This window comes from Moschus berezovskii, chromosome 25 (assembly GCF_049115385.1).
Source record: "Moschus berezovskii isolate FMDL1 chromosome 25, NW_MosBer_1.0, whole genome shotgun sequence".
Lineage (NCBI taxonomy): Eukaryota > Metazoa > Chordata > Mammalia > Artiodactyla > Moschidae > Moschus > Moschus berezovskii.
Window position 1 is genome coordinate 1,885,888 of NC_142484.1, and position 70,007 is coordinate 1,955,894.

General features: G+C 55.8%; 2 protein-coding genes across 15 annotated transcripts in view; one reads left to right on the forward strand and one right to left on the reverse strand.

Annotated features, from left to right (window-relative positions):
• Window positions 1-34,324: 34,324 nt before the first annotated feature.
• ASCL2 (achaete-scute family bHLH transcription factor 2) lies at window positions 34,325-36,605 on the reverse strand. Its single transcript, XM_055414929.2, has 2 exons — window positions 35,383-36,605; window positions 34,325-34,797 (listed from the first exon to the last, which is right to left on the reverse strand). The coding sequence occupies exon 1, from the start codon at window positions 35,979-35,981 to the stop codon at window positions 35,400-35,402; it is 582 nt and encodes a 193-aa protein (XP_055270904.1). The 5' UTR covers window positions 35,982-36,605; the 3' UTR covers window positions 34,325-34,797; window positions 35,383-35,399.
• A 27,252-nt stretch (window positions 36,606-63,857) lies between these two features.
• TSPAN32 (tetraspanin 32) overlaps window positions 63,858-70,007 on the forward strand; it is a 21,555-nt gene continuing 15,405 nt past the window's right edge. For 6 of the 14 annotated variants that reach the window (XM_088832150.1, XM_088832146.1, XM_088832148.1 and 3 more), the window contains exons 1-4: window positions 63,868-64,245; window positions 65,351-65,465; window positions 66,186-66,283; window positions 69,940-70,007. The exon at window positions 69,940-70,007 is cut by the window's right edge and continues 7 nt beyond it. In XM_088832150.1, the coding sequence (XP_088688276.1) occupies window positions 64,180-64,245; window positions 65,351-65,465; window positions 66,186-66,283; window positions 69,940-70,007 (347 nt within the window). In that variant the 5' untranslated portion in view covers window positions 63,868-64,179. Of the gene's footprint in view, window positions 64,246-64,277; window positions 64,472-65,350; window positions 65,466-66,185; window positions 66,284-69,939 lie in introns of those variants that run through there. The other 8 variants (XM_055415244.2, XM_088832154.1, XM_088832157.1 and 5 more) reach the window with 7 other exon arrangements.

Here is a 70,007-nt window from a genome sequence, read left to right on the forward strand (position 1 = left end):
AGAAACGTCTTGGAGACGCCCACTCTGTCTCCTCCTGCCATCTTGCTGTGCCCCAACGCGTGCAGACTGGCTCCTGCCAGGGGCCGATGGACCAGCTGTCTAGCCAAAGATGTGCTCTGACCTCCACCCCCTGTGACCACCCCCCACCCTCCCCAGCCCCCTCGGGGTTTCTCCGGCCCGGCTGCCCTGACCTGCTGAGAGCTGGCAGGGCCACAGGGCTGCCCTGCGGTGGACTCCCTAGCCTTCCAGTCATAGACCCCGGGCTGTCTCACCCAGGCCACCCAGTCCTGTCACCTGGACTCCGACCCCAGAAGCCACCTGCCCTCTGACTGCCCCTCTCCCATGACGGACAGCAATGCAGGCTCAGTGCCAGGCCAGGGCCCCGGGGCTCTGAACACTGCTTTTCCTTGATGCCACAATCCCCCCAGCTTTCGGCCTGCCCCACGGGCAGCTGCCTCTTTCTCACCCCGCATCTTGTCCATCGGCTCCTCCCATGCATTGTGTCCAACTGCAGTCCCAGTGTCTCATCAGGGGAGTGATGGCACCTGCTGTGTCTCCCCTTAAACCCCCCAATCTGCTGTCAGCCCCTCCAGGAGCTCAGAGTGACCTCTGTAAGCACGCCAGGCCGCACACACCAACCTGCTGCTTAGAGGCCTGGGACCTCCCCAGGCTGGCTGGGTGGTACACGCCAAGCCCAGCCCCTCTCTGTTCTCTGAAGGACGTGCCCGGCGAGCCACAGGGCCCTGGCCCGTGCTGCAGCCCGGCCGAGTTGCCCTTTGTGAGCAGAGCTCCCTTGGGATGCTTTCCCGGCCGCCGAGCCAGGCCTGTGCCCTGCTCCGCACTCCCCGTTCGCGTCAGGCCAGGCACCGCTCGGGCACCGGAGGTGGCATGGACGAAACAAGCCTGGTCACCCCGGTGGGAGGAGCAGAGGACGTCGAGTCGGTGCGTACGTGGGTGTTCAGGGAGCGAAATTGCACGCGAAAGTAGAAGATGGAGCCCCACACACGGAGAGGGAGGATCCCCAGGGCCTTGTCCAAGGCGGAGGGGCAGCAGGAGCAGGCTCCCAACAAGTCCGTCTGGAGAGGCGTGCTGACCTTCAGGTGGCCAGGCCGCGGAGCCGTGGTGGGCGCAGCCTGCTGGGGAGGAGTCGAGGCTGGGGACAGGCCGCGGTAGGTGCTGCCTGTGAGCGGCGCAGAAGCCGCGGGACAGACACACACACCCCGGCTGGACACCTACGTGGAAGCTGCCAGCCCATCCAGGCCGAGAGGCGAGCGCTGGAGAAGGGCCTCCGCTCAGGCCAGGCGGCTCTCCGGGTGTCCGCGCCCTGCCGTGGACCCTAGCCCCGCTCTCAGACCCCCACCGAGTCAGCGCAGACGGCGGGCGCTCCATCGGCACGACGAGGCTGGTGGGATGCCTCCCTGGAGGAGGGTGAGGGTGCGGAGCCTCCCCACGTGAAACGCCTTGGGGTGGCAGCCGCTGGGGCGCCCCACTCACCGTTGACAACACTGGGCCCAGGAGGGGCAGGGACTGACCTGGGGGCAGGGTGACCGCAGCTGGGGCTCAGGCCAGGTGTCCGTCGGAGCCTGTGCGGCACCTGGCTCCCTCTGCCTGGACCCCGCCCGGTCAGGCCCAGAGGGGGACGGTCCCCTGGGAGCTCTGGGGGGTGGGCCTGGGCAGACAGCACCTCCTGGGACTGGGGTGGGGATTGAGCTGACTCCTCCCTCCCGGGTTCCTTCCAAGTCCCCCAGAAGTAGAGGCAGGATACAGACGTGTGTGTGTGTGTGTTTGTGGTTATGACCACCTGGCACCCAGAGTGACCCACGGGAGATGGAACCTGGGCACCGCTGGTCCCTCCCCGGGCTCCCTGCCCCAGCTCCCGCGGGCACTGCAGCTGCCGGCACATGCAGGCACACACAGCACGCAGGGACACGTGCCCAGCCCCCAGCAGGGGCACATGCAGCCACACCCGTAGCCACACCCGCCAGGACCCACCCTCGGCCCCCACCGCCCACGAGCAGCGACAACCACACCAACGCCCGGCACACGTCCTCAGCTGCGTCCACCCAGGCCGGCAGGTTCAGACAGACACCGCGCACTTCAAAGCCCCAGGCAGCCGGTGTGCCAGGCGACCGACCTGCTGGGACAGGGAGACCACGGACGTGCAGACGCACACGCCCCTGCAGCCTGCCTGCCCGGGGCCGGGACGCCAAGCCTGGCTGGGCCCAGCCACCTCGCATGCTTGGGAGGGGCTCCAGGGAGGCAGGCTGCCCGGTGTCTGGGGGTCCAGGGCAGTGTCCCTGAGCCTGGCTCTGCTGCAGGCTCTCCCCTGGGGGCCCTGACTCTGGGGCATGGAAACCCCTGCCCTGTACCGCTCCCCCTGCCACTGAGGTGGGCTATCAACTACCCCCAGCTGCCCTGGGAGGCCATGCCCACCTGCCTTGCTGCACAGAGCTGGGTGGACACCCCCAGGCAGCGCCGGCCTGCAGCACCTAAGAACCTCAGGGGAAGCTGAACCCAAGGGCAATGGATCAGGCAGCCAACTCAGATCTGCGAATCTACAATCCTCAGCTGAAAGTCGAGTGCAAGTCCCAGGGCCTCCCAGCAGAACCCAGAGGCAGAGGCGGCAGGGCCAAGGCAGCCCAGGATGGGCTGTAGGAAACCAGCAGGCCCTGGGCAAGTGTCTCCATGAGGAAGGAAGATGCTGTGAGACCCTCCCACTTGAGACATTTGCACCCAACTCCCCAGCCCCTGGGCCGGGAGAGAAGCCCCCCCTTAGGAAGGTGGGGACCTAAGTGAGGCAGGTGCCCTCCTCAGTGTCCACCCCACTGCCCTGCTGGGCCCCCAGACCCACAGCTACAGTCTCAGCATGACCAGCCGGGAAGGGCCGGCCTTGACGAGGGTGGGAGGGTCATACCCCCAAGGAGCCATAGGGCTGGCCAGCGGGGACCCTGGGGTCTAGAGGAGGTCAAGGCAGCAGCATTGCCCAGGGGTGGGAGAGCTTGTTTACCAGGGCCCATTTCCTGGGACACAGGATCTGACTCCCAAGTGGGGACCCGGAGCTCACTGCAGTGATGGCCCTCGGAGGCAAGGAGGAGCAAAGGCTCATGGTAAAGGACGCCCAGAGGCCAGGGCTGCGTGGCAGACAGCGGGGGAGTAAGGGCTGGAAAGCTGGGTGGCTCACATGGGTCTGTGTGTAAAGCCGTGCTAGCGGGAGGCCCCCAGCAAACTCCACTCACCAAGGCAGCAGGAGGGGCCGGTGGGGGCGCCAGCATCTCCAGGGCCTGGGCACGGGTCATCCCTGGAGACTGGGCTGGTGGGGGTGGGATTGCTGTGATAGAGCTGGGCTCTGGCTGCAATGGGGCAGAGAGAATCCCAGCATAGAGCAGGGCAGCACCTATCTGCCAGCAGCAGTGAGGCTGCAGGCTCGTGACAGGCAGAGTTACAGGCTGACCTGCGACCCCAGAATTCACAAGTCCAAGGCCTGACCCCCAGCACCCAGAAGGTGACTGCGCTGGGAGCTGGGCCTTTAAAGAGCTAAAATGGGGTCACTAGGGTGGGCCCTAATCCAAGGAGACTGGGGTCCTGATAGGAAGAGGAGGTTGGGACCCTCAGAGGGACGACCCTGTGACGACACGGGGAGGAAATGGCCGTCTGCACACCCAGGAGGGAGGCCTCAGGAGGGCCCGCCCTGCCCACACCTGGGTCTGGGATTCCAGCCTCCAGGACTGGAGACAGGGAATCGCGCTGTCTAAGCTGCCCGGCTGTGGGCCTTTGTGACGGTGGCCTGAGCTGACTCGTACAGGCAGCAAAGCTGAAAAGGCACCAGGGGCCTGCACTGTGGGGTCTGTGGGGAGGTGAGAGGGGTGGGTAAGTAGGAGAGGAGGGTAGGTGACCCGGGCGGAGGTCATCCTTCCCAGGGCAGGCCCGACCAGTTCCCAGACCGAGCCCGTTCTCAGACCCAGACATCAGCAGGAGGAGAAGCTGGGTCCCTGTGGAAGGGCCCACAGCACAACCAAAAGCACCCAGGTGTGTGTCCATCGGTTCTTCTCCTCAGGGGACCTACAGCTGCCGGGTCAGGCTGTCTCCCTGGGGGCCTGAGGGGCCCGGGGTCTGCAGGGCAGCTGCACCTGCTCTGCTCCCTCTCCCCCCCGCCCCGCTAATGCTGAGACACTCGGAACGATGGAGAAGCAGCACATGAGGCAGGAGACAACTGCCCCACCCGGATCTGTCTGCACAGGCCGCTTGTGTCCACCAGCCTGTCCTGCTGAACAATCTCCATGGACCCACTTGGCAGCGGTGGGCCTGATGTGGCCTCTTGGCCTTCTATAGCAGGCGAGAACGGGTGGAGTCCCCAGACTGTTGCCCTTGCCCCAAAGCCGGAGGGTCATCATCCACCTCTGGCCAAGATCGAGAAAATTGTTAAGTGGGAGTGTTAGTCCCTCAGTCTTGCAACCCTATGGACCGTAGCCTACCAGGCTCTTCTGTCCACTGAACTTTCTAGGGAAGAATACTGGAGTGGGTTGCCATCCCTTCTCCAGGGGATCTTCCTGACCCAGGGATCAAACCTGAGTCTCCTGCATTGTAGGCTGATTCTTTATTGTCCAAGCCATCATGGCCAAAGAGAACTAAATTTCCCTCTCACATGTACAAAATAATGGTTTTCAAGATGCTGGACACCAGGGAACCAAGGACAATGATCTTCAAGAGCTGGGAAACAGACGAGGTGACCCCCAAAACCCCAGTTCATGGCCTCGAGAGAGTGTCCTGGCCACAGCAGAGACGGGGAGGGACCCTGAGTGGGGAAGATGGAGCTGGGGGTCTGGGGAGACCAAGACAGCTTGGGTTTGCAGGACAGAAGGAAGAGCTGTACGGACAGACAGCCCTAGAGGGTTGCAGAGGGACCTCAAGTACGCAGCAGAGAACTGACCAACACAGGCTGGAAGGCAATGGCCCAAGGCTGGGAAGGAATGCACCAGGGGATGTGGGCAAGAGGCCCTGCTATCCACTCAGAGCAAAAACAGCGCCAGCCCGCCAACCAGCCCGAGAGCCTCACGAGTCACCGGGCATCAGTAGACCCAAGGGGCCTGCCTCCACAGTGGGGAATAGTTAGCCCCAGAGCTTGCCTAGCATGTCGTAAAGCAAGACCTGAAAAGGACAATCCCTCCCAAAGTAACAGAACTGCGTTCCGGAATAAAGCAGATCCACCCGGCATCCAGCACGGGTGAAACTCACGCCATCCACACGGATGAGAAGCTGGGCAGCGTGCAAGGCAGCAGGAAGAAACGAGACCCACAGAGAAGGGGTGCCGGACCAGCCAGAGCGCGCCAGCTGCTGGAATCGGCAGGCAGGGCCAGTGAGATGGTGACTGGTCATCGTGGCTGCATTGCATAGACGACCAGAGACATGGGAACCACACAAGCCAGGCCAGTGGAGGCTCCAGACGTCAGCAGGACCAGGGCGGAGGTGAAGACGCCCTGGCCGTGGTCAGATGATGGACCAGGGAACCACACAAGCCAGGCCAGTGGAGACTCCAGACGTCAGCAGGACCAGGGTGGAGGTGAAGACGCCCTGACCGTGGTCAGATGATGGACCAGGAGAAAGCATTTCAAACGCAAGAGCGGATAGAGAATGTGAGCAAACGGCCAGTGCACTGGGGGCCACCTCAGGAGGCCTCACACACGAGTAATCAGAGTTCTCGTGGGAGGGATGGGAAAGGGACAGTATCTGAAAAAACAATGATTTCTGTGCTCAGCTCCAGGACATAGACAGCTACACGCCTTCCACAAGAAAAAGCCAAAGCAGCTGGAAAATCACTAACTTTTCTCAGCTCTATCAAAGACCTGAGGTTACAAGCAAAACGTCTCCCTCGAAGTTGGGAGAGACCGCAGGTCTGATGCATCACAGCGGAGACCTGCCTTCGGGGGACACAGCCCACAGCCAGGAGCAGCCAGAGACACTCACGCGGCCACGCCGACCAGCGGCCGGAGGCTGAGTGTGGACGACAGGGTGCGTCTCCTGGAGGACACAGCGTGGGCTCTGCCAGGTTCTCGTGGGGAAAGCGCCGAGAGATCCGTTCTTGGCTCTGACAGCAGGGTGGACGGAGCGCGAGGGGAGGTGAAGGGCGGTCACCGAGAAATACACACAGAGCCTCGTGCAGACAGGCCGGCTCTCACCTACGAGGGGCATTTCCCCAAAGCCACACAGAACATTCTTCATGGGGTTAAAGCTACAACAAACCTAGACAAAGTGCTAAAACACAGAGACACCACTTTGCCCGCAAAGGTTCTTATAGTCAAAGCTACGGTTTTCCCAGTAGCCATGTACAGATAAGAGTTGGACCATCAAGAAGGCTGAGCGCCAAAGAATTGATGCTTTCAAACCCTGGTGCTGGAGAAGACTCTTGAGAGTCTCTTGAGCTGCAGGGAGATCAAACCAGTCCATCCTGAAGGAAACCAGAAACAATATAAGAGATGATAAAATGGCAGAACAGGATTGAAAGAAGGAATGTGTAAACCTAGAATTCCATGCCCAGTGAAAACATCTTTCCAAAATGAGTGAAATAAAAACATTTTAGACATACAAAAGCTATGATCCCAGCGGACCTTCACTACAAAAAATGTTAAAGGAAATTCTTCAGACAGAAGGAAAGTGACAGCAAAAAACAAAGAGCACGAAATGGTAACTGCGTAAGCAAATATGCACTTCATTCTCATTAGTTACACATCCTTTAAATACACTAGTCGTGACAGATGTCCCGTAATAATGTAAGATGTTAAGGACACGGGAGGCTGAGTGTGGAATATACGGGAACTGTGTTCCGACTTTAAAATTATAACTATTCTGAAATAAAAATTTTATTTAAAACGTGACTGACTTACACGAAATGAATAGCTGCACAACATGGGATCGACAGCGCGTGAAAGTCAGCCGTGTGACAGCAGTGATGCAGAGTTGGGGAACGGAAATGTACTATTGTGAGGTTCTTACACTATATGGGATGTGGTGCAATGTCACTTGAAGACACATTGCAGTGAGATAAATATTTGGACAAGAGATCTCAAAAAGTGAAAGTGAAATCTGTTCAGTCACGTCTGACTCTTTGTGACTGTACAGTCCATGGAATTCTCCCGGCCAGAATACTGGAGTGGGTAGCTGTTCCCTTCTTCAGGGGATCTTCCCAACCCAGGGATCCAACCCAGGTCTCCTGTATTACAAGCGGATTCTTTACCAGCTGAGCCACCAGGAAACATTCTGAAGCAACCACAAAAATAAAACAAATGACTACAGATAATAAGCCAACAAAGAAAAAAATAAATCATAAAAAAAACTCAAAGATGGAACAAATAGAAACAAATTGTAAGATCCAACCTTATAAAATTTAAATCCAACCTTATCAACAACCACATTAAATATAAATGGTCTGCTGCTGCTGCTGCTAAGTCACTTCAGTCGTGTCTGACTCTGTGTGACCCCATAGATGGCAGCCCGCCAGGCTCCCCCGTCCCTGGGATTCTCCAGGCAAGAACACTGGAGTGGGTTGCCGTTTCCTCCTCCAATGCACAAAAGTGAAAAGTGAAAGTGAAGTCGCTTAGTCATGTGTGACTTTTTGCGACCCCACGGACTGCAGCCCACCAGGCTCTTCTGCGCATGGGATTTTCCAGGCGAGAGTACTGGAGTGGGTTGCCATAAATGGTCTAAACACCCACATTAACAGGTAGTGATTGTTGGATTGAATAAAAAAGAAAGACACAACTATATGCTGCCTGTCCCCAAAATGCACTTTCTCATGCAAATACACACAAATAGATTAAAAGTTAAAGGATGAAAGCATACAAGCCAAGCTGCCACTAATCAAAAGAAAGCTGGAATGGCAACATCAATGCGAGAGAAGCATTACGAGTGAAGAGTACCATCGGTGACAAAGAAGGCCGTTTCACATCAACAGAAGGGCCGACTCTTCCAGTGGGTATAACAGTGCTAAATGTTTATGCGCCTAATAACACAACTTCAAACAAATGAAGCAAAGCTGATCAAATAAGGGGAAATAAGACAAATTTATGTTACGGGAGGAGATTCAATACCCAGCTTTCAATAGTAGACAGAGTACCCAGAAAACTGATAAGAATATAAGGGATTTGAGCAAAATCTGTGACTAACTTGACTTCATGGACATTAATAGGCCCATGCCTCATATAGTCTACAAAAATTGACTCATGGGTTAGAGATCTAACAGGAAACCTAACGCTAGGAAACGTCCAGAAGAAACCAAAGCAGAAGATCTTTGTGACCTTGTGTCAGGCCCCAAAAACAACATCGTGAAAGAAAAATCAATGGAGAAATTAGATTTCCTGAAAATCTTAAACTTCTAGTCTTTGAAAGGCAGTATTAAGAGAATTAAAATACACCCCGCAGATGGACAGAGGTGATTTGCAGATCGTGTTCCTTTGAATCCGTGTCTCGCTGAGCTGGGTCTCTGTCGCCGTGTGGACTTCTCTGGTCGTGGTGAGTGGGGGCTGCTGTTTGTTGAGGGGCCCAGGCTTCTCCTGCAGTGGCTTCCCCTGTGGTGGAGTCAGGCTCCAGGCCAACGGGCTTCAGTACTTGCAGCCCACAGGCCCTGCAGTTGTGGCTCACAGGCTTCCTTGCTCTGCAGCACGTGAGATCTTCTCAGACCAGGGATCGAACCTCTGTGCCCTGCACTGGCAGGAAGAATCTTATCCACTGTACTACCAGGGAAGTCCCGTAAATCATATTCTGACAAAGGAATTGTATTCAGAATATACCAAGAACTTTCAAATGTCAATAAAAGGAAAACAAAGAACCTTGTAAAGCTGGACAAAGAATTAAGAAAAAAAAAAAAAACTTGTCCCAAAAGATGATAAGTAAGCCCCTGAAAACATGCTCAAAATTATTAGTCATTAGAAAAGTGCACATTTAAATTATAATGAGATATCACTAAGCAGCTACAAGAATGACTAAAATTAAAACATATGATTATACCAAGTTTTGGTGAGAATATGAGAAACTAGATTCTCACACACTACTGATAGGAATGGAAAATGGTACAACCACTTTGGAGAACAGTTGGGCAGTTTCTCAAAAAGCTAAGCAGATACCTCCGTATGACACAGGCATTCCAAGCCTAGGTGTTTATCCAAGGGAAATAAAAGCATCCACACAAAGACGTGCCCGTGGATGTTGACAGCACTGTTTGTAGCCCAGCTGAAACAACCCAAATGCCTTCAACAAGCAAATGTCAAAATAAAAAATTCATTTACATTACGCATCAGTTAAAAGGTGTTGGAGAAGACTCTTGAGAGTCCCTTGTACCACAAGGAGATCCAACCAGTCCATTCTAAGGGAGATCAATCCTGGGTGTTCATTGGAAGGACTGATGCTAAAGCTGAAGCTGCAATACTTTGGCCACCTCATGCGACGAGTTGACTCACTGGAAAAGACTCTGATGCTGGGAAAGGTTGGGGGCGGGAGGAGAAGGGGACGACGGAGAATGAGATGGCTGGATGGCATCACCGACTCTGTGGACATGAGTTTGAGTGTACTCCGGGAGTTGGTGATGGACAGGGAGGCCTGGCGTGCTGTGATTCATGGGGTCGCGGAGAGTCGGACACGACTGAGCTACTGAACTGAACTGAACTGAAAAGGCGTGAACTACGGATTCGCTGAACAATATTGATGAATCTCAAAATAAATATGCAGAGAAAAAGAGCTACAGTGAAAGAATACACACTGCAAGATTCCACGGGCCCAAAACTCTAGAAAATGAAAACCCTGCTACAGTGGTACAAAGCAGAGCGGTGGTGAGGAGCGTCAGGGAAGAGGGAGCCCTTGCACACTGTTGGGAATGCACACTAGTGGGAATGCACCCTGTTGGGAATGCACAATGTTGGGAAGGCACACTGGTGGGAATACACACTGGTGGGAATGTACACTGGTGGCAATGCACCCTGTTGGGAATGCACACTGGTGGGAATGCACACTGGTGGGAATGTACACTGGTGGGAATGCACACTGGTGGGAATGTACACTGTTGGGAATGCACACTGGTGGGAATGTACACTGGTGGGAATACACACTGGTGGGAATGTACACTGGTGGCAATGCACCCTGTTGGGAATGCACACTGTTGGGAATGTACACTGGTGGGAATGCACACTGGTGGGAATGCACACTGGTGGGAAAGCACACTGGTGGGAATGCACACTGGTGGGAATGTACCCTGGTGGGAATGCACACTGGTGGGAATGCACACTGGTGGGAATATACACTGGTGGGAATGCACACTGGTGGGAATGTACACTCTTGGGAATATACACTGTTGGCAATGCACACTGGTGGGAATGTACACTGGTGGGAATGCACACCGGTGGGAATGCACACTGGTGGGAAAGCACACTGGTGGGAATGTATACTGTTGGGAATGCACACTGGTGGGAATGCATACTGGTGGGAATGCACACTGGTGGGAACGCACACTGGTGGGAACGCACACTGGTGGGAATGCACACTTTTGGGAACGCACACTGGTGGGAATGTACACTGGTGGGAATGCACACTTTTGGGAACGCACACTGGTGGGAACGCACACTGGTGGGAACGCACACTGGTGGAATGCACACTGGTGGGAATGCACACTGGTGGAATGCACACTGGTGGGAACGCACACTGGTGAGAACGCATACTGGTGGGAACGCACACTGGTGGGAACGCACACTTTTGGGAATGTACACTGGTGGGAATGCACAGTGGTGGGAATGTACACTGGTGGGAATGTACACTGTTGGTGGGAATGCACACTGGTGCAGACACCATGCAGAATATCATGGAGTGCGTGAAATTTGCTCAGTAATGTCCATAAGAGCACTGGAGTGGGCAGCCTATCCCTTCTCCAGCAAATCTTCCTGAGCTATCAGGGACAGTACAGAGGTTCCCCAAAAAACTAAAAATAGAATCACCATATGACCCAGCAATTCCACTCCTGGGTATACTGTATTTCAAAAACAAAAAAACCCAACAAACCTCAAAAACACTAATTCAAAAAGATACACGCACCCCAGTGTTCAGAGCAGCACACTTCACAAGAGTCGAGATAAGGAAACAACCCAGTGTCCAGCTACAGGTAACTGGATAAAGAAGATGCAGAATACGGCTATGGGCTTCTTCGTAGCTCCGCTGTTAAAGAACCCGCCGAGGCGCAAACAGTCGGACACTGCTGAGCGACTTTCATTTCACTTCACTGCATATACATCTATAGCGTCTTAGCCGTTAAAAATGAGATTTCTCCATCTGCAGCAACGCGGGTGGACTTGTAGAGTATCAGTTCAGCTCAGTTCAGTCGCTCAGTCGTGTCAGACTCTTTGCGACCCCATGAGCCACAGCACACCAGGCCTCCCTGTCCACCACCACCTCCCAGAGTTCACTCAAATTCATGTCCATCGAGTCGGTGATGCCATCCAAACATCTCATCCTCTGTCGTCCCCTTCTCCTCCTCCCCTCAATCTTTCCCAGCATCAGGGTCTTTTCCAATGAGTCAGCTCTTTGAATCAGGTGGCCAAAGTATTGGAGTTTCAGCTTCAGCATCAGTCCTTCCAATGAACACCCAGGACTGATCTCCTTTAGAATGGACTGGTTGGATCTCCTTGCAGTCCAAGGGGCTCTCAAGAGTCTTCTCCAACACCACAGTTCAAAAGCATCAATTCTACGGCGCTCAGCTTTCTTTATGGTCCAACTCTCACATCCATACATGACCACGGGAAAAACCATAGCCTTGAATAGACGGACCTTGGTTGGCAAAATAATGTCTCTGCTTTTTAATATGCTGTCTAGGTTGGTCATAACTTTCCTTCCAAGGAGTAACCATCTTTTAATTTCATGGCTGCAGTCACCATCTGCAGTGATTTTGGAGCCCAGAAAAATAAAGTCAGCCATTGTTTCCACTGTTTCCCCATCTATTTGCCATGAAGTGATGGGACCGGATGCCATGATCTTTGTTTTCTGAATGTTGAGCTTTAAGCCAACTTTTTCACTCTCCTCTTTCACTTATATCAAGAGGCTCTTTAGTTCTTCTTCACTTTCTGCCATAAGGGTGGTGTCTTCTGCATATCTGAGGTTATTGATATTTCTCCCAGCAATCTTGATTCCAGCTTGTGCTTCCTCCAGCCCAGCGTTTCTCATGATGTTCAGTGCATATAAATTAAATAAGCAGGGTGACAATATACAGCCTTGACGTACTCCTTTTTCTATTTGGAACCAGTCTGTTTTTCTGTGTCTAGTTCTAACTGTTGCTTCCTGACCTGCATACAGGTTTTTCAAGAGGCAGGTCAGGTGGTCTGGTATTTCCATCTCTTTCAGAATTTTCCACAATTTCTGCACACAAAAGTGTGTAGGGTATCACACTATGTGAAATAAGTCACATAAAGAAAGACAAATACTGTATGACATAATTTATATGTGAAATTTATAAAATACAACTAGCCATTCCCTTCTCCAGGGGATCTTCCTGACCCATGGATTGAACTCGGTTCTCCTGCATTGCAGGCAGATTCTTTACCATCTGAGCCACCAGGGAAGCTCTAAAATACAACACACTAGCGAATATAACAAAAAAAGAAGGAGAGTCAAAGATAAAGACAGCAAGCTAGCAGTTATCAGTGCGGAGATGGAAGGGAGGAGGGTCAAGACAGAGGTTGGGGATGAAGAGGGACTATAAAGTAAGCTACAGCACAGGGAGTACAGATAATAGTTTACACACTGCAAATGGAGCATAACCTGTACAAACTGTGCGCCAGTATCCTGCACATCTGTAACTTACATAATGCTGTACATCAATTATACTTCCATCCTGAAAGATCACAAAAAAAGAAAGCGCCTCAGTGGTTATCCAAGGTCGGGGAGAGGGGCGAGAGATCGGGGCTACGAAGTGTCAAGAAACTTTCGGGCCGATAAGAACGCGCACTTTTGATTGTGGAGATGGTTTCACAGTTATAGACATAGGTCAGAACTTACCAGACTGTCCCCTTAACTATGTACAGGCTACTCGATGTCAGTCACATTGCAATAAAGCCATGAAAGGTATAATTTCTCGGGGGAAGTGCCTGAGACTAACAACACCTTCAAAGACTTAACGCCCGGGGAGGGTTCCTCGCCACGTCTTTGCTCCACTCACCCCCATCCTCTCGGGCGGCTGGCTGAGCCACGGCAGGTGCCGGTGGACCCCTCACACCTAACCAAGCACATCGGGAGCAGCTCAGAGTGCAAATGTGGGCACAGCGGGGGTGCTCACAAGATCACATCAACAGTCTCGGGAGTGGTGTGCAGCTGTTGGTGGATTCTTCTCAGCAGGGCCTCAGAAGCAGTCCCCATTCACACGAGTGGGTGACGGCATGTGCTCACGGCCTTGCCCCCGGAATACGTTGGTGCTCCGGCTCTCCGTCACAATACGGTCCTAAGGGAAAATGCCCTCTGGACATTTCACAGGTAGTCACTCTCGTTCACTGTGTGGGTGGCACTGCGGTAACTGGGCACGATGGACAAGGAGGGACGGGTACTGCAGATGCACCAGGTAAGACAGGGGAGCCCCACAGGGTGGGAGATACAAAGGCTGAGGGGTCTAATACGTTCCTAACCTTTGCCATAAAACCTGGCAAGTTCCCTGGTACCCAGGCTCTCTGCAGTGGAGAAAGACACCCAATGTGCAGAGCCCTTGGCAAGAGCCATATGAGAGACACCACGCAGGCCCCTGAGTTCTGGAGCAAGGCGGGAACCCCCTGCAGAGACCCAGCACCTGACCGCTGATCCCAAGTGACCACGTGGTTATCAATGCTCACCTCGAGCTGGCTTCTGTGTTCCCACGCGTGCTAAACTACTGCAGTCATCTCTGACTCTCTGTGACCCCATGGACTGTAGCCCACCGGGCTCCTTTGTCCATAGAATTCTCCAGGCCAGGATACTGGAGTGGGTTGCCACACCCTCCTTCAGGGGATCTTCCTGACTCAGGGACTGAACCTGGGTCTCCTTCGGCTCCTGCTTTATACGCAGATTCTTTACCACTGAGCCATTTGGAAAGCCCACTGGCTTCTGTCAGACCCACCAAGTCGTAAGATCAGGTCGGCCAGGCAGTGGTCCATCAGGAAACAGACAGCTGTGTGTGTGACTAGGTCGAGCGGAGGGCCCAGGAAAGCCACGGAAACAAGGAACCATCCCCACGCCATCCACCAGTGTTGCATTCAGGTCACAGCCCTTGCCTTCTAGGGAGGCCCCCCAGATCTGGGGGTGGGGGAAAGAAAGCCCGAGTGTGAGTCCTTGACCGCTTGGTGAGCTGCATTCGCGGAAGACTGGGGGCAGCTCCCACACTGCTGCCCTCCCGGGGTTGCTGCCGGTCTGGACTAAACAGCAGATACGGGAGGAGCCTTTTAATGGGGGAGCTTCAGGGACTGTGCTGGCCATCCATCTGAGTGGAGAGAGAAGCAAGTTTGGGATTCCATATCCAACAGCTTTAGGCTGTGGGTGTAAAGGTTCTGGTTCCCGGAGGGGAGGTGCATCCAGCAGGGGACACTAAAGGAAGATCTGCCCCCTGGTCAGGGGGCTCTGGGCCCGCAAATCCGCACAAGGATACTGTTATCCACGGGGGTGGGAGGGGGTGTCTGGGGCTCGGGGGACCCCCGCGGGCATGCTTGGAGACCCACACACACTTCACTGAAGAGGCACAAAACCCACAGCCAGCATGATAAGCCGTGGTCACTAGGGGTTCACGCTAGGAGAGGGAGACAGAGGAGCAAAAGGACGGATGGGTGGGGTAGGGTGCTCTGGGGGGAATCCGAAACCTGGTCCACCCCCGCTGGCCTGGCTGACTCCAGGCTGTCACAAAGTCCCCATACATCATGTTCAACACCCCAGTCTGCCTGCACTTCCAGGGATGGGCCTTGGCACCTACAGACCCCAGGTGGCATCAGAGGCTCCCAGGAATAGGTAGTGACCCCAGGAGGGGCCAGGCCAGGGAGCATCCAAGAAGCAGCAGAAGTCCCAGACCCCCAGACCGCCCCCAGGCTCCCCCCAAGGACGTGCCCCTGGCAGTTCCAGAGCCTGCAGGATGAGAGCATGTCCCAGACACAGCCTGACCCCAGCCCTACAGCGGGTGCCCGCTCCTTCGGCCCTTGGCTATCCCATCTGTGCAAAGGGCTAAGGTTGGGTTTGTGCCCCTCAGAAGGACGAGATGAGCCCCCGGGAAGGGGCTTGTGAGGCTTCTCAGAAGCAGAAGTAGAGGAGATGCCCCACTTACGCCTGGGACGCAGAGAGCACCCTCCCTCCACAAGGACAAAACAAGAGGCACCAAACAGCACGAAATTCCCAGCAATCTTGGGCCCCGGAGAGCTGAGGTCCCAGGGTCCCTGCAGGCACACCTGCGAGAAGAGAGCATGAGCGTCCTCCAACCTGGGGCAGACGACCCCGGAGGAGCATGAGCTGACAGGCCCCAGGAGCTTGTGAGAGCCGAGCGAGGGCTCAGGAGAGGGTGCAAGAGCCCTGAGGATGCGGACGTAGGGGAGACACACAGCCACCTGCAGGACCCCCCTCACAGAGACGGGCAGGATTCCCACGAGAGCAACCCTCATGCGCGGACCTGGGGTGGTGGACCAGCAGATACCACACCAACGGCAGGGAAGGCCCCCGGCCTACTTACTCCCCCCATCTCCCCTCGGGGGCACAAGCCTGAGATGGTGGGGCAAGCGCAGACACATTGTCACACTTGGGGCTCCCATGAAAACACAATGCAGCTGCGGAAAAAGTCATAGGGACCCCACACCCCCAGCAGAGAGACAAGACATCTGCCCTGGGACTGGAGTCTTGAGAAGGCTTTATCCACAAGATACAGGGTTAATCAGAAAAACAGAACAGTCCCAGGCCCAGCACCAGGCTGACAAGTAACAGGTGACGGAGGAACATCACAGGCAAAGTTCTAGGGGTGCAGAAAGACACACCATTAGAGGCCCAGCACAAAGGTAATACTTCAGGCTGGAGGTGGAGCTGATGCCTGCCAGGAAGCCCTATTTGCACACTAAACACAAGGTGATGCAGAAGGAATTTGATGCGGGTGGTGGTATTTCTGAGGGTAACCATGGCAACACAACACCCAAACCCAGCTCCATTCCCAACCAGATTGACAGCAATCTCCACAATGAAACAGCATCAAAATGAAAGTGAAAGTCACTCAGTTGTGTCCAACTCTTTGCAACTCCTTGGACTATACAGTCCATGGAATTCTTTCGGCCAGATACTGGAGTGGGCAGCCTTTCCCTTCTCCAGGGGATCTTCCCAACCCAAGGATCAAACCCAGGTCTCCTGCACTGCAGGTGGATTCTTTACCAGCTGAGCCACCAGGGAAGCCTAAGAATACTGGAGTGGGTAGCCTACCCCTTCTCTAGCAGATCTTCCTGACCCAGAAGTTGAACTGGGGTCTCCTGCGTTGCAGGCGGATTCTTTACCAGATGAGCTACCAGGAAAACCCTATCAAAAAGAAGGATATCCTCATTTCCAGGCATAAAACCATTCACCCTGGGAGACTTCCCTGGTCGTCCAGTGGTTAAGATTCCTCTCTCCCAATGTAGCGGGCCCAGATTCAACCTCTGGTCAGGGAACTAGATCCCACAGCTAAGAGTTTTCATGCCACAGTGAAAGATACTGCATGCTGCAAGACCCAGCACAGTCAAATAAAGAAATAGTTTAAAAATTATTTTTAAAAAACCTATTTATCCCAGTCTCCACTGGCCCCTACAGAATGTCTGAGTTTCATCAAGAATTATGAAGCTGTAAAAAAGTCAAGAAAAGACAACCCCCTGTCAAGAGAAAGCCATGAGAACAACCAGACTCAGCATGAAATAGACTCTCAGGACATTTTAAGTAAATGTGATAAATATGTTACAGACTCTCACGGGAAGGAGGGCAACATGCAAGATCAGAGAGATTTCAGCCAAGAGGTGGGAACTCGAAGGAAAAATCCAATGGAAATGCTAGCAGGAAAAACGCCATAACCGAAAGGATGGGCTCATCAGTAAAGCTGACACAGCCAAGGGAAGAACTGGGGAACCTGGAGACGGGGCCTCAGAAGACACTCAAACTGAAACACAAGGAAGCAAAACAACGACGGAGGGAGAAGAAACAGAACAAAGCGCCCAGGAGCTGTGGGTGAGGCCGAGGGTGGAGCGCAGACACGCTGAGCCTCAGAGAGGAGGAGCAGCTGCAGACACGCTGAGCCTCAGAGAGGAGGAGCAGCTGCAGACACGCTGAGCCTCAGAGAGGAGGAGCAGCTGGAGACGGGGACGGCTCCCCACCCCAGAGTGGCCCGGAGAAGTCCCGGACAGAGGCTGCAGTCCACAGGATCGCAAAGGGTCGGACGCAACCGAGTGACGAACGGTTTCACTTTCAGCAAACCACACGTCTGAGCAGCTCAGAGAACACCAAGCAAGACAAATATCATAAAACAGAACCCAAGGTATATCATATGCAGTTGCTGAAAACACAAACAGAAGAGGAAATCTTGAAAGTAGCCAGAAAAACACGGTACCTCCCATTCAGAGGGAAAGGACGGTATTAATAGCAAACTTCTCATCAGAAACCAGGCAAACTGGGGATGAAAGGGGACAAAAGACTCTTGACCCAGAATTCCACACTCGCTGCAAATATATTTCAAAAAAATAAAAAGAGAGAGAAGTAAAACCTTTATGCTCAAAATCCTCCAAGCCAGGCTTCAGCAGCACATGATCCAAGAACTTCCAGATATGCAAACTGGATTTAGAAAAGGCACGGGAAACAGAGATCAAATTGCCAATATCCTTTAGATCATAGAAAAAGCAAGGGACATGGAACAATGGACTGGTTCAAAATTGGGAAAGGAGTATCTACAGGCTGTATATTGTCACTCTGCTTATTTAACTTCTATGCAGAGTACATCATGAGGAACGCTGGGCTGGAGGAAGCACAAGCTGGAATCAAGATTGCAGGGAGAAATATCAATAACCTCAGATATGTGGATGACACTACCCTTATGGCAGAAAGTGAAGAGGGACTAAAGAGCCTCTTGATGAAAGTGAAAGAGGAGAGTGAAAAAGCTGGCTTAAAACCCAACATTCAAAAAACTGAGATCATGGCCTCCAGTCCCATCACTTCCTGGCAAATAGACGGGAAAAGATGGAAACACTGTCAGACTTTATTTTCTTGGCTCCAAAATCACGGCAGACGGTGAGTGCAGCTATGAAACTGGAAGACGCTCGCTTCTTGGGAGGAGAGCTAAGAGAAACCCAGACAGCGTATTAAAGAGGAAAGATTTCACTTTGCCGACAGAGGTCCATAGAGTCAAAACTACAGTTTTTCCAGTGGTCATGTATGGGTGAGAGCTGGACCACAGAGAAAGTTGAGTGCCAAAGAATTGATGCTTTTGAACTGTGGTGTTGGAGAAGACTCTTGAGAGTCCTTTGGACTGCAAGCAAGGAGATCCAACCAGTCCATTCTAAAGGAAATCAGTCCTGAATAGTCACTGGAAGGACTGATGCTGAAGCTGAAGCTCCAATACTTTGGCCACCTGATGCGAAGAGCCGACTCACTGGAAAAGACCCTGATGCTGAGAAAGATTGAGGGCAGGAAGAGAAGGGGACGACAGAGGATGAGATGGTTGGATGGCATCACCGACTCGATGGGACGTGAGTTTGAGCAAGCTTCAGGAGATAGTGAAGGACAGGAAAGCTTGGCATGCTTCAGTCCACGGGGTTGCAAAGAGTCAGACACGACTTACCAACTAAACAACAACAAAATCTTTATAAGAAAGCAAAAACCATTGCTATAAAACTTTGTTATTAGAAATATTGAAGGAAGTTCTCTGGGCAGAAGCAGCAGGATGCCAGATGGAAATCTGGGTCTGCACAAAGAAAGCAGTGGAAATGGAGCAAATGACAGCAAAGATGAAATGAGTGTCTTCCTCGGGTTAGTTGCTAGGGAAGATAACTGGCCTAAAGAGAAGAGCAGCGGTAATGCACGACATGTCTACAGCGTGACGCAAGCATAACTCACGACAACAGTAGCACAAATACGGGAGGAACTGGGAGTATGCAAGTGCAGATTTCTCACGTGACACAGTGAGCCATGTGACCGTGCTTGTGAGATTGAGTAAAGACACCTACCACACTTCCTGGTGGGGCAACGGGTAAGAATCGCCAGCCGACACAGGGGATACGGGTTCGACTGATGGCCCAGGAAGATTTCACATGCAGCTGAGCAGCTGAGCCTGTGTTCCAGAACTGCTGAGCCCGAGTTCTAGAGCCTGTGCTCACGGAAAGAGAGGCGCTGCCATGAGAAGCCCACATGCCACAGTGAAGAGTAGCCCCCGTTCGCTGCAAAAAGAGCAAGCCCACATGCGGTGATGAAGACCCAGCTAACCAAAGGATCAGCACAGCCAAAAATAGAAAGACAAATTTAAAAAAAAATTTAAAGACGTGCATCACAAAACACAGGGCAACTATTAACTGTTTTAGAAAAAAGATGTAAACAATAAGGCAACAGAAGGTGAAATGAAATCCTGACAAATAGTTAATCCCAAAGACGGTAGAAAGGGGGGAAACAAACAGCAGAGGGAAAAAGTGGAAAAGAGTCGATGAAATTGCAAAGTTGAATCCAAACATACAGGTAATCCCGTTCATTTGAGACCCGGGTTCGGTCTCTGGGTCAGGAAGATCCCCTGGAGAAGGAAATGGCGACACACTCCAGTATTCCTGCCTGGAGAGTCCCCTTAGACAGAGGAGCCTGGCGGACCACAGTCTGTGGGGTCACAGAGAGTTGGATACGACTGAGCGACTTCACTTTCATCCAATTTAAACAATCTCAATGCACTAATTAGAAGAGATTATCAAATTGAATAAACAAATGAAGACTCAGCTAGATGCTGTCTACGAGAAACTCACTTCATAAAAAGTCAGGAGTAGGCTGAGAGAAAAAGGTTAGGGAAAGCGTGTCTATAAACACTTACCAGCACGGAGCTGGAGGGGCCATACTCATCTCAGACAGAAATACTACAAAGGTTAGACAAATCTCACACAGTGATAAAAGGATCAAAAGGATAAAAGTTTTCCAAGAGAAGAGAACAGTCCTACACGTGCATGTTCCCAACAACAGAGGTTCAAAATAGAGGCATCGAAAACTGGAGGAGAAAAAACAAAAACTCAACATTCAATCATAATTGAAAAAAAAAAAAAAAACACCTCTTAGAAAAGAAGGAACATAAGAGAACTTCCTTAACCTAATAAAAGGCGACTTCAAATTAAGAAAAGCTAACATGCTGAATGGGAAGAGCCTGACTGCTTCCCCCACGACTGGGAAGAAGGCCTGGCTGCTTTGCTCACAGCTCCCATTCGGTGTTAGACTGAGGCCCGAAACTGAAAGTCGCTCCGCTGCTGCTAAGTCACTTCAGTTATGTCCAAATCTTCGCAACCCGATGGACTACGCAGTCCAGGGAATTCTCCGTGTCGGAATACTGGAGTGGGTAGCCTTTCCCTTCTCTGGGGGATCTTCCCAACCAAGGGTTTGAACCTAGGTCGCCTGCATTGCAGGTGGATTCTTTACCAGCTGAGCTATCAGGGAAGCCCTAGCCAGTGCAATAAGACCCAATAAAAATGACATACAGATTGGAAAGGAAAAAACAAAACTACCCCCACTCACAAAGACATGAATGTTTTATTTAGAAAATCTCCTCCAAAAACTACAGAAAACTGGAATAAGAGAATTTAGCAAGATCTCAGTATAAAGTCAACATACAAAACCAAATCTATTTCTGTATAATTTGCTGTTGTGGTTCAGTCACTAAGTCGTGTCTGAGTCTCGGTGACCCCGTGGACTGCAGCTCACCAGCTTCCTCTGTCCTCCACTATCTCCCAGAATTTGCTCGAATTCATGTCCACTGAGTCAGTGCTGCTATGTAACCATCTCATCCTCTGCCGCCCCCTTCTCCTCCTGCCTTCCGTCTTTCCCAGCATCGGGGTCTTTTCCAGTGAGTCAGCTCTTGGCATCAGGAGCTTTGGCTTCAGCATCAGTGCTTCCAATGCATAAGCAGGGTTGATCTCCTTAAAATCAACTGGTTTGATCTCCTTGCTGTTCGAGAGTCTTCTCCAGCACCACCGTTTGAAAGCATCAGTTCTTTGGCACTCAGGCTTTTTGTGGTCCGACTCTCACATCTGTACACGCTACTGGAAAAACTGTAGCTTCAGCTGCATGAGGCTTTGTCGGTAAAATGATAGCACTGCTTTCTACAATGCTGTCTATGTTTGTCATAGCTTTCCCTCCAAGGAGCAAGCATCTTTTAATTTCATGTCTGCAGGGCTTCCTTAGTGGTTCAGCAGTAAAGGACCCTCCTGCAGTACGGGAGCCACAGGAGACGGGGGTTCGATCCCTGGGTGGGGAAGATCTCCTGGAGGAGGGCATGGCAACCCACTCCAGTCTTCTTGCCTGGAGAGTCCCATGGACAGAGGAGCCTGGCAGGCCACAGTCCATGGGGTCGCGAAGAGTCGGACACGACTGAAGTGCTCGATGGGACTGAATATTGTGATCCTTTCTAATGTTGAGTTTTAAGTCAGCTTTTTCACTCTCCTCTTTCACCTTCATCAAAAGTCTGTTCAGTTCCTCCTCACTTTCTGCCGTTAGGGTGGTGTCACCTGCATACCTGAGGTTATTGATATTTCTCCCCACGGTCTTTTCTTTTAGTTCTATCGGTTCATTGCTACCAACCCATCTCCTGCCACCCTTATGCATGCCTGCCCAGTCATGGAACCCCATGGATTCCTGCCTGCCAGGCTCCTCTGTCCATGGACTTTTCCGGGCAAGAATACTGGAGCGGGTTGTCATTTCCTTCTCCAGTTCCCTACAATCTGGATTCCAGCTTGAGTTTCATTCAGCCCGGCATTTTGCATAATGTACTCTGCATAAAAGTTAAAGAAGCAGAATGACAATATACAGCCTTGATGTACTCCTTTCCCAATTTGGAACCAGTTCATTGTTCCATGTCCAGTTCTAACTATTGCTTCTTTACTTGCATACGGGTTTCTCAGGAGGAAGGCAAAGTGGTCTGGTATTCTCATCTCTTTAAAAAATTTTCCACAGTTTGTTGTGATCCACACTTTCAAAGGCTTTAGTGCAGTCCATGAAACAGAAGTAGATGTTTTTTCTGGAATTCTCTTGCTTTTTCTATGATTCAACTGATGTTGGCAATTTGATCTGTGGTTCCTCTGCCTTTTCTAAATCCAGCTTGTGCATCTGAAAGTTCTCAGTTCATATACTGCTGAAGCCTAGCTTGAAGGATTTTGAGCATTACCTTGTTAGCATGTGAAACGAGCGCAACTGTGCAATAGTTTGAACATTATTTGGCATTGCCCTTTTGGGGGACTGGAATAAAAACTGACCTTTTCCAGTCCTGTGACCACTGCTGAGTTTCCCATATTTCCATTTGTAAAATGAATCCATATTTCATTTTACTATATATTATTATTTACTGATTTTACTAAAAGCTACAGTAATCAAGATAGTGTGTCACCAAGAAGGGAAAGACTCATAGGTCAACATGACATAATAGAAAGCCCAGAAATAGACGCACACAAATGTAGCTAATTTAATTGTGCTTTGGCCAAGATGCAAAGGCAATTCAGCGAAGTATAGTCTTTCAACAAATGATACTGGATCAACTGCACAACCAGGTGCAAAAAATGAAAAAACTAACTGAAAATAAATCACATACCTCTATGTAAAATATAAAGCTAGGAAGCATCTAGAAGAAAACAGGAGAAAATCCTTGCGACCGGGATAGCCAGAGCCTCTAGCCTCAGCATGGCTGACATTTGGGGCCAGGTACTTCTTTTTGTGGGGCTTCCCAGGTGGCTCAGTGGTAAAGAATCCACCTGCCAAGGCAGGAGACACAGGAGATGCGGGTTTGATCCCTGGGTCGGAAAGATCCCCTGGAGGAGGAAATGGCAACCCACTCCAGTATTCTGGCTTGGAAAATTCCATAGGTGGAGGAGCCTGGTGGGCTACAGTCCATGAGATCACAAAGAGACAGACATTTAGCCAAATACCTGACAATATGCTACCAAAATCATCTCCAGACATTGCCAGGTACCCCAAGGGGACAAAGGGTTAACCACTGGTTTAGATGAAGAGTTCTCAGATGTGACACCTTAAAAGAAAAAAAAAATCAGATACATTGGATTTTGTTAAATTTAAAACTCTTCCTCTGCAACAGGAAATGTTAAGACATTAAAAGGCAAATGGCAGATTGGGAGAAAATACTTGCAAATCACGTATCAGGTACAGAACTTGTACACAGAATATGCAAAGAATTCTCAAAGCTCAACCCATTTCCTTCTCCAGGGATAATAAGAAAATAAAGCAATTTAAAAACCAGCAATGCAGATACACGATGCCAAGTAAACAGATGAAAAGGCACCATCAGTCACTGGGGAAATGCAAGTTAAAGCCACAATGGCACCAGGACATGCCTATTTCAAAGGCTAGGAATAAAACAAGAGAAACAGGCAGAAAGGACTCTCCCAGTGCTGGCGAGGGTGGAGTCGGTGGTGGGGCCCACCGCTGCTGGAGGGGGACGAGGTGGGGCTGGGGCAGCACACCCGTGCTCCCGGGCAGTGGGGCTGTCGGCACAGGTGGGGGCCTAGGAAGGCTGGGTGGGGGCACCGGGAGGGCAGAGGCAACCCCAGAGTGCCAGGCTTCCCCCCCAGCTGGAGAAGCCAGGGCCCTGTTGGCACAGTCTGAAAGCAGCAAGGCCACACCTGCTCCAGGTGTGTGTCTGTTTGTGTATGTGTCTCTGTGTGTATAATGTGTGTGTCTGTGTGTCATGTCTGTGTCTGTGTGTATATGTCTGAGTGTGTGTATATGTGTGTGTCTGAGTGTGTGTCTGTGTGTTTAATGTCTGTGTCTGTGTGTGTATATGTCTGAGTGTGTGTATGTGTGTGTGTCTGAGTGTGTGTCTGTGTGTCATGTCCGTGTCTGTGTGTGTATGTATATGTCTGAGTGTGTGTATGTGTGTGTGTCTGAGTGTGTGTCTGTGTGTTTAATGTCTGTGTCTGTGTGTGTATGTATATGTCTGAGTGTGTGTATATGTGTGTGTCCGAGTGTGTGTCTGTGTGTCATGTCCGTGTCTGTGTGTGTATGTATATGTCTGAGTGTGTGTATGTGTGTGTGTCTGAGTGTGTGTCTGTGTGTTTAATGTCTGTGTCTGTGTGTATATGTATATGTCTGAGTGTGTGTATGTGTGTGTGCCTGAGTGTGTGTCTGTGTGTCATGTCTGTGTCTGTGTGTGTATATGTATATGTCTGAGTGTGTGCATATATATGTGTGTGTCATGTCTGTGTATATGTGTCTGAGTGTGTGCATACATGTATGTGTCTCTGAGTGTGTGTGTGTATTTGAGTGTGTAATGTTTTATGTGTATATATGTATCTGAGTCTGAGTGTATGTGAATATATGTGTCTTTCTGCACATGTGTGTGATGTGTATATCGTGTGTTCCTCCGTGTGTGTGTGCACGTGTCTTTGCGTGTGTGTGTGTGTGTGTAGGAGCAGGCTGGGTGGAGGCAGGCTGTGAGCCTTCAGATGAAGTAGAGCATGAAGAGAAAGCTGGAATCCACCCCTGGCGGCTGGCCCTGCCCAGAACAGGTTGGACCTGACCGAGCTCAGGCTGGGGCTGCCCTGGGGGAGGCAGGGGCCAGGGAGGGAGAGAAAGCGGCATTGGGGGCTGCAGGGCCCAGGCCTGGCTGCACCACTCCCCTGAGGGCGCCCCATCTGCCTGAAGGTTCTGCCTCCTTGGCTGATCTTTGCCTCTCGTTTCAGGTCCCCTCCCAGTGCCCACAAGGACTCCAGGCCAGCCAGGAACGCATGCTTGGAATCCAAGCAGAGTCCCGAGAGACCCGCCTCCCTTCCAGGCCCCCGCAGCTGGGGACTGAGGAGCAGGGTGGGCCAGCCTGAGGAGGGAGGGTCCTCACCCGCTGTGCGCAGCCAGCCTGCCAGGCTCATCACGGCACATTGGCTTCTTTTACTTTTTCATTTAAAATTGGTGCATCCATTGACCTTATCAACACCGACTCCTTCCAACAAGGATGTGAGCAGAGGTGGCAGAAAGGGGCCTCCCTGAACATCCTGCAGGACAGGGATGAGGATGCTGCCCCCATGGGGCATGAAGAGAAGCCCAGCGTCCCCCAGCACACACACACGCACGCACATGGACCGCGGCCCCGGCCAATGGCCCCACGGGCGGGGGCAGGGCTGGTGGCTCTGGGCCAGTGTGGCCACAGGACGCAGACGCAGGTCAATGATGGAGCCTGGACTTTTCCCGCCTGGGCACGAGAGCTCACACACAGAAGTCCCATGTGCTGACCACCCCGAGAGGAGCCTGCGTGAAGCGGACCATCGAGTGTCCAGGCTGTGTGGTTAGGTTGACCACGTGTTCAGGAACAGGCGGTGTGCCTGGTGATCCAGGTCAGAGAAGGGGTGGAGGGCGGGGGTCCCCCACTTGCCGGGCCAGGAACATTTCTCGTGGTGACCTGCCTGGAGGTTACACACGTGTACACACACGCAAAATTTGTGAGCAGACCCTCCAGACGGGTGCGTTTTCGGTAAATTACACACTGACTAGGCGACGATGGCACTGCTCGGGCAGCACCCCGCAGACCCGCAAACCCTCCACCAGGGCTGTAGCAGGCAGAGGAGAAGGGCCTCCGGGACCCTGGGCAAGGGGGAGTCCACTGGATCCAGAGCAGTCCCTCGCCACAGACAGCCCCTGGTGGTGGGCTGGGCAGCTGGGGGTGGGACTTACCAGAGACGGGACTCCAAGGCAAGTCCTAAAGGCTGCCTCTCGAGGCTGCATGCCTCCACCCAACCCCACTTCTTCTTTCTGGCCGCAGAGGCAGCCGGGAAAGTACAGGTCATGTTGGAGGTGGGCAGGCAGGGCTGGGTCACCAATGCCCTGGGTGGCCGGGTTGGTCCCACACTGCGGGCCAGCAACCTGCTCCTTGGTGTCCCCCCAGCAGGGGTTCATCCTTCCCGTGCACTCCACTCTTCCCGGGGAACCCACCCACCCTCGGCCACAGCCTCTCAGCCCCCTCCCCTGGGCTCCCCGGGTGCCTTCTGGCCTATCTTCCAGGTGAGGAGGCCCCAGCAGGCCCTGCAGGGCAGCCGGTCTGATACCAGTTGTAACTCCGAGCCCTCAGGTGCTGGCCCTCTGCCCTTCCCTGCTCTGAAATCCCCCCACCTCTGCCCTCCTCAGGTTCTGGCTAAGCCCCAGGGCTCCCCGCACCCCATGGATGGTGGACCAGGAGCCAGGCGGTGTTGCCACGGGGGCAGGGAGCACACACAGGACCCAGGGGTGCACAGGAGGTCCCCTGGGCTTCCCTCTCTTGGCTGCCTGTCCCCGCCCCCAGTTCACTCCTCTCCCTGTCTCCCAGAGAGAGCTCACAGGAGGCCCTTATTGGCCCTGACCACTGAGACCAGGGCGAGGCAGCCCTGGAAGGCTTCCTGGAAGAGGGCCAGCATCTGGGAGGAGAGGGCTCCGGAGGCGGGGTGGTGTCCAAGCTGAGGGGTGGTTGTGGGTAAAGGGGTGACTGTCAGGGGAGCCAACAGTGGGAAGAAGATTTTGGGAAGGACAGCCCACCCTGGCTGGTCCCGTGCCCCCTGACAGAGCCGCCCCTGTGCATCTCCTCCTTGGTAAGAGCCCTGGGCCAGCCAGCCTTGCCTGGATTCCCAGCCCCAGAAACTCATCCGACATCCGAGAGTCTCAGTTTCCAGGCCTGTAAAATGGGCACAGCACAGCAGGCTGAGCTGAGCAGGGAGGGGTAGGGCACGTGCTAACCACACAGCACACACATGACCTCACACGCCCAGCCGTCCACCTCGGCCACCGGCTAACGCCCACCCCGAGGATGATGCATGCCCTCCATGCGGGACAGCTCCACACCACCGCCTGGCAGAGCTGAGCTCCTGGTGCCCGAGCCCCTGTGCATCTGATAGGGAAGAGATCAGGACCTCATCCCTCCCCTGGCCCCCTCAGGAGGGTGTAAGCAGCAGAGACCTGCAGGAGGAGAGACCTCTGTCAGGACTGCGGGTTGGGAGGGGATGGTCAGGGAGAGGCCACGGGGCCCAGGAGGCACTGCAGGAAGTGTGGGTGGGAAGGGTGACGGTGGGTGAGCTCCCCAAACCTGGCCTGCCAGGGCCGGGTTTCCCCTGATGGAGCCCCGCCCACTTTCAATCCCATGAAAGGCATTCAAATGAGAGACAAATATTTGAGGCTGAAGATAAAGCCCAGCACAGCCTCATCGGGCAGCCTGAGCTGCTCCCAGGCCCTCATTTGGGTATTAATTGGACTTCATTTAGGGATTTGCATGCTTATCAATGCGGGCAATGGCCCGCCTCTGCGGCCAGGCCTAGATGGGGCCCCAGGGCTTGTAGGCAAATGCCAGGCCCACAGTGAGGGGAAGGACTCTGGGAGCCCTGGGTGGTGGCCAGCACCTCCTCAATAGTTCCGGGTACCAAACCTGAACCAGGGGGAGGTCACCCACGTGGGGCCTGGGCCTGTACCCCATGCAGAACACCAGGGGGATAAGCGGGGAGAAGAAAGTGTCCTGATGATGCCCATCAGCCTGATACTGGCCCATCCTCCCACTGAGGGGACACCTGACCCTTCCAGGCTGTTGGGACCGATGCCACAGGTACGGGGCACACAGGGACCCTCCCTGGGAAGGCCTGCAGCCTGTCCCGGCCTCCTGTGGGCTCCCCGGGGCCCCAGAGTGAGAGGCAGCTCGTCCAAGGCTACCCAGGGCCCTCTGTCCATCGCCCGATGGTGCCCGTCCCCCGCCGGCCCCCGTCTGCAGCAAGCGTGCAGAGAGGGCCCCGAGGGTCGGGGCTGTCCCAGCGGAGGATGTGCAGCTGGGGTCCTGCAGGGAGGGGCTGGGGTGCTGGAAAGCCCTGCTGTGGACTGAACTGTGCCCCTAAAAGTTCTCTTTAGAGCCCTGACCCCCAGGACCTCAGAATGAGGTTGTATTTGGAGCTGGGCCCTTAAAGAGGCGATTAAGGTGAAAGGAGGCCACGAGGGTGGACCCTAGTCCAGTGTGAGTGGGGTCCTTAGAGGAAGAGGAGGTCAGGACACAGACACGCTCAGAGGGACGACCCAGTGAGGATACGGCCACCTGCACGCCCGGGAGAGAGCGGAGGGACCAGCCCCGGGGAGTACAGCCTCCAGGACTGGAGACAGTGAACGTCAGCTGTTTGAGCCGCCGCGTCTGTGATGCTTATTAGAGCATCCCTGGCTGACGAATGCACTGCCTCCAAGGCTGTCAAGCCCCTGGGTTCTTGCCTCAGTTCATCAAGTCCACCCAGGGTACCTTAGCGCTGGGCCTGGCTTCCCCAGTCACTACGGAGGAAAGGTCTTGTTGAAAGGAGGCGGGCAGACAGGACCTGGCTCAGAGTCCGCACCCTCCCCTGGGGCTTGTGGCAGAGTCGCGGGGGGTGTGTGTGGCATGCAGCAAGGGGTGAGGGGAGGGGAGCGGGCACCCACCCCGCTTCTCCCGCCATTTGGTGAGTGGCCTTGGGCAGGGGCTGCTCTGGGAGGACTCTCAGGGTGGCCCCCTCTGAGAAGCTGAGGTTCAGCACTCTGGTGACTAAGGCCCATTTCAACTGTAAGGGGGACTGCAGGGGCCCAGGCTCAGCAGGGGGCACTGCTGGGGGCACGTGGCCGGGCACTTTCCCCCGGAGCCCAGCCAGGCCTCTGCTTCCCCTTCACCACGTGCGCCTCCCCAGGTCCCCCCAGCTGGAAGACGGGGTGTCGGAGGCCAGAGCTGGTGTTCCGGCTCCTCCCTCTGTCCCCGATTGCAGACAAGACCCTCCCTGGCAGTGCGCCCAGCAGAAGCACCAACAATGGTGCCCACCAGGCAGGTGGGGGCCAGGAGGGGAGGCAGGAGTGGGGAGCTGTGCACAGGGCTTCAGCTGTCGACTCAGAACCCGGCGTCTCTGTGAGCCTTGGGCCTGTCGCTGAGCCTCCCGGGGCCTGGAAGTAGGGACAAGACCCCTCGAGGGGGCTGGGAGGACGAGTGGCTCCTGGGGAGCCTGACCACACCGTGACCCCAAAGAGCTTGAGGCGAACACACAGCCCACAGGCCCCGCCCGCTCTCCACTCTGACGCAGCGAAGAGCAGGGTGGACCTCGTCCTCCAGCGACCCACCCCGGGCGGCCCCCAGAGAGGCCCCTGCCCCAACCAGTGCTGTCCAGGGGGGGGTCCATGGCCCTTTTGGCCCCCTTCCTCCTCACCCACTAGCAGCGGTCTGCCACCCCTTCTCAGAATCTCAGAGCCTCCTCCGACCAGCAGCGCCCCCATCACAAAGCCGCAGTTGAGACCCTTCTCTTGTTGGCCCTGCCAGGTCAGCTCCAGCCTCCTCCTGCTCTCCCCCAAGACCCCCAAGTGCCTCCTGCCTCCCCAAGAGCAGGGGCTCTGCTGGGCCCACCTGGATGCCCCTCGCGCCCTCTGGGTCCAGCAGAGCCTCACCCTTCCAAAGCGCCTTTGCTGCTGCACCCCTTCCGTCTGCAGGGTCCTCTCGTGGCCTGGTGGCCTCAGAGCCCTGGGACCCTTCCTCGCCATGGCCCTCCCCCCAGGGCTCCCCCCCACTAGGATCCAGGGGCCTGGAGGAACCCAGCACAGGTAGGAAGGCAGGGGTGGCCGCGGCGAGGCCGGGGGGCAGACGCAGCCCCCGCCCCCATCCAGGCTCGTCCACGCCAGCTCCTCGGGGATCCAGCCCCTGCATGTCCCCTTCCTCCGCCCCGAGGCCACACGGGACTGCTCCTGTGCGTGATGGTGAGGACTCCAGCATCCACATCACTGAGGAGGGGGCTGCCTGGCCCCTCCCCTGCCCTGAATGCCCACCCAACCCTCAGTCTCTGTCGAGAGGGAAGGTGAGCCCACGAATCCCACGGCTGATGTCTGGTCCCTTCCGTGGTCAGGCTCACCCTTATTCCTCTCCATGGAGCAGGGTCAGATGATGAGTGTTGCATTGGCTGCCTCCCCACGTGCCCCCCACAATCCAGATGGAGGTGAAGGGTAGGGGGCGGTGTGCACCAGGGTCGGCTTCCCAGTTGTTGGAACTCGGCAGACACCAGGGCAAACGCCCCTGTTCGCAGACAAAGGTCAGTGGGCCAGCAGAGGACACACGGATGCAGAGAGATGCGGGCCACGTGCGAGCCCGCCCCTCGGAGGAGCCAGCGTTCACGGGGACCCGGGGAGGCCCGAGGTCTGCGGATTGCCTCCTCCACCCAGCAGGCGGGGTGCCACAGACCCTGGGCCACGTCCTCAGTCCAGCCAGACCTGCTCCCCATGCACACACACGGCACCCACCATCCCTCCTTCCTCAAGTGACCGCCCGCTCCGGCCACCACTTAGGTGGAAAATAACCGCAGGACGAAAGCGGGGATGGGTGAGCCCAGAATTTCCTCCTTTCAGCCCTTCCTAGGCCACAGCTGGCGGGAGCGGGCGCAGGTGGAATGTGGGTATCTAGTTTTTGCGGCGTCTCTGCTGTTCCATAACAGCAAAATTACCTGCAAGCTGCAATACTTCAGTGGCGTCACTTCGGTGATTCTGCGCAGCAGTTAGCGCTTATCTGTACATCTAAGACTAGCATCGCACAGTAGAAAAATTCATGCCGATAAATTATTGACTTTCTTTACTTGAATGGCATTAAATAGCAAGTTTGAAATACTACATCAAGACAGGCCGTGGAAAAAAGGAACAAGCTATTTTCGCACCTTTAGCGTCACTTTCCCCCCACATTTGAACAACGGTGTCTCATTGTGATCTCACCCTGCAGGTTGGCCCCACTGATAAGAAAGCCAGCCCTGGGCCAGGGGTTCCAGGGTGGGGCTGCTCAGGAACAGGCAGGAACCACAGAGGTTTTGACTGTCCCTCTCGGGATGCACTGGTTCCAGCACCTGGGACAGGCAACAGCTCTGCGAGGTCAGGACTGCAGCCTCCATTTCAGGGACATGGCTCCGAGATGCTACGTGACCCCGGCAACACCCAGGGCCCCTGATGTTCCCCCAGAACCAGTGTGTCCACCAAGGGGCAGGCAGTGTCGTGTGCCAGGAATGCAGGTCTCCTGAGGGCAGGGCCTCCCTCGGGCGCTGGTGCAGTTGGATGCAGAGAAGGTGCCCAGTGGAGTTTCCAGAATGATCAGGCGTGGGACCTGGCAGAGCCGATGAGGCCAGCGGGCACCCATGCTGGACTCCAGCGTCCGAGACGGTGGCCCCATGTGGGTGGCCTCCAGGGACACATCATTCTCTGGGTGAGTTTTAGCCACAAGGACCCTCCTGGGACTATAAAGCAGGGTTCCTTAGGAAACCCACTATCACGGATAAAGGAGACAACATACTGACCCCCAGTAGCACAGCACCCCCAGAGCACCCCTGGGGGCTATGGCCATCCAGATCATGTTACCCACCTGCCCACCCCTAGAAAAGATCCCCCTGGTCCCACCTAGCTTAACCTCAAGGCACCATTCCCCCCACACCCCAGGGAGGGTCCCCTCCAGCCCCAGGCTCCTTCGGTCTAAAGTCGGCTTCTGACCTCCAGCAGGGGGCAAGGCCTGGGCCACAGACCACCAGGAGAGCCCCGCTGCCCCCACCACGGAGCTGAGGGTGCAGACCCGACCAAACGTGCTGGTCTGGAACACGGAATTGCTAAGGTGTGCCCCCCAGGACAGCCCCAGGCAGCCCCGCCCTCCTGGAAGGGGGCCACTGCAAGGACTCAGGAATGAAGCCGTCCCTGTTTGAGTCCCGTGTCCCGTCACCTTCAGGCTCTATGACCTCCAGCACCTCATCTTTCAGAGCTGTGCTTTCCGGTTCTGTAAAGGGGGCAGCGATCAGCACCCGGTAACTGATGGCTGGCGGGGGACGGGGCGCTTTCTGCCTAGGGTGAGCAGGCAGGCCAGCGTGCCCATGTGGACACCTGGTCATCCTGCCTGGTCAAACACAGCCCACTCTTCTCTTAAAAATGAGCCCGCTCGGATAATCAGTGGTCAGTCACCGCATGGGATGCAGAGCCAGGATCATGCTCTGAAGTGCAGGAACCAGAAACCAACCCGGAGTCTGATCACGCCTCTGCTTCCGAGCCGCCCCCTCCAGTCACAGGAGATGCAGGACCAGTCAGTACCCGCTGAACACCAGCAGGCGTGGTGCCGCCATCGGCAGCGCTGCGACATGGATGCCCTCACTTCCTTGTGACGCGGCTGGGGAAGGGATGCTCAACTCCAGTGCGGATCTGCCCCGGATCCTTATTATAAAGAGCCAGGGACTTCCCAAGGGCCCAGTAGACTCTGTGTGCTTCCACAGCAGGGGGCACGGGTCCTATCTGTGCTCAGGGAAGTTCCACAATCACGCATGGGGCAGTCAAAAAAAAACTACAAACGTGGAAAACAGAGGCAGTCAGAGGGCTGTGCCACTGATTGGGTGTTTGACAAAATGAAAGAGCTGTTGTTCATTTGGGGGGATCAAGGTACAGGGGTCCCCTGGAAGCTCATCTGGAGAATTTATGGGTGGGACCATATGGTGTCTGGGGTCTGCTTCAGAGCCACATGGGGCTGGGGCTGGGGTGGGCTGCGTGGACAGCCAGGGGCTTGTGTTCAGTTTTTGGTGCTGGTGATGGAGGCTTCTTAGAGCCTTCTCCCAGGTCTGGCGTGTCCATTGTTGGCCAGGCCGGATGCCAGACACCTGATACAACAAGGTCACTTGTGGGTTAGATGGCGCCTGTGTGCCCTGCTAGAACGTCAGCTCCATGGGGGCAGGGCTTCCTTGGGCACCAGTGCGCCCTCCGTGCCCAGTACAGAGAACATGTCCAGCGGAAGTTCTGGAACTTCTGCACGTGCTTGGGATTTTCCATAAAAACAGAAGCACAAAAATGGCAGCTTTTATCACCAGTCCCTCCCATGAGTCCCCCATACACCCCTGCCAGCCAACCCCATGTGTGGTCCTACCCTGCCCACCGCCACTGTGTCCTGAGAGCTGCATGCCTTTCCCTGGGTCAAGCAGAGGCTAGAGCCAGAGGCTCGGCGAGGTCACTGACCACGCTGTGGACCCTGGGGAAGGCCGCAGGCTGGTCCTTGCCAAATGGCTATGTCACATGCCTCCTCTGTCCCTTGGACGAGGCCAGGTCACTCCTGACCCCGCACTCCCCAGCCACAGCTGCTCTGCTGACCCCACCAACCCTGAGCCTCATCTGACCCACCCAGCCTGTCACCCTGCTCACCCGGGAGACATCCGCTCTGCCAACACCAGTCGCCCCAACCTGCCCAGGTTCCAACGGCTGTGACCCAACCACTCCCCACAGGAGGAAGGGGTGCCTTCAGCATCCGAAAGCAGCCTGGGGGATCCCCGTCGGCTCCACCCTCACCCATGCAATAAAAGAGAGCTCTGGGCAGGGTGAGACTTCAAAGCTGCCGAGGCTCCGGTCAAAGGTAGGGCTGAGTAATCACCTCTGAGCTCGGGGAGCCTGGGAGGGCCTCCTTGTTCCTCTCAGAGGAGGCCCTCACAGCCCCCACCCGCAAATAGGTGGGCAGGGCCCAGGCCTCTGCAGCCTGCAGGGCACACGTGGCCAGGAGCCACAGGCATGGCAGCGGAAGGCCGAGTATCGTGGGCTGGACATGGCCAGAGACCTCTCCCCCATCCTCCCACAACTATAGGTCCCCCTCTGGCAGGTGGAGCGCCCTGCCCAGGGTCACCCAGCTGGCGGCAGACAGTGGGGATCTGACTCCAACAACATGGACCCCGAGACAGAGGGCGGCCTGGGGGCCCACCGGTCAGACCCCCTCGGGCTGAGCCCTATGCTGGGCATTGCCCCAGAGCCCGACCCCAGTCAGCAGCCTGCAGGCTTCAGCGTCCCAGCCGTGAAGCAGCCCTGCATGGACTCCAGCGCCTCGACGCCTGACGGGAGCCCCAGGCCCGCCCTGGCCTATGAACTGCTTTGGCAGAGCGGCCACCAGGTGGACCCCCAGACGGAGGGGCAGGGTCCAGGGAGACGCGACCACAGATGTGGGCCTGCTGGGTCCAGGGTCGAAGCCACCACCCTCCCACCCACATGGGACCCTCACCCCCGGTCATGGGGGCCCTCACGGGTATGGAGTGGGTACCCCCACCATCACTGATACACAGCACCGGTTTATATATAGATCCACCGTCCCTAAAACAGGTTTTCTGAGGCTGGTCTCTCCCCAGCTGGCAGAGCTGCAAGGGGACGCCCACCAGGGACTCTGCCCAAGGGCTGTGGCACAGGAGATTTCAGCCAGGTTCAAAACTTCGAGGAAGAGGGAGTGCGAGGGCATAAACAAACTTTATTGTGTTCCAAACCTAAGGTCTCTTAGTACAAAAATAAGCCTTCATGCCGCCAGTGTCCCTGAGCAGTTCAAGTCCATGTGTTCGTAAAAAAACAGACAATCTGCGTCGTCATAAAGCCCTCTCCCGTTCAAACCTCCGCGTGTCGGTTCCGCAGCCCCAGTCCAGTGGAAGGTCCCTGCGGACAGGGTGGCGGGGGTCCGAGGAAGCTGCCGCCCGGAGGAGGAGGTCAGGCGGGGCCGCTTCCAAACTAGCCTTGGGTCAGGCTGGACGGCCGGGGAGCGTCCGCTGGATCCCCGGCTCGGTGGTGGCTTGGCCGGCGGAACACGAACACGGAGGCGGGAGCCTCTCCAACCGGCTGGCTCCTCAGAGGTGAGCGGGCTCCCCGCCGCTGGGAGGGAACGGGAGACAGGCACGAGCGTTAGTGCGGGATCCGTCCCGGAGACCTGGCGCAGCCCGGCCCTCCCCAACCCCCACAAGCGGAGTCGGCAGTTTCGTTCTCTGGGTGGGTTTTGGAGCCCAGGTCTCCGTGGGAGCCTCGGCTTCGGTGGGTGGCCCAGCCCCGGGCGCCGGGAGGGGCGAGCGCTCAGAGCCGGGGTGAGTCAGGGCTCCGCGCCCCGCCGACTCATTTCTGCCACCGGGCCGGGCGCGCAATTTGCAATGCAAAGTCTCTCCGCCTCCCAGCGCCCTAGTCTGCCCCGAGATCCGCAAACACTCGGGGCCTCACCCGCCCCAGCCCTCCGTCTCCCCGCTCCCCCTACGGCGGAGGAGCAGCGAGGGGGAAGTTTTGCAATCCCGGACAAACAAACGCTGGTCTTGCACAGGCTTGAAGAAGTCGGGGAATAAAGAGGGAGCGAAACCCAGGCCGTCGCTCGGGCCTCGGGGTTCTGGGGGCGCGAGCAGCGAGGCCGTTGTCTCCTCCGCGCCCAGCCGCCCTACCGCCAACCCTCCCTCCTTCCCGCCTCTCGGAGCCTACCTTGCGGGGCCGGGCGCTCAGTAGCCCCCTAACCAGCTGGAGAAGTCGAGCAGCTCGCGCTCCGCGGGGCTTAGGGCGCCCTCACAGCCGCTGTCGTCCGACGAGTAGGCGGAACGCGGGGACCCGGGCTCCGAGCTGTGCCCACGACCCGGGGACGACGAGGCGCAGGAGGGCGAGGCGGCGGTGGCAGGGGTCCCCGATGGCGCGCGGGGCAGGGGGTGGCGCGCGGCCGGGGCCAGCAGCCCCCCGGCCAGAGCGGCCCGCACAGAATCGTGCTCCGCCAGCAGGCGCTGCAAGGCGCGGATGTACTCCACCGCCGAGCGCAGCGTCTCCACCTTGCTCAACTTCTTGCTGGCACCGCCGTGCGGCACGTGCTGCCGCAGCGCCTGGAACCCCAAGTTCACCAGCTTCACGCGGTTGCGCTCGCGCTCATTGCGCCGCGCCACGGCCGCCGCTCCACTGCCGGGGTCCATCGCGCCCGGCCGCCGCCGGCGGCTGCAGCGCAGCAGCTCTGGGGACTCCGGTCGCCGCCGAGCGGCGCAGCAGCCCGGGACACCGGGCGCCGGGGGCGCGGGCCGGAGCAGCGCGCGGCTGTCCATCGCGTCTGCATCCACTCGCCCCGCGCTTCCCCCGAGTCTCTGCGCGCCGCAAGAAGGTGGAGGGCGGAGGAACGCCGGTCAAGTCTCAACGACGATCCGGCACTGCGCTGCCAAGACTCCCCGGGGTACGCGGCCCCAGGTTGTCCGAGGTCCGGGGACAGCGAGGCGCAGGAGGCCGAGAGAGGGCGGGCAGTGCGCGCCGAGGAGCGTGGGGGGCTCGTGACTCGCGCGTGCTGTCAGACGCTCGCCAGGTCTTCCCTGAGCGGCGCAGGCGGCGCGTTTTTTAATATATAGATAACCCTCCTCCGCGCCGCCGCCTCCTTTCTCACGCCCTCCTTCCCTCGCCTCCCCCTCGCGCCACGCTTCGCCCAGCCCCTGGCGCACAGTCTGCAAAGACCGCGCCGTGAGCCTCCGAAGACCGCACCCAGTCCCCCAGGCACAGCCCGCAGGCCCCCAGCGCGTCCCTGTTCCCAGCAGGTGCCCAGTGCGCCCCCAAGATGCAGTCCGCGGGCCCCGCGCGCGCACCGCCCCCCGCTCCCCGCAGCTTCTGTTCACAGGGCCTTGGTACGACCCCCGCCGCGTCTGCCTTTGAGGGCAGGGTGTGTCTGCCGCCCCGGCGCAGCCATTCCGGAAGCGCGTGAGACCCCCGGGGGCAGCACGCGCCGGGCAGCCGGCACCCACGCTCCGCCCCTTGAGGCCGCGGGGCGTGGGGGCCTCAGCCAATGGCGGGCCGCCCGTTCGGCCAATCGCGGCGGGCGCGGCCCCACGCCCGGCCCCTGCGAGGAAGCGCGTAGGCCAGACGCGTGGCTCCGGAGCGTCTCTGACAAAGCTTGGCGCCCGCGGCCCCGCCCGGCCCCGCCCCGCGGCCCGGGTGGGCGCGCGCACGTGCACCTGCTCCTGGCCGGGCGCCCGCCTGTTACTCCGCGGGGCCTGCGAGAGGGCCACTGCGTCCTCCCGCCAAGGCGGGGCTTAAGAAGCGGTGGAGACTCGCGCGCTGGGGGTGCGCTCCCCCAGTTCCCTGCCACGCACAGTCTGCCCCCGGCCTTGCGCATCTTTGAAGCGAAGGGCCTGGAGATTTGCTCAGACCGCTTCGGACCCCGGGGGGCAGTCCGCTTGCCTTTCCCCTCTGCCCCGCTCTCGAAGCTTCCTCTGCTTTCCATATTCCCCTCAAATCGTCCTCCCTTCTTGGACCGGTTCCCTCGGGCCGCTCACCCGTGGATGTCTACCTGCCTTCATGAGCCTTTTCCCTCAGTGCCAGCACCGGCCACCTACACCCGCGCCGGGATTGGCCGGTGGGGGAAGTCGGGGGGCAGCCGCCTTTCCCCCTGACCGACTGGGGTACCTTGCGGGTTCTGAGGGGGCAGGGACTTTGGACGTGCGTCATTAATGGGGGAGTTTTGTCCTGCGCCGCGGCCTGGGAAGGCCAGCCAAATGGCTGTGCCCTCGGGTGGCCATACCCAGCAGGTTTTTCCCGAAAAGTGACCAGACCTTCTGGCCAGGACCTCTGGGAATGGAGGGCAGGGGTGAGGGGCGGACCCAGCTACCTCGAGCAGCCTTAGTGTGCTGGCATGGGGAAGGGCGCGGGGCTGGGGCGCCTCCCAAGGACCCCGCAGGGCTGCCTGCCTGCTGGTGCCCTCTGGCTCCTGTTCCCATGAAGGATTCTGGCAAGTCTGATCGGCTTGCCTGCTGTAGGAAGTGACCTGGAGTCTAGTACTTGCCAGGAGCCGGGTGGGTGTGGGGCCCCGTTTCTCAGGAAGAAGCTGACTCAGAAAGGACATGGAATGTGTCCACAGCCACACCTCTGGCCAGTGGAGCAATCCAGGTAGGAATGGGGTCCCTTCGGAGCAGAAGGCCTGGCTTGCCTCTGCAGCCCCTCTCTGGTAAGAGCCGCCCCCTCCTTCCCTGAGGGTTATTTGGCAAACCCCCAGCCAGATAGGAATCTGCCTGCCCCTGCCAAGGGTGCCAGGGAAAATTCCCAAGTCCTGCAAACAGGGCTCTGCCTGAACTTTCATGGAGCCTCCAGGCCTGGGACAGTCTTGGGGGCTGCCTCTGCCTCTGCCCGGCCTCCTGGGCTCTGGCTTTGCCCCCTCCTGCCTGTCCACTGCCTGGAAGCAGGAGGTTCATTACCCCGGCGAGTCGGGTCATGCCCGGGCCCTGGGGATTAAGCCTGGGCCCCCCTCTGCACTGGCCTCGGGCTCAGCTCTGAGGCCGCATCACCGGAACCCTATCTGGATCCCTCTGCGCTGTGCTGTGCACAGCGTGCCCCTCATCCTGGGTGTCCATCTGAGGGCTCCACGTGGGAAGACAGGTGCCCTTCTCTCTGTGTCCACAGGGCACCGCCCATGCCTGGGCCATGCACGACCCTGCTTCTCTAAGGGGACCTCATGTCCAGCACAGAGGATCAGAAGGAGCGGGCCACTGCGGGGGTGGGAGGTGGCCAAGGGACAGGGGAGCAGTCCAGGCCCAGCTCTGCCGCTGACCCTGAGAGGCCCCAGCAGCCCGGCGTCCTGCTGCTCCGGGGGGACGTGCCAACCCCTGCTCCGGGGTAACCAAGGCTGAGCGCTTGCGCACTCTGAAATCACTTTGAGCTCCAGGGGACTGGGGTGCAGACCCTGAAAGTGTGGGGCACCCTGGGGACATGTGAGGTCCAGAGAGGCTCTGGATCCCCCTTCTTGGAGTGATGGAGCTGTCTGGATCCTCTGGGGCCTCCCCCGGGGCGGAACTGGACCAGGCGGAGGCTGGGCAAGCTCCATGCCTGGGTGAGGGCGAGCGGGGCTGACTGCCAGCTGGCTTGGCCTGGGCTCTTCACTCCTCCTACGGCCCAGGGCTGCTGCCCACCTCCCTGTCCACCCCTCCAAGGCCTTCCTCCCTGGCTGCCTAAGTGCATTCTCTGGGTCAGGGCACAGGTGGGAGGCGGGTAGCCAGTCTGGGCCAAGCTAGCAGCTTTTCCAGGCCCACAGGTTGTCCTGCAACCCTTGTGTAGGAGTCCCACCTGTGTGCCCAGGTCACTTGGGAGTCCAGAACCCTCTGGAATCCAGTGGGGTGGGCAGGAGCAATGGGACATGAAGTACTTCTAGACGTCAAGCATCATACCCACCAATAACCAGTCGGGATTCTCCAGAGAAACAGATGATGTGTAACAAGAAATTTATGATGAGGAACCAGGTCACATGATCGTAGAGTCTGGGAAGCCCCACGTCTACTGTCTGGAGGAGGCAGACCCAGAAAGCCTGTGTGCTGGTGGGATCCCGTCCAAGTGTGGAGAGCTGAGAACCTTGTCAGCCCAGTGCAGGGGCGGGAGATGGCGAGCTGGGCCGTCCCCACTCCAGCAGACGGACGGAGGGGGAATGGTGAGCTCCTCCCACCGCATCCGTTGTTCCGTTTAAGCGCTCAGCGAACTTCATGTTGCTGGTCCACACTGGAGCGGGCGCTGATTCTAATCTTCACCTCGTCCAGAAACACCCCCGACACACCCAGAAGTACAGTCTACCCTGTCACCTGTGGCCTGGGCCATTGACGCTCAAAGCTGACCACCACACGTCCACCCCTTGTCAATGCGGCCCCTGTGCCCACCTCCCGAATCCGTGCCTGAGCTCCAGACAAAGCCAATAGAAGGGCCATGGCTCTGCCTCACGTGGCACAGCTGTCCTGCCTACAAACGAAAGCGTATGCCCTCTTGCCCCGGAAGAGGAGGAGAAGGCCTGGGGGTGCGTCCCCCTCTCCCGACATCCTTAAAGACTGTGGTGTAAGTTCCCAGGTCTAAATGCTGTGGCTTGAAGTCAGGGCATCTCGTGTGACGTGACGAGAGGAGAAGATGAGAGAGAAACAGACACACACACACACACATCCCCAAGCAGGACGCGATGGGACCTTCCCCCAGCCCCCCGCACACCCTGCCATGTCCCCTGCCTGCCTCGTGTGTAGAAAAACTTTAAACGGAATCAGAGAAATGAGCAAATGCAGAAAGAAAACAGTTGAGCAAGACAAGAACAGTTCAGCCATTCAAGTCGAGGACCTTTAGTTACTCCTCCAGGTCTGTAGATGGTATTCTGAGCCATGTCCCTTGCCCTGTTTTGCAGGTGCTGAAACCCCCACCAGGCAGAAGTTAACTGCATGCTGCCTACAAGCAGGTAGACCCCAGGCTTGTTTGAATCAGAGGTCGATATAGACTCCCAATTACCTCACTGCAGACCAATCAGAAGAACATCCACAAGCTAATCACTCATCCTGATCACTCATTACTCCCTTCTCTCACCCTATGAGTCTTCAGGGAGTTCAGGCCACTTAAGCACTAGCTGCCTGGACTCCTTGCTTGGCACCTGCGGTAAATCCTGCACTTTCCTTTGCCACAACCACGTGTCAGTAGATTGGCTCTGCTGCACAGGAGAGCAAACCCAAGTTTGTTTGGTCCCATGACACTTACAGCAGAAGGGCAGGAGGAGAAGGGGGCGACAGAGGATGAGACGGTTGGATGGCATCATCGACTCAATGGACTTGAGTCTGAGCAAGCTCCGGGAGATGGTGAAGGCCAGGGAGGCCTGGCGTGCTGCAGTCCACGGGGTTGTAAAGAGTCGGACACGACTTAGTGATGAACAATAATAATAGCAGAAGAGGGAAATAAATGCCGCAAGCACAGCTGTGGTTTCTGTAACCGGTCGTGAAGCTGAAGCCAATATTTGTAACTACCTTCTCCCAACACCTGTTCCGTGTTCCCTGTGCCTTCAGTGAGCCCCTCAGCTGACTGTGGTTCTGTGCTTGGTGGTTGACCCAAACCTTCGTTCCTAGAGGGTCAGGTCATCAGTGGTCCTGCCTGGGTTGGGCTGCTGTCATTCTCCCTTGGCCTCAACCCCAGACCCCCGGCACCTTCACGCCCTTTCTCAGCTCCTGTGAGGAGGGAGCCGCAGCCTGGTCTCCCACTTCGGGATCAGCCACCCCGGCCGGCACAGTGAGTCCCTTCTCTGCCTGTTGATTCTGAGACACGAGAACCCGAAAGTGGCTGGTGCGTCCTAACTTCGGTTCAGTGGAGTCATTGCTGTCACTCCTGGAGGAACCGAGAGCCCTGAGCCAGGAGCTTGCGCGGCCTCCGGAACAGGAAGGATCCGTCACGCTGGTGGGCACTATTGCCATAGTCAGGGCGCCACTGCCGCTTCAGCCCCTGATCCCTGGGCCCAGGAGGCTCCGCGGAGAGTCGGCACCGGGCCGTGGACGCTGACGCGGAGCTCTTACAGCCTCCTGGAGAACCCGCCCCCGCCCCCCAGGGCGTTGCCACCTTGTTGGTGCTGTAACTGCATCTTCAAAAGGCTGTTCCACCTTCTGGCAAGCCAGCTGCTTCACCATGGTGGGGACGTGGTGAGTCCCACAGGCAGGGGCCCCTTGCCACCCTTTCCTCCCTGATCAGAAGCCAGGCTGTGTGGAACACGAGGTGGGCAAGGCATTCTGTGATCCGCTTCAGCACAAGTACTGGATGCAGAGAAGGCAAATCCATATCCAGCATGGGTGTCTGTCCCAGCAGGAACAAAACACTGTTTTTCCATGATGAAAGTGAAAGCCACTCAGCCGTGTCTGACCCTGCGATCCCATGGACTATACGGTTCATGGAATTCTCCAGGCCAGAATACTGGAGTGGGTAGCCTTTCCCTTCTCCAGAGGATCTTCCCAACCCAGGGAGCAAACCCAGGTCTCCTGCATTGCAGGCTGATTCTTTACCAGCTGAGCCACAAGAGAAGCCCAAGAACACTGGAGTGGGTAGCTTGTCCCTTTTCCAGCAGATCTTCGCAACCCAGGAATTGAACTGGGGTCTCCTGCACTGCAGGTGGATTCTTTACCAACTGAGCTACCAGGGAAGCCATGAAGAAAACAGTCCTGTTACTGAATTTGGGTCCACTCACCTGGGAGCAGTAAAGCCAATCTACTGACAGGCAGGTGTGGTGAAGGGAAGTGCAGCCTCTCTTGCAGGTGCCAAGCAAGGAGTCCAGGCAGCTGGTGCTCAAAAGGCCTGAACTCCCTGAAGGGTAAGGGAGAGAGGTTGTGGGGTGGGTGATCAGCTCATGGACATTCTTCTGGTTGGTTGGTGATGCGCTAATCAGAACCAGCATCGTCCACCCTCTGCTTCCAGCCCATCTGGGGTGTCTGTGCTGGTGGAGAGCATGCAGTTAACTTCCTACACCTGGTGGGGACTTCAGCATCTGCAAAGCGGCTCGAAGGACATGGCTCAGAATATCATCTACAGCCCTGAAGGAGGAACTCAAGGTTCTTAACTTTATTTAATGGCTAAACTATTATTATTTTCTCTGTTTGACTGTTTTCCTTTCTTTCTGCATTTTCTCACTGTTCTGATTAAATTTACTCTTTGGAACTCAGGGAAGGTTTGGAAGGCTGAAGTTTCTCTACAGACAAGATGAGTGGCGGGCTCTCTTCCAGGAAGGCCCCATAGCGTCCTGCTCGGTTACATGCCGGTGTAATTAATCAGGTAGCTGGCTGGCCCCTCTGGGGGATGGCGCCAAATCAGGGGTTTGGTGTTGGTCTTGGGAGATTGGGCATTCAGCCTTGGTAAGTGGAATCCATGTTGCTGGACCCATGCATGCCCCCATCACTGCCACCATGGCCACTTTACTCATTGCCCCACTGCGCAGTGACAGGGTGGCTGGGAAAGAGGCTGGCTGGGGTCTACAGACTGGATCTCCATGCACTCTGTCACTAAAACCTTCTGCTGAGCTCACCCTTTGCCAAGCACTCCTGTGGGACATGAATATTTTCAGCGTTCTTGCCAATCCACATACCGCTCCCCAAAGTCCCTTGTCACCGATTTTCCAGTCATGTTGCTTCTGAGTCCCTAACAACCCAACCAAACCACTGCCCAGAGCCCATGAATCCAGTTATAACCACTCATCTGGCCATTTCTCCTTCCAAGCAAAGAGCAGGACCAGGTGCACTGCCCAAAGCTCTGCCCGCCGGGGGGACTGCCCTTCACCATGTCCTTGAGGGATGTCTGCCTCTGGTGGGGGGAGCCTGCATATCACGCAGAACCATCTGTCAGCAAGACCGAGGTCCCGCTTCTTCAGTTGGTAGATCCCAGGAAACCAACCCCCTCCCCACTGAGCCCATAGGTTCAGGAAGGGGGAGTGAAGGCAGTGTAGCAGGGGTGGGAGCCATGGGCATTTGAGCCACTTCTTCAGGTCACTAACCTCTGCCTTCAGGGCCTGCTTGGGCAGGCTCACCTACATGCCACTTCCATTGGATGGTGGAGTGTTGCCCTACATGCCCAGCTTTATGGCTTGGTGGGTCAGATAAAGATAACACCCAGTTCATGACGAGCAGGTCACGTGGTAACTTGGTGACCTGTGGTTAAGTGTTCAGTCTCTGCTAAGGCTAGTAGCATGCCCAGAGATTTTTCTCAAGAGGAGAGCAGTTTTCTAGGGCAGATGGCAAAGTCCTGCTCCCGAATCCTAAGGGCCTGCCCTGTGATTCATCTCTAGGGGCTGCTGAAAGCTCAACGCGCATCCGTCTCTGCCCTAACACTTCAGGGACCACTGGACCTTTTGGGTCACTTCACTCCAGCAGTGCACAGCCTAGGCCTATTGCAGAGCCTCCCCACCCCAACCAGCAATCTTCTAGTTGGTCATGGGCCAGAGTAACACACCCAAATGAGGACTACATTGTCTCCATTTTTTGGTTGCAGGATGGACCAGATGAAATACTCTATCCTTCACCTTAGAAAGGATATCTTGCCACTTCACTGGACTCCCCAGAAATTTTAATGAGATGGTTAGTTAGTTCAGTCGCTCAGTCGTGTCTGACTCTTTGCGACCCCATGAATCACAGCACACCAGGCCTCCCTGTCCATCAGCAACTCCCGGAGTTCACTCAAACTCATGTCCATCGAGTCGGTTTTGCCATCCAGCCATCTCATTCTCTGTTGTCCCCGTCTCCTCCCACCCCCAATCCTTCCTAGTGTAGACCCCTGAATTTTCATTGGTTTTATTTCCTACCCTCTGATACACAAATGTTGTAAGCCTAGAGTAGTTGCTGCTTCTTGCTCAATAGGCTCAAAAATCAGTAGAATGTCATCAATGTACAATATCAATGTGCACAAGTGTGATGTCTTGTGGAAGGGAAAAGCAACCAAGATCCCTGTGAATTCAGTTGTGACTCAGGGCTAGAGAGTTGCCTTACCCCTGATGTAGGACAGTGAGGGTGTACTGCTGGCCTTGCCATGTCAAAGCAAACTGTTTCTGCTGGGCCTTCAGCACAAGGATGGAGGATAAAGCGCCTGTCAGATCCAGGGTTGCATGCTGGGCAGTAGGGAATGTGTAAATTTGCTCAAGCAATGAAACCATGTCTGATACAGCAGTTACAGTTGAAGTCACCACCTTGCTAAGCTTAAGAGGACCACGGTCATTTCTCCAAGACCCACAATCTTCTGTGTCAGCCAAATAGAGTGGGACGTCGTGGGAATCACTGCCCCTCCCTCCCTCAAGTCCCGGGTGGAGGCACTGACCTCTGCAGTCCAACCAGAGACGCTGGCCGTGTGCGGTCTTCCTCAGAAGAGGCGGTTCTAGTGGCTTCCGCTTGGCCTTTCCCACCATCGCAGCCCTCACTCTTCAGTCAGGGAACCGGTGTGAGGACTCTGCCAGCTGCTGAGGATTTATCTTCCAGCTGTGCCTTCTGGTGAGCCTGATATGGACAGATCTGAGCTGGAGCTGCCCTGACCCCCTGACCTCTAGGGGCCCATCTGACTGGGGGGTCTCCAGGGAGGCTTGGGGTCTCCTGGAATGGGTGTGGGTTCAGAGCCAGTGTCCAGGGGCCCCTGGAAATGCTCATTATTCCTCTTCCCCAGCTCACAGGCACCTGTAAGCAGCGGCAGGTCCTCTGGGGAAGGCTGGGAGAGAGACTGACAGCATCCATTTCCAGGGGTGTCCTGGGTCCATCCTCAAGGGAACCTGGCCTCCCCTTGCTTCAAGGTCCTGGGTCTGGAAACTGGCTCAAGCCTGGGGCCTCACTGAGTGGCCTGGGCCTGTCTTTATGATTCAGGTGGATGTTTTCCACTCGATCTAGGACTTCTTCCTTATCCAGGTAAGAATCCAGCAGGCTTCCACACCAGCACCAGGGCCAAGCAGCTAAGACCGTGGGTCAGCGAAGTCCGACTGTTCTGGCCACTGTCTTGCCCTGATGGTCATCCCCGCCACCGTGCCCACCTTGCTTTCGGCAGCGAGTGCCCCCACGGGGCTCCTGCCACCCTGGGATCCAGTGGCCCTGCTCACTTAAGTTTCCCAGTTCAGTGACCACAACGCCCACCATGAGGTCTGGATGGCAGAGAATGCAGCCCTCTGAGGATACTGGGGATGCTGGGGCTCCCCACAGGTGTGCTCCCCACAGTCGTGCTGAGAGGGTCTTCTGGGCCCTCCCAGGAGGGTGGGCAGGTCTTACTCGACAAACCCACTATCACATGCTACGTCCCCAAATCTTTGAACAAGGGAGGTAGGCCACCTCCAGTTCGGGCCATCGTGACAAGCCATGCTGTGGCCCCTGTCTCAGCCAAGCAGCAAAACAAACAGTGGGAGCCCCACCCCCACCCCTTCTCCGGAGTGGCAGCAGGAGACCAAGAACCTCTGCTCAGAGTTCATCCTCCAGCATCCTACACCTCAGCATCCATCTCTCATGTCCCCTCGGCTTCTGTCTGCACAGATCAGAAAACTCCGCTCCCTCTGGAGCACAGAGCACCTCGTCCTGAGTCACACTTTGCCCCTCACCTTCGGGGACCTGCCTGGACTTGAGTCGAGTTATGGGTCTAGAAGTCAAGAGGTGGTGAGGGCGGGTCCTGAGGAGAAGCAGCAGCATCCTCCATGGCAACCGTCTCCAGGGGACTGTTAGCACCTCCCCAGGCAGTGCAGGGCCAACCCCTGCAGATGGAGGTGGGAAGGTTCCCACTCATTGGGAGTGGAGAGACTTCTTCCACCGGCCAAGAGGACTCATGAGAATCTGAGGGCTCAGGATCCCTCATTCCTCCAGGATCTTCCCACGTGTCCTCACCCAGCACACAGTCTGCTGGTCCTGCTACTTTAACCGCGGACACCCTGCAAGCCTGGGAGCTCGGTTTACGTGGTGAGTCAGGATGAGACTGGACCTGTGTTGTCAGTAATCTCAATCTTGCAGCAGAAGGAGATAAGGCTTTCCTCGGGCCATACACGGAAGCTGTTTATGATTATTTATGAGATTATTTATGACTATGAGATTATTTTCTGAGATTATCTTTAAGATTATTTATGAGACCCTTGAGCTGGGAATTTGAAATCTCAGACTCGCACTTTTCTTGAACCACTTTGTCCAGAGGCACCAGGAGACACCAGCCAATGTCACGACATTCTTCAGTTTTCCAAAGACATTTGAAAGTCTCATCTACAGAGGAGTGCGGCTCCTTGCTTCATGTGAGTGGTTGATGGGGAGGGTGCAGATATTAATACTTTGAGTATCTGTCTTGCCAGATCCCATCATGGACTACCAGCATTTTCACTCTGGCTAGAAATAGAGTCATTGGTGTCTTGAAACACCATCAGGTTAGAAAACTGATCCTAGAAACCTGGAATTCAGAAAATTCATTCCTAACATTCTGTACCCTCTGGAACCACTCTCAGTACCCAGATCTTTGTTATTAATAGTTAGGGTTCTCTAGAGAAAGGGAAGCATGACAAATACAGATTTATCTTGGGAAACTGGCTCACTTGATTATGGGGGTTGAGAAGTCCCACCATCTGCTGTCTGTAAGAGGGCAACCAAGGAAAGTCAGTGTGAGATTTAGCCCAAGTCTGAAGGTCTCGGGCCACTGAGGGCAGAAGGTCAGTGTCCAGTTTGAGAAAGCAGACAGGAAGCAGAGGATTCCTCCTTCTTTTACCTGTGGTCTGTTCCAGCCTCGCTGGATGGGAGGGTGCCCACCTACACAGGGAGGCCACCTGCTCTCCTGCACCCTCAAATTAATACCAGTCTCACCTGGAAACACCCTCCCAGATGTCCCAGGATCGTGTGGAAGCTGAGCTCCAGGTGATCAGTCACACTGACTCAAAATTAAACACTCCAGCAGAAAGAACACACTCAAAGCCTGCTCTGGAGAGAAGAGTATGGTGTTCCCATCTGGAGGATGGGTGTAAGGCCCTTCCCACCTCCAGAGCTATGAAGTCCCCACAGAAACACATGTTAAAAAGCCACAGGCCACCCAAGGCAAATATAATGTGAACCTTAAATGTAACTTTGGATTACCTAGTAACCACATTAAAAAAAAAAGGAACAAAGAAATGAATTTTAATAATATATCCAAATGAATAACATTTCAACATATAGTCAATATAAAAACCATTAAGTAGATAGTTCACAATTTCTTTTCATATTAAGTTTTGGAAGTCAGATGTGTATTTTGTTACTTACATTGGGCTGGCTGCGTTTCAGATGCTGAACACATATGTGACTCATGCTGCCATATTGGGCCACGACAGGCCCAGACAGGGAGCACCAAGCTGCATTGTAGTCTGCATTTTCTAGTCTGTATTTGGTGCTTTGACATCTTGGGGCTCCAGGGACCCTGAAGAGACTGCCCGTCCCTGGGAGGGGCTGACTCCTAGAGAAAAAAGCCAGACATGCAGACCGTCTGAGGCAGAGCACAGACCCACCGCCTCTTCTGTACGGCTCTGATGCTCAGGACCAGCAGCCCCTGCCCTCATCATCCCAGATCAGGAACCAGACAGCCGGGGAAGCCCTGTGCCCCAGAGCACCCTGGAATTATTAAAACCAGCCAACATTAAGCCTGCTCATCCAGCCTTTTCAGCTCCGTCCATGGAAACCACGATAAAGGCTCCTCTCCACGTTTCCCTCCTGACCCAGCCCCAGCATCCCATCCTGCCCCCCCCCAGAAACTGTAACTGTCTCTTCAAAGGTCATCTTCTGCTCTGTTGGCCTTGCTATGTGTGAGTAATAACAAAATATACTTTAAAACACCCGCTGGGGACTTCCCTTGTGGTTCAGGTTCCACATGCCGCATGGCATGGCCAAAAAGGAAAATAAACAGGGAAATAAGATATTCATAAAGGCATAAAAATAAAGAAAATACAGATTTCTCACTGGTAACAATGCAAGAACATAATTTTTTAAATATATAGAGAAAAAAATGTTAACCTAGGATTCTATACTCAGTGAAAGTATTTTGCAAAAATTGAGAGATACATAGTTTTTTTTCAGACATTTAAAAGCTGAAACAATTCATCGCCAGCAGGGCTACAGTAAAAAAAATATTAAAAAATGTCTTTCATGAGAATTCTCTGGCAGCACAGTGGCTCTGCACTCTCAATACAGGGGACATGAGTTCAGTCCCTGGTCAGGGAACTAAGATCCTACATGACAAATGGGGCAGCCAAAAAAAAAAAAGGACATTCTTCATGCAGGAGGAAAATTATATGAGATGGAATTCTAGATATCCACTAAAGAACGCAGAGCGTCAGAAATGGTAACTAAATCAGTATGTGTGAGCTAAGTTGCTTCAGTCAGGTCTGACTCTTTGTGATCCTGTGGACTGTAGCCCACCAGGCTCCTCTGTCCCCAGGATTCTCCAGGCAAGAGTACCCAGAGTGGTTGCCATGCCCTCCTCCAAGGGATCTTCCTGACCCAGGGATCAGACCTGAGTCTCTCCTATCTCCTGCACAGGCAGACAGGTTTTTACCAGTAGCACCTCCTGAGAAGCCCAACTATATGAGTAAATATATTTAAATTGTTATTACCCAAATATATCAAAAAATAAAAGTGAAAAAGCTGTCATGGAACTTCTTGGCGAATGGTTAATAATCTGTTTTCCAGTGCAGGGGGTGGAGGTTCAGTCCCCAGCTTGGGGACTAAGATCCCACATGCCATGGAGCAGCTAAGCCTGCCTGCCACCCCTAGAGAGCCACAAGCCACAAATAGGGAAAGCGTGCATGCCATGGTGAAGGCCCAGCACGGCCAAAATAAAAATAAATTTAAAAGATAAGTCAGTGCTTAAACAAAAATAATGACAACGTGGTGTGGGGTTGTGAGTCATGCAGAAGTAAATTGCATGACAACAATAGTGCAAAGGGCGGGAGGGCAGCGTGGAAGAACTTCTTGTAAAGTTCTTACACTATGCGTAATATTGTGTAATATCACTTGAAGGCAGCTTATAAATTTAAGATATAAACTACAAATCCTAAAGCAACTACTAAATTAAGACCATGAAGGTTATAATTAATAAGCCAACAATATTAGTTAATAAGCCAATCTAAGATTAGATGCCAGGAACTAATAGCATAATTAAAATTACAATATTCAATTGATTTTTTTTAAATAAAAATAATGTTTATTTAGCTTTTTGGAAATAACACAATAAATGACAAAAAAGGAAAACCAAACCAAACAAAAAACCTGACAATGTTATATGATTGATCATCTCCAGGCACAACAGTATTTATTAATGAATATAAAAAATAAATTTTATTATTTCAATCCACTTCCCCCCTGCCCTCTGCTTCAACTATATGTATATTTTTGGAAGCTTGAGTTCCTAAGAAAATTGCACAGTTTCCACTATACTGGCTCCCACAGGGTGACTGAGTGGAGTTGATCAGGGTCCCAATCCCATAAGGAAATTAATTTTTGCCTTTGGGGATTCTGAACAACAAGACCTTCAGGAGCTTAAAAAGCAGGTGCTTTCATTAGGATCCTTCTAACATGGGGGACATGCAGCCAGCATCCATTAAAACACAAGTCAGTTTGGATACAAGTACTCTGCAGGCTTTCCAAGTTCCCCACATGACAAGCAGTGAGGCCACCAGCTTTTCTGGCAGCCTAGCCTCTCCAGCTGCACCAAAAGTAGAATTCACAAAACTGAAGATAAAGCCTTCCTGGCTTTTCTTCCTGGAAGTTAGGGGGGTCTTTGGGTAAGAAAGGTAGGGAGATTTTGCATCAGGCTTGCCTTAACAAGCAGTACTGGGGGAAGGGCTGCTAATCCACCCAGAGCACACCTGTGTCGAGGCTGTGCGTGTACAGTGTCCTTACCCATTACCACGCAAGGAAGGCACGAGGAAACCTGCAAGTCACTCTGGACGAAGCCCCTCAAAACAGAGGCAAATTCAGTGAACCAAGGCCACTGCCTGTCACGATAACCTCAGTCCACCTAGGTCCTTTCTTGAAGAATCGTATTAATCTCCTGATTCAAGAGGCACCTCTGGCTGAGACAGAGGACAGAAGAAAAATGTACCTTCTGAGTAGGGCAATGCCACATGGAGTTTGGTCTACTGTACAAAGTGGCAGCATCGCTGATACTTAGAGCTGGAAAGAGCCTTGGCTGGATGACACTCCTGGAACATCTTTACTAATGCAGCTTAACAGCGGTTGCCCAGATGTCGTTGCTGGGGAGCGGGGGAAGGACCCATCCTTGAGGAACAGAGCTGCCTTTGGGATGATCAGACGGCACCAGGTACTGATCCCAATCATGCCTTATCTGGATGAGTGCTGGCAGGGAGTGCTCAGCTTGGAGGTAATACTGCCGGAAAGGCTGCAAGAGATGAGCAAGCGGGAACTCATCTGGATCCCCAAATAACTTGGACTCGATTTCATGCTTCTGAAGTAAAAATTTCTCTTTTTCTTTCCTCTGCTTCTTTTCCAATTCTCTTTTCCTCTCTTCCTCTTGTTCTCCTTCTAACATTAACTTGGAGGGCTCTCTCTTCAGCTTCATAGAGTTCAGAGCGCTTTTTAATGAGTTTTCGCAGTCGCTGAAAATGATGCTCAAGTCTCATCTGCTGAGGCTGGAGGACAGACCCCTTTCCTTGCCGCAGCCTCTTTCCTAAGTTTCCTCAATTTCTCCAAGGCCCGAAGAATATCCACCCTTCTTTTGGTGTCTGCTTGTTTTTTCCTCACTTCAGATAAGACACCATCAGCAGCAGCTTTAAGTTCCTGCTCCCGCTTCTTCTCCTCCACCTCCTGCATGCACTGGACCCTCCAGTGGTCAATCTCCTGCTCGCGCTCTGCTGCCCGTGCGGCCTCCGTCTCCAGCTCGGCCTCGCGTTCCCGGACTCTCTTGCGAAGCCGCAGCCGCCGACGCCGGGCCCTCTCCAGCCTGCACCGCGCCTCGCCCACAAACCACAGCTTTGACCTTGATAATATATTAAAAAGCAGAGACATTACTTTGCCAACCAAGGTCCGTCTAGTCAAGGCTATGGTTTTTCCCGTGGTCATGTATGGATGTGAGAGTTGGACTGTGAAGAAAGCTGATGGCCGAAGAATTGATGCTTTTGAACTGTGGTGTTGGAGAAGACTCTTGAGAGTCCCTTGGACTGCAAGGAGATCCAACCAGTCCATTGTAAAGGAGATCAATCCTGGGTGTTCATTGGAAGGACTGATGCTAAAGCTGAAACTCTAGTACTTTGGCCACCTCATGCGATGAGTTGACTCACTGGAAAAGACTCTGATGCTGGGAAAGGTTGGGGGCGGGAGGAGAAGGGGACGACAGAGAATGAGATGGCTGGATGGCATCACCGACTCTGTGGACATGAGTTTGAGTGAACTCCGGGAGTTGGTGAACAGGGAGGCCTGATGGGCTGTGATTCATGGGGTCGCAAAGAGTCGGACACGACTGAGCGAATGAACTGAACTGAACTGAAGGCCCACTTGACTTCGCATTCCAGGATGTCTGGCTCCAGGTGAGTGATCACACCATCGTGATTATCTGGTTCATGAAGATCTTTTTCTATAGTTCTGTGTATTCTTGCCACCTCTTCTTAATATCTTCTGCTTCTGTTAGGTCCACACCATTTCTGTCCTTTACTGAGCCCATCTTTGCATGAAATGTTCCCTTGTATCTCTAATTTTCTTGAAGAGGTCTCTAGTCTTTCCCATTCTGTTGTTTTCCTCTATTTCTTTGCGCTGATCACTTAGGAAGGCTTTCTTACCTCTCCTTGCTATTTTTTAGAACTCTGCATTCAAATGGGTATATCTTTTCTTTTCTCCTTTGCTTTCCACTTCTCTTCTTTTCTCAGCTCTTTGTAAGGCCTCCTCAGACAGCCATTTTGGTTTTTTGAATTTCCTTTTCTTGGAGATGGTCTTGATCCCTGTCTCCTGTACAATGTCACGAACCCCTGTCCATGGTTCTTCAGGCGCTCTGTATCAGATTTAATCCTTTGACTCTATTTGTCACTTCCACTGTATAATCATAAGGATTATATTCATGGATTAGGAGATCCAATAGATATTATTTTTCCCCACATTGATCTAATCTTTTTTTCATTTATTTTCATTTTTTCTTCTAATCTTCTTTTTCTGTTTGTTTTGCTTTGTTTTTGTTCTTTTTCTTCTTTCTTTTTCTACAAACCCTCATGTCAAGGGCTGACTTTCAATAGATCGCAGCGAGGGAGCTGCTCTGCAACTGCACAAAGCCAGGACCGAGAAGCAGGTCTTCTGCTAACGGCTTAGAACCAGGCTCCCCACAAAGGAGCCGCCTTTCTGGCCACGCCCCACGTCCCAGGAGGAAGGGCTCTCTGCACCAGACCCCGGTCCCAACACACAGCGAGGCGCACCGCCGCTGGAGTGACTCAGGCAGTGGCCCACTGGCAGGGACCACTGGAGACTGCTGGGGACTGGCTGTCTGAGGCCAGCCGAGGTTCATGCTGCCCTGCGATATCGTTCTGCCTGGGTGCATGTTGATCTATAGATCTGATACAATCTCAATCAAAATCCCAGCAGATTTTTTTAAGTTGACAAACTTTTAAAATCCTTGTGTTCTTTATAACTCAAATTAATTCTTCTTCATGCCTTGATTGGTATTTTATCTGTGAATGTTTGGAAGTTATCAGGTTAAGATGAAACACGTTATGATTCTTACCATTAAAATTAATGGATTTCTTTTCCCATTTAATGGCTTTTCACTTCCCAAAAGGACTGTCATGAACAGATTAATATTTTTAAGCATGGGGTAAATGTACACAAGAGTTTTTCTCCAAGCTTTCTATTCTCCAGCTTCATCCAGGTGACAATCCCATGCGTTTGGGGTTTTCCTATCAGGCTCCATCAGGTTGCCTTCATATCAGACACAGCAAGTCCCTCTGTCTTGTCTTTTTTATTTAAAGCTGATCTACCTGCTCGTGGACGTTTATACTTCAGTATCAACATTCAAAAAACAAAACTCATGGCATGTGATCCCATCACTTCTTGGCAAATAGATGGGGAAAAGTGAAAACAGTGACAGATTTTATTTTCTTGGGCTCCAAAATCACCGCAGACAGTAACCGCAGCCACAAAATTCAAAGACCCTTGCTCCTTGGAAGAAAAGTTATGACCAACCTAGACAGCATATTAAAAAGCAGAGACATGACTTTGCAGGCAGATGTCCATGTAGTCAAAGCTATGGTTTTTCCAGCAGTCATGTATGGATGTGAGAGCTGGACCATAAAGAAGGCTGAGCACCAAAGAACTGATATTTTCAAATTATGAAACTGGAGAAGACTCTTGAGAGTCCCTCAGACTGCAAGGATATCAAACCAGTCCGTCCTAAAGGAAATCAGTCCTGAGTATTCATTGGAAGGACTGATGCTGAAGCTGAAGCTCCAATACTTTGGCTGCCTGATGCACAGAGTTGACTCATTGGAAAAGACGCTGATTCTGGCAAAGACTGAGGGCAAGAGGAGAAGGGGGTGAAAGAGAATGAGAGGGTTGGGTGGCATCACTGACTTAGTGGACGTGAGCCTGAGCAAACTCCGGGAAATAGTGAAGGACAGTTGGCATGCTGCAGGTCATGGAGTTGCAAAGAGTCAGACACGACTTAGTGACTGAACACTAATCCACCTTAGAGTCAGTGCACTGAGTATTTCAAACTCCCAACTGAGGTGTGAATCAGGGTGGCACTGGACACGTTTGGGTTAATTTCAGGAGGTTTGACATCTTTGTCATATTAAGGCATTCCTACAAGAAATGTCTGTCTATTCACTTCAACAACCTCCACCAGGGTCTTTGTTTGCATCTAGAATTTAGCACAGGGAGGCCTGGCACATTCCTGTTCCATGAATTTCTAGTTGCGCTTGGTTTTGCTCCAGTTAGAGGTGATGTCTTATGCGCTCTAGTGTATTCCCACTGGTGATTTTTACAGGCATGGAGGGCAGATCCTTGGTCTCTCCCCCTTTCATATCCCTTGCAGCAGCTTCTGGAATTTATTTATCTTATTGTTTAAGAATCTTGTTGCCAGAGTGGGTGTTACTGTGGCAAACATTCTAAATACTCCGAAGCTTGGTGTCTCTGAAAGTGTTTCTATTCCACTTTCACATTTAAATAATAATGATATCCTAGAAAGTCCTCTGTGAAAAGTTATTGATCCTCTGCACTTTCCAAAGATGACTTCTCCTTGCATCCAGCGCTGCTCCTGAGAAGAACAATATGAAGCTCATCCATTCAGGCCATCTTCAGGTTACTCTGGAACATTCCAGAACTTTCGTCTTTGTGTCACTGTGATAGGGAGAATCTAGCTTCTTCCTTCTCGTCCTGTTTGGCCCCTTGGAGCTTTTTCTCGTGTCCCTTCCCTCTGTGACTCCTCCCATCCAATTAGCTCTTGTTCGCTTTCCTCCCCACACTCTCAGGGTCCCCTCTGACAGCCCATTTCACAGCATCGCAGTGCTGCTTTACGTAGGTGTGAATCACCAGTCGACGCTAGAGCAGTGGATAAAAGTGGGAGGAGTAGCAGGATATTTACACAGTTTCGAGGTTCCTCCCTGCAAAATAAAAATTACAAAGGGCAAAATATTAACTTCACCCTGTAAAGCAACTGGAAACCTGCGACTTACACTGGATCACATGTCAAAAGTTATTATCCTCAGGTGATCCTCTGTCAGTGTGGATAACTGGGACCATATTCACCTGCTGTCAGCGCCCAGAGTACAGGGAGTGTAACGCTGTGTTCAAACACAGACGGCGGGGCGTGAGGGATCTGCGAGAGAAGCAAAGCAAGCCTGGGGGTCAGGGGGTGATTCTCCAACCAAACCCAAGGTTTCACGGAGCGGGGGAGGAGAAATCTCAGCTCACGGAGGCTGAGGGAGGAGGATGTGCAGACAGATCCACAGAGAGAGGGAAACAGACACGCTGCCGTTCACCACCACCTTCAGGGTTCCCGGGAGTTTATCACACTTGCTGATCTTGTCTCAGCTCCCTTCCTCCCTCTAGCTTCTAGGGTTTCTCCTTGGTTGACCCTGGGTGTCCCCATCTAGCGGCCGATTCTGGCGTTGGAATGGAATAGTCCCTGTCCCTCTCTCTGCGGGGGAGAGTGGGCGCCACGGACAGCACTGGCGAGTCCGGCTGACGGCTACTGAGGTCAGATGAGTGAGGCCATAGGCTGATGGCCATGAAGGAGAGCAGTGCAGCTGTGTAGAATATTCTGGACCTGCTGCCAAAAGGCCACACACAAAAGGACACCTCCTGTGCGATTCATCCTTCACGAGGGTGGAGCCCTGTATGTCTCCACTCACACGAGGCCCCCGGAGGAGTCAGATTCCCAGAGACAGATGTTGGGCGGTGGGGCCAGACTGGGGGAGGGGGAGGGAGTGAGTGCTTCATGGGGATAGAGCGTGGGCTCAGGGAGGTGGGCACGCTCTGGAGGAGGCTCGTGTGACGGTCCTCCCACAGTGCACTTAACGCCACAGAGCCGTGCACTTAGGGTTATGTGGTAAACTGTGTATCACACCACATCCTTCTAATATTTGTTTATTTGACTGTACCTCAGTTGCAGCACACAGGATCTTTAGTTGTGGCATGTGGGGCCTACTCCCCTGACCAGGGATCAAACCTGGGCCCCCTGCACTGGGAGCTCGGAGACTTAGCCACTGGACCACCAGCGAAGTCCCACAACTCCACTTTCTGTCTCTGGATTTGCCTGTTATGGATTTTTCACACACATGGAGTCATACAAAGTGCTATGTGCTTTTTTTGACTGTACTTAACTTTTCCAGTGGCTCAGATGGTAAAGAATCTGCCTGCAATGCAGGAGACACAGGTTTGATCCCTGGGTCATGAAAATCCCCTGGAGAAGGAAATGGCTACCCACTCCAGTATTCTTGCCTGGAGAATTCCCTGGACAGAGGAGCCTGCAGGGCTACTCACAAAGAGTCAGACACAACGGGGCAACCAACACATGCAACTTCCAAATAAAAACAAAGTAAAATCACACTTCTACCCTGTACGACCAGAAGCGTGCTCCCCTCCCCGCAAAAGGGAGGAGGTCCCTTTATCCACCCCGGGGTGGTGTCCACTTCCCTTCTGGCCCGGTCACATTCCCACTCTGACGTTTTATGATCTACCTGCCGAGACAGAATGCTGGGCCAGGAGCCGTGGTCGTGCCCTCCCAGCTCTGTGGTTGGCCAGGCGGCCACGGCTGGTCTCTGCCAGCACCTCCCAGGCCCACCTCCACACCCTCTCAGCCTCCGTAGGCACCTCAGCTGACGCTGGCTCCCGGCCTCGGGTCAACCCAAGGCCTCATTCCTGAGAGGGCTGGGCCGATAGCTGCAATTCCCGTTTGATTTCCATCACAGGACCGGGAATCTCCGTGCTCCAGGGGACTTCTGCCTTCCAGACACGTTCTTCCCCATCCTCACCTCCCTGGAGTAAGCACCGGTTCCCACCCGATGGGACAGACCACCCCAACCTTATTGTCACCCCTCTCTGCCTGTTGATTCTCTGGCACGAGGACCCCATGGTGGCCCGGGGTTTAATGGACTCTTCGCGTGTCCTTGGTGGGAGCCCTCCTCCCTTGGGAACTTGAATTTCTAGACCAAGAAAACCTAGAGTCGGGGGACAGGAGGCAAAGATACACTGGGGGCATTTCATTAGGGTAACAGAGCTCATTGCCATTTCTCCTTTGTGATTCCCAGAACCACACATCTGAGCGAAGAGAGAAAATGCTGATTCAGAGCACCCCAGCCCTGCACCCCCAGCAGGCAGTACAGCTGCTTCTTCAAAAGCTCGTCACACTGTCCTGTTGGGCCAGCTGCTTCAGGGTGATGGGGGTCCTTAGGAAACCAACAAGTCAGTTAGCCTGAGCCCCTCGCTGGCTGGGGAACGGGCTCCTTTGCTGTCAGCCTGTGATGGTGGGTCAGGCATCCCATTGGGCACAGTGGTGCATCTGCAGTCACGTGGGGGCAGGAAGGTGACTCCATACTCGGAGGGTCTATTCTAGTGAAGCTGCCTGGTGCCTTTCTCACGTGGAAGCAGCCACCTCACCCACGGCCCTGGGATGGTGCCTGGACTGCCTGGACCACATCGGGGCATCGGTGTCTTCTCTGCTGTTTCGGGAGAGGCCTTTGGTGGAGAGCCATGTGGAGGGGGCAGTCCGTGTGCCAAGCCTACCCATCACCTCCACCATGGCAGCCACAAGCCCTGTGGACAGAGGCTGGCGGAGGTCCGCAGAAGGGCCAGTGATCTGCCTGGTAACTGAGATCTTCCCTGGCCGTGGCAGCAGCTCGGCATTCACAAGGGCCTCAAAAGCCTCCCCATTCTGTGTCTTTGGGGAAGTCTAACCTTGCCCCTCTTTCCCAGACCTTCTGCCAGCAAATTTCCAACTGTGCCCCTTCCAAGTCCCTGACCGACCAGCCAAACTGTTCATAGCTATGATGTCTATAGACCTGAGACCCGGACCTCTCCTTCCAGGCAAAGTCAAACGAAGAGACGCTGCTTGAGTTCCTGGAGCTCTGGGCTGTCCACTGCGGGTGATGACCCCGCGCAGAGCAGAACCCCCGGAGAGACAGGCCCTGGCGCTTCCTTCCTCATCACCAGCTCACGGGAGGTCCCTGGATGCGAGAGGTGACACCGCAGGGGGTGGGCACAGCAGGCTTCGCAGCTGCTTCCTCATGTGACCTGCTGTGTCCTCAGAGCCTGCCCTGACCTGGGTGGCATACAGCCCCGCTCTGATGGTGGAACAGGACTGTGTGTGCCCAGCTTCATGGCGTGAAACTGTGTGAACCCAGCTGCACCATCTGGTCTGGTCTGTTTGGGGGACACCCATTCTTTGTTTTTCACCTGCCATGAATTCTTTCATTTTCGTTATTGTTGGGTTTAAACACATTCTTTTATAGTACAGTTGCTTTAGAGTGTCATTTCAGTTCCTGCCATACAGCACCGTGAATCAGTTATAAGTGTGCATATGTCCCCTCTTTGTTGGATTCCCTTCCCACTTCAGTTCAGTTCAGTTCAGTCGCTCAGTCGTGTCCGACTCTCCGCGACCCCATGAACCACAGCACGCCAGGCCTCCCTGTCCATCACCGACTCCCGGAGTTCACTCAAACTCATGTCCACAGAGTCGGTGATGCCATCCAGCCATCTCATTCTCGGTTGTCCCCTTCTCCTCCCGCCCACAATCCCTCCCAGCATCAGAGTCTTTTCCAGTGAGTCAACTCGTCGCATGAGGTGGCCAAAGTATTGCAGTTCAGGTTTAGCATCAGTCCTTCCAATGAACACCCAGGATCGACCTCCTTTAGAATGGACTGGTTGGATCTCCTTGCAGTCCAAGGGACTCTCAAGAGTCTTCTCCAACACCACAGTTCAAAAGCATCAATTCTTTGGCGATCAGCTTTCTTCACAGTCCAACTCTCACATCCATACATGACCAGTGGAAAAACCATAGCCTTGACTAGATCGACTTTTGTTGGCAAAGTAATGTCTGTGCTTTTTAATATACTATCAAGGTTGGTCATAACTTTCCTTCCAAGGAGTAAGTGTCTTTTAATTTCATGGCTGCAATCAGCATCTGCAGTGATTTTGGAGCCCAAAAAAATAAAGTCTGACACTGTTTCCACTGTTTTTCCATCTATTTCCCATGAAGTGATGGGACCAGATGCCATGATCTTTGTTTTCTGAATATTGAGCTTCAAGCCAACCTTTTCACTCTCCTCTTTCACTTTCCTCAAGAGGCTTTTGAGTTTCTCTTCACTCTCTGCCATAAGGGTGGTGTCATCTGCATATCTGAGGTTATTGATATTTCTCCCGGCAATCTTGATTCCGGCTTGCGCTTCTTCCAGCCCAGCGTTCCTCATGATGTACTCTGCACATAAGTTAAACAAGCAGGGTGACAGTACAGCCCTGACGCGCTCCTTTTCCTATCTGGAACCCGTCTTGCCCCATGTCCAGTTCTGGCTGTGGCTTCCTGACCTGCGCGCAGGCTCCTCGGGAGGCAGGTCGGGTGGGCTTTCCTGGATTCTCCAGTCTGTCGTGACCCTTCCCACTCAGGTCGTCACAGAGCCCGGAGCACCTCCCTGTGCGGCAGCTGCCCATCACTTTTCTGTTTTACACATTTGTTGTTGCTGTTCAGTCGCTCAGTCGTGTCCGACTCTTTCTGACCCGTGGACAGCAGCTCCCCAGGCTTCCCTGTCCTTCACCATCTCCCAGAGTTTGCTCAGACTCATGTTCATTGGGTCGGTGATGCTGTCCAACTGTCTCATCCTCTGTCGTCAGATAATCTTCCTCTGATAACCCTTCTCCTCCTGCCATCAATCTTTCCAGCATCAGGGTCTTTTCCAATGAATCAGCTCTTCGCATCAGGTGGCCAAAGTACTGGAGCTTCAGCTTCAACCTCAGTCTTTCCAGTGAATATGCAGGGTTGATTTCCTTTAGGATGGACTTGTTTGATCTCCTTGCAGTTCAAGGGACTCTCAAGAGTCCTCTCCAACACCGCAGTTCAAAGGCATCAATTCTTCGGCGCTCAGCCTTCTTTATGGTCCAACTCTCACATCCGTACATGACTACTGGAAAAGCCATAGCTTTGACTATACAGAACTTTGTTGGCAAAACGATGTCTCTGCTTTGTAATATGCTGTCTAGGTTTGTCATAACTTTTCTTCCAAGGAGCAAGTGTCTTTGAATTTCATGGCTGGAGTCACCATCGGCAGTGATTTTGGAGTCCAAGAAAATGAGATCTGCCACTGTTTCCATTTTTCCTATCTATTGGACTGATGCTGAAGCTGAAACTCCAATACTTTGGCCACCTCATGCGAAGAGCTGACTCACTGGAAAAGACCCTGATGCTGGGAGGGATTGGGTCAGGAGGATACGGGGACGACAGAGAATGAGATGGCTGGATGGCATCACCAACCTGATGGAGGTAAGTCTGAGTGAACTCCGGGAGGTGGTGATGGACAGGGAGGCCTGGCGTGCTGTGATTCATGGGGTCACAGAGAGTCGGACACGACTGAGCGACTGAACTGAACTGATCTGCCATGCACTGATGTAAATGTTAAAACACACACACACACAAAACCAAAGAGGCCCCCTGGGCCTCAGGCATCTTCTCAAGCAGTAGAGATGTGGGCCTCAACGTGCCGCAGACATGGCCCGGCCCCCTCGAGGATCAGCAGGGAGCAGGCAGCCAGTCCTGCGGGACTTATCTCCCCGCCTCCAGCATGGCCTGTGGCAACACAGCGTCTAAATGACCACCGCTTCCTACTCACGGGACCGACCAGCAGGATGTCCTCGAGGTAACGGGCCAACATGACACCCTGAGGAGGGAAAGCTGGTCAGGAGCCCCGGATCTCACACGGTTGACCAGCTGTAAGATGTCCGGGAAGAAAGCCCTCCCCAAGAGACGCTGCCCAGGGTGGACACGCCCGGGCGGCGGTGACAACGTCAGAATCAGCCTGAAGGGCAGAGAGAAAGCCAGAGACTGAGCTCGGGGTCCTTCTCAGCCCTCAGCCCGCCCTAGGGGGATGGCAGAGCCCCACACTCCACGCTGCAGGGAGGCAATGTGCTCACGGGCAGCCCGGGGACTCCTTCCTGGCTGGGGGGCCCATGGCACCAGTCCGTGAGGCCGAACATCTCCTCCAGTGGAGGAGGATGGACGTCTCCCCCAGGGCAGCTATCAGGAAGCCAGGTGGAGGAAAGTGGCCTCAGGGAAGGAGCGGCCTGCTTCACAGCTAACACCCCTGCTCGGATTCCCGGAGGCCAATGCCCGGGTAAACTGAGGCAGCGGCAGACAGCAGACAGGAGCAAGGGGCCAAGTGGCTGAAGCCACAACTGCGCGAAGGGGCGTGAGAGGGAACAAGGGAGCGAAGCGGGGAGGAGAGGCGGGCGGGTCAGCAGGGGGACGGGCGGGAGGGTCAGCAGGGGGCAGGTGGGCAGGTCAGCAGGGGGACGGGTGGGCGGGTCAGCAGGGGGACAGGTGGGCAGGTCAGCAAGCAGGGGGACAGGTGGGCGGGTCAGCAGGGGGACAGGTGGGCGGGTCAGCAGGGGGACGGGCGGGAGGGTCAGCAGGGGGCAGGTGGGCGGGTCAGCAGGGGGATGGGTGGGCGGGTCAGCAGGGGGACGGCGCCATCCCCTAGTCTGTGAACATCTTGGTGACAAGCAGTTAGTGGAGTGGGGCTTGGTCAGGCCTGGGACCAAGAGTTCATGCCCCGGTAAGTGGACCAGCAGAGCCAACCCCAAAGAGCCTGGTCCCCTCTGCGCCCTGAGACGGGGGTAGCAGCTAACACCACGTTTTTAAATAAACTTATTTGAGGATAGCTTTAGATTTACAAAGGAGAGTCGCAAAGATAAGCTCACCGACACCACTGCCTCACGGGCCCCCCAGCGCCAGTGTCTGAGCGGAGTGTGGGCTCTCGGCCATAGCGGTTCACTTGCCAGGGTCCAGCGTGACCCAGCTTTCTCTAGCCCTTGCCTGCCCTCTCTTTTCTGTAAAGCGCCCCATCTCAGGACCCACGCCCGTTGGTTGCCGCATCTGCTTGGGCTCCTCTGGGCCGTGAGTTTGGATGACCTTGGCCGTGTGGGGGTCAGGGGTCAGCTCTGCTGGGGTTTGCCGGCTGCTTGTGCTGCCATCAGACCAGGGCTGTGCGTTTGGGCAGAAAGACGCAGGGGCGAAGCGCCCGCCCGTCGCGTCCCATCGACACAGCCCCCGACACGGCTCATCCTGGTGGTGCTGCCCACGATCGCCTGGCTGAGGGGCACTTGCCGGAGCCGAGGGGGGACCGGAAGGAGGTGCTCCCCCCTGACGGGGGAGGAGCCACACACGCTCCTCGGGATTCTCCTGCACAGGCAGTCTCCCTCCTCTCCCACTAGCGTCTTCATCCTTCCCTGGGACCAGCACGGATTATGGATGTTTGTTTAACTTCACGGGCTGTTATCAATTTGTTATTTATTCTGTTGCTCAAAGCATCCCAGCCGTGGCCACAGCGAGCTCTGTCAGTCGGCTCCCCTGACAAAACCGCTTTCTATTGACCAAGGAATTATTAGATGAGGGCAGGAAGAGGCAGAAACAAGGAGGCCACCAGCCGGCAAAGACCATTACACAGACGCACGTGGGTGCACACGTGTGCACACGCAGACATGTGCACGCACATCCCCCGTGGACACGGAGACAGGAGCGGCCCAGGCAGCTCATGGCGGGACCCTATGCACAGGGTCCGTGCAGGGTAGGGGTCTGTCCACCGCCCCAGCGCCTCTGACAGAAGCTGCTGCTTTCTGCGCCCTGCTGGCTCCCATGAGCCTGCCCTGCCCTCGGGAGGGGTGGCCGCCCTGAGTGGCTGAGGGTCAGGGAGCCGGGCGAGGCCAGCACTTCCACTCCAGATGTCATTTCCTGTCTCAGAGCGGCTGTCGGAGCCGGAGGGTGTCGAAACAGGCTTCCTGGGGCAGGTGTGGACGGCTCCCCACGTGGGCCAGGCTCCCCGCCCAGGCAGTGGGTCCAGGGCAAGGGGGCCTCAACCAGACGCCTGGACTTGAGAGAGTCTGAGCTGGGCTCAGTCCCCACCAGCCCGGTCCCCAAGGAAGCCTCGTTTCCTTCCCACAGAGGGTCAGGGGCTGATGTGGGAAACACGGTCAGGTCACCTGTGCCAAGTGCCCGGCGCAGGGTCGGCACTCGGCAGGAGCAGGTCAAGGAGCTAGCTCTGACCTTTGGGAAAAGGTCAAGACATCTTCTTCCAAGTCAGAGGCAGACAGTTCCAGAACAGAGGCCAGCACGGAGGCGACTGGCTGGTCTCTGCAGGAGGGCGGGTCCAGGAGGCCAGCCCCCAGCCCAGGGCCCCAACGCCCACCCCCATCCAGGACTTCCACTCCCGCTGGCCCCTGGGCCGCAGCTTGGCTTCACTAGCTCGAAGCACAGGCTGGGACGTCGGGGGCCCCCTCCTGCCCCTGCGGACACAGGGCAGGATTCCTGGTGCCAAGGGGCAGCTGGGGGCACTGGGGTGGATGAGTGGTCCTGGCTGCCCCTGCTCTGCACAGGGTCAGGAGGGAGGTGGCAGGGCTGCCGGCTAGCACAGGCGGCACTCTGCTGGCTTCTGGAAGGCCAAGGCGTCACCGCAGACACAGTGACAGCTGTTTGGGGCACCTGTGCTCCCCAGCTGAGGCCCCCGAGTGCCCTGAGGACCCGGATGATGAGACATGGAAGAGGGGTGACTCCAGCGCGAGCGGGGAGCTGTGCCCAGGCAGCCCGCTGCGGCCAGCCCTGCGGGGACCCAGACCAGCGGCTCACCACGTGTGCCCCCAGACCGCGCTGGGTCCAGCCGCCCGTGAGCGCAGCCCCAGGTTCCTGTCAGGAGGTTTAACCATGGACTCGTGTTCCGACAGAGCCTCAGCGTAGGTGCAGAGAGGGGCCCAGCCCCCTCCCCCTGCACACCCCGCTCTGAATTACTCATCTGTGCTGCTGAAGCATCGAAAATCTAGCGGCTTTTTGGAAAATTTTGATGTCACAGAACATTTCGAAAGGTGTTTCGTAAGACAGTGTTTCGATACAGAAGTTCATATGCGGCCTCTCTCCCAAAGTCCTGCAAGGACAGCAGCCCCAGGCAGGACTCACCGGGGGTCCAGCCTCTGCTTGCACACTCCCAGGACGGGAAGCTCACCCTCACCCAGGCGGCCTCTCACCCGCCCACTTCCTCCCAGGGTCCTCCACGGCCCTGCCAGGAGCAAGGGCGCACCCTTCAGGGAGGCCTCATTTCTCTGCTCGTGTCCTGGGGGCTTGGGCCAGGGGAGGGGCGGCAGGGGGGCGGAAGCTGGCCTTGCCCCCCTCCCCTTCCTCCCTGCCCTTTTTCTGGGGCACCCAGAGCCTCAGTTCCTGGGTATGCTGACAAACAGGCAGACGGGTGATCGACCTAACCCAGCTCCTCGGCAGGCAACTGCGGTCTGAGGTCCCCACCCAGCTGGAAACCAAAACCACAGTGGGAAGGGAGGGGAGCGGAGGGCAGAGGAGAGCAGAGGAGCCTCCATGGAGCCTTGCAGTCGAGTCAGGGTGGCCAGATGCCAGATGCTGGCCACAAGCCTCTTTGTTCTGGTAACAGGCCGGCTGGGCAGGAGGCGGCGGGGGTGGGGTGCGCCGTGCCCCTGGGTCTCCAGAACTGTGGGTCCTCCCCTAACACATGCACCCGCCTTCCTGCCCCGTGGACATGCACCTGGTCCTGGGCGCAAAGTCTCGGCAGCGAAAGGGTGCCCGTGAGCAGTGTCCATCCTCCTGCCAGGCAGCAAGGGGCCTGCTGAGGGCCTGAGGGCCTTGGGTGCTGGTGAGCTGCGGTCAGAGAGGGGTCCCCCGGGGAGCGGGGTGGGGGCTGGAGGGGTGGTGCCCTTGGAGGCGCTCTCACAGGAGCAGGGAGCTGGGAGGGCTGGGGGGTCCACAACGGAACCAGCGGAGGTTCTGGGCCCTTGGATGCGCTGGGCAGTGAGTGTGTGTGATGGCGGGGGCAGTGTGAACGGGAGAGTATGTGTGTGTGTGATGGGGTGTCTGTGTGTGTCTGTGTGTGTGATGGGTGTCTGTGTGTGATGGGGAGTCTGTGATGGGGTGTCTGTGTGTGTGATGAGGTGTCTGTGTGTGTGATGGGTGTCTGAGTGTGTGTGTGTGTGTGATGGGGTGCCTGTGTGTGACGAGGAGTCTGTGATGGGGTGTCTGTGTGTGTGATGGGTGTCTGTGTGTGTCTGTGTGTGTGATGGGTGTCTGAGTGTGTCTGTGTGTGTGTGTGATGGGTGCCTGTGTGTGACAGGGAGTCTGTGATGGGGTGTCTGTGTGTGATGGGTGTCTGTGTGTGGTGGGGTATCTCTGTGTGTGTGATGGGGTCTGTGTGTGACGGGGTGTCTGTGATAGGGTGTCTATGCGTGTGGGATGGGGTGTCTGTGTGTGATGGGGTGTCTGTGTGTGATGGGTGCCTGTGATGGGGTGTCTGTGTGTATGATGGGGTCTGTGTGTGGTGGGGTGTCTGTCTGTGATGGAGTGTCTGTGTGTGAGGGTGTGGGGGTAGGTGTCTGCAGCGAAGACCCCCCCAAGGCCACCCCCGGAACACCTGGAAGCCCTGCGGCTGACCCTGTCTTGTGAGACCAGGATGCTGGAGACAGCTGGTGGGGGTCGGTGCCCAGCCCCGCGCCCACCAGCTGGACATACCTACTCGCAGCTCCTGGGTTCCGCCATGGCCGCCACGGCCACGCTCAGCTACTTTGGGCCCCACTTTGCTGTCATCAGCCCCGTATCAGCAGACAGGACCACCTACGAGGCCTTGCAATACTGGGGTGAGTGATGCTATGGGCAGCCACTGCTGGGGAGGGGGCTTCAGGAGCAAAGGCGGCTGGGGAGGAGCCCTGGGCTGGGGTGAGGACTGCTGAGCGAAGCTGGGCTGGGGCAGGCAGCGGGGTCAGAGGCAGGAGGGGCCTCCCTGAGGTCCCAGCTCCCCTGGGCAGAGCCTGGGTCTGCCTGGATCTTGCCTGGGCCCCTGGGGCAGCATGGGTATGTCGGGGAGTATCCAGGCCCCGTCCTCCACATCCAGGAAAGGGTGCTCACCCATGATGAGGCCTTGAGCAGCTCACTGAGATGGCATCCTTTCCCCTCAACCCCACCCCTTGGGGTCTTGGCCTCAGGAGAGACCACCAGAGGCTGAGGAGGGCAGATATGGTAAAAACCGAGGCTTGCGGGGTTACCATGGTCCTAGCCCCAGGCCTCCTGTTTTTATCTCGAACCCCAAACCCCAGAGCCCCAGGAGCAGGAAGCCTGGGGCTGGGCCTGGACTGATAAGATTACCAGCCTGTCAGTGGGGCCTGGGGGCAGGGAAGGGCTTCTGATGGCCCCTGGGGGAGGCGAGAGGGGCGGGCGGGAGGGGCAGTGCAAGGGGGGGCACATCCCTGATGAGGAGACGAGGCCCCTTCAGGGCCCCTGGGAGCCCAGCAGCCCTGAGTCCACTCTTGCGCACCCAGGATCACTGCCCGGGCACCCTGACGCCCCCTCTCTGCCCCCAGCCTTCTCCGCTGGAATCGCCCTGGCTGCACTCCTGACCCTGGGGGCCGTGCTGAGCGCCGCAGCCACTGTGAGAGGGGCCAGGGGCCTCATGGCTGCGGTGAGTGCTCCGAGCTGGGGGCCGAGGGAGCCCACCTCGCCCCTGTGTCCCTAAGGAAAGCGAAGTCCAAGGGGTGTGGGACAGCCAAGACCCCTCCACCCGGGAGTCAGAAACCCCCGCACCCGGGAGTCAGGACCCCTCAACCAGGGGGTCAGGACCCCCCCAGCCCAGGAGTCAGGACCCCTCAGCCAGGGACAGCTGGGACCCCCTCCATCCAGGAAAGTCGGGACCCTTTAACCCAGGACAGCCAGGACCCCTCCACCTGGGCACCCTTCCCCAGGTGGTGTGATGGGCATTCACACCCCCATCATCCACAGGGGCTTTGAAAGGCAGCGTCGGCCCTCCCGGCCTTGGGTGCTGGTCAGAGGCCTGGGACGGTCTGGTTCTGTGACACTGGAGGCTCTAGGAACACAGTTTGGATGAATTCCACCCTTTAGGACGAGGCCAGGCCCGATCGGTCCCCCATAGGTCAGGACTGGCCACGGCCCCTAGACCCCGGGCTCCTCCCAAGCGGCACGCCCTCCGTGGCAGCCGCCAGTGGTAGGGCTCCCTCCCCGCCCCGATCCTGCCCCTTGCAGGGGCCCTGCTGCCCCCACACCTGCTCCTCCAAGTGGCCTGTCCTGCGGCACCTGCCGGCCCACCTCCCCAAGGACTGTGGTGCCCACTGTGGGCTCACGCCCCCCTCTCTCACCTGAACCAGGGCCTTAGCCCCTGGCTGGCACCCCGTGCTGCCAGCTGCACCTGCAATCCCTCTCAGTCTCCCTGAGATACCAAGTCTAGCCTTCCTGGGACTCCACGGGTCCCTGCGGTACCCACTTTCCTGCTTCCAGCCCTCTGTGCCTGCAGACCCCACCCCTACCCTGGGAGCGGTTCATGGGGCGGCCCCCCCGGGGTCTCCTGCTGGGGGCCGTGTTGCCCCAGGTGGACTCTGAGGCTGACAACCCTGGGCTCCCTGGCAGCCTTCTGGGTCCCCACAGTTCTCAGCCAGCAGTGTCAGCAAACAAGTTGAATGACTCCTGGGTTAAAGACATCTCCAAGGCCAGGTGGCTCAGCAGTAAAGAATCTGCCTGCAGTGCAGGAGACCCAGGTTTGATCCCTGGGTTGGGAAGATCCCTGGAGGAGGAAACGGCAACCCGCTCCAGTATCTTTGCCTGCAAAATCCCATGGGCAGAGGAGCCTGGTGCGCGGCAGTCCATGGGGTCGCAGAGAGTCGGACACGACTGAGCGGCACCCCAAGGCCAGGGGCAGAGTCACCTCCCAGAGCCGGGCCTGGGGCCCTGGTGTGCTAGAGGCCCGTCTGGCAGCTGGGTCCCAACCAGGACCCCACAGGAGCGTGGGCAGTGCTACCAGCCTGGCCGGTGTGGTCCGGCTGGGCAGGGGAGGGAGGGAGGCCCCAGGGGCATCCGGCCCGGCAAGCGGACTGTCCCCCCAGGGGAGGCTGCCTCACGGCCGGAGGTCGAGGCTGCGGACCCAGACCCGGAGGTCCCGGCGGGGACAGCCTCCCGAGCGCCGCCAGGGGGCGCCATGGCGCTGGGCGCGGAGCCGCGGCTGAAGCTGCCTGTGCCCGAGGCGCCCGCGGCCGCCAGCGCCGCCCCGACCTCCGCGCGCTGCGCCCTGCGCCGGGCGGGGACCCGGGGCACCGCGGCCTCGGCTCTGCTTCCGCGCCCGGGCGCGGCCTGGGCCCCGCGGCTGGCCGCCTGCTGCAGCCCAGCCTCCCGCGGGCCCCAGCACTGCCCCGGGGGCCGGGGAGCGGGGGGCCGGGACCCCACCCCGTGCGCGCCCGGGGAGCGGGGGGCGCGTGCACCCGGGGCTGGGAGAGGGCGCTGCTGCCCTCCCGCCCCGCCCCAGCCCGCCTCGCCCGCGGGAAGGGAGCGGCTGCGCCCAGGAAGCCATCTGGATTTATCTATGTTGCTGTTCAGAATCAGGAGAGAGGGCGCCAGGCACGGGGCCCACCGCACCCAGAGCCTCAGCGCACGGGCGGCCCGGGAGCCCGGCCCGTGTGCCACCCAGGGCCCGCCGTGCTCCCTCTCCCGGGGAATGGAACCGTTCCTGGAAAATGCTAGTCCCTCGAGCTGGCTCCGGGCCTCCAGCCTGGGAGGCAGCGCTGGGCAATGGCTTCCAGATGGGGAAAAGGCCCTTGGCCAGCCTGGGGGCGGGAGGAGGAGGAGAGGGAGGAGGGAGAGGGGGCGGGAGGAGGGGGAGCAGGGAGAGGCGTCCCAGAGCCATCTGGAGATTGAGGCCTGGTGGACCCCTGGGCAGGCAGGAGGAAACGTGGGGTGAAAGCTGGTGGGCCTCCCGCCCTGAGCGGAGCTGGCGGTCCCTGTCCCTGCATGGAGTCTGGGAGCCGGTGGGCTGGCCCCCTGTCTCCTGGAGCCTGCTGGACGCACCTGCCCCACACCAAGTGTGGAACGGAAAAAACAGTCTTCTTCATCCCCGTCCAGCCCGGCGCTGTCAGTGTGTCCATCTGCACCTGGGTGTCCTTCCATGCTGGCCACAGACCCCGTGCTGGCCATGGACTCTCTGGTGTCACCCCAGTAAGGCCCCTGGGTTGGGAGAGCCTGGCCAAACCGGCCCCAGGCGGCAGACAGTCCCGCTCCTGGGAGGGAGCGATACCGGCCTCCAGACCCCTGGGCCAGGTCTGAGCTCAGGCAGACTGAGTATCCAGAGCTCCCGGAGGAGGCTCAGCCCGAGGCCTGAATGGGAGCATCCCCAGCACAAAATGACCAGTCAGACCACGGTGGGGGACATCCCCAGGGCGGCCCGGGGGAGCCTCTGAAACAACCCACAAAAGAGCTTTGCGGGTGTGTGTATTTTGGGGGGAGGGGACAAACACTCATCAGCTTCAGAACCCCTCAGAGAAAGGGTCCACCAGAGCCCGAGGCCCGGGCACCAGAAGGAAGTGGGTGGGACTGCTAGGTCCTGGGGAGCAAGCCGGTGGGAAGAGAAGCACCTCTGCTGGAAGTCACCCCATCTCAGAGTGGCCACCGGGCCATGCTCTTGGCTAGAACCCCAGCTCCTGAACCTCCGGGAGGCCTGTTTCAGAAAACCAAACAAAACCAGCTGTCCCTTCTGAAAAAGGCGCTTCTTATCCAAGCGATTCCCTGATGGCTCAGTCGGTAAAGAATCCACCTGCAATGCAGGAGACCCGGGTTTGATCCCCAGGTCAGGAAGATCGCCTGGAGGAGGGCATGGCAACCCACTCCAGTATTCTTGCCTGGAGAATCCCACGGACAGAGGAGCCTAGCGGGCTCCAGTCCATGGGGTCACTGAGTCGGACACAACTCAGTGACTAAGCACAGCACGTCCAAGGGCAGCCAGCGTCCCCGAGCGGCCCCTCCTGGCCAGACCACTTGAAAGGGGGCACTTGTTCTGAATCTGAATCTCAGGCTTAGGGAAGGCCTGCCTGGCCCTTCTGGGGTTGGTGCCTTTCCCGGCCACAGGCGCAGAGGGCAGGGTTCTCCCTCATCCTGGGGTCTGACCGCCTGCCTCCCTAGGGCCCTGGGAAGCCAAAGCCGGCCATGGGGGCCTCCCGAGAAGGGCCTAGAGAGGCCTGGGAGCCAGCGTGGCCGCCGTCACAGGTCTGCCCACAGCAGGGGGAGCCGCTAGGCCACGGCAGGGCCTGGACTCAGGGTGCCTCCTCTCCCGTCCCCTCCCAGGCCTTCCTGAGCTTCGCCCTGGTGTTCTGCGCCCTGGTGCAGGTGGCCTTCTGGAGGGTCCACAGCCC

Excerpts from the sequence above, each read along its gene's own strand:
- ASCL2 (XM_055414929.2), bottom strand. The coding sequence starts at position 35,981 with ATGGACAGCCGCGCGCTGCTCCGGCCCGCGCCCCCGGCGCCCGGTGTC.